This window comes from Durio zibethinus, chromosome 10 (genome assembly GCF_047325235.1).
Source record: "Durio zibethinus cultivar Kanyao isolate XHJ-2024 chromosome 10, ASM4732523v1, whole genome shotgun sequence".
NCBI lineage: Eukaryota > Viridiplantae > Streptophyta > Magnoliopsida > Malvales > Malvaceae > Durio > Durio zibethinus.
In genome coordinates this window covers 10,863,682-10,935,413 of record NC_143171.1, presented here as the reverse complement: position 1 = coordinate 10,935,413, position 71,732 = coordinate 10,863,682, and the positions used below count along the sequence as shown (strand labels likewise).

Genomic DNA, 71,732 nt, shown 5'->3' with positions numbered 1-71,732 from the left:
TTTAAAAATGGTAGAAGAAGAAGCATTTCCTACTTTCAATCTTAAACGTTGTATTTGTTCTAACTACTCCCAAGCCAGAAGAAAGTGAACAAAAAAATCTATTGCTACAACAAGAAAGAGGTAAAAATTTGATAATACAGACTATATGTATAAAGATCATATTTTGAACAATCTGTCTAATAACCAATTTGATACATACTAAAAAAAAGCTATTGCAAATGAGTTATGGAACCAATTAGAGATCAAGTATATGACCGAAGATGCAACAAGTAAGAAATTTCTTATTAGTCATTTCAATCATTATCATATAGTTGATGGACATTCTGTGATTGAACAATTGTGTGAAATTAAAAAAATGCTTAATCAGTTTAAATAATATAATATTGTATGGGATGAAACAATTATTATATCCTTTATAATAAACAAACTTCTTCCATCATGATAAGACTTTAAAAGAAATCTGCAACATAAAAAAAGGGAAATCACTATAGAAGCTTTGGCTAATCATCTTCAAATTAAAGAGGAACACCGAAAGCAAGAACAAAATTTTGGTTATGGTGATGCCAAAGTTTATGTTTTAGAGGAAAGATAGACTGCAAAGCTTGACAAAAAAAAGTTCAATTTCAAGCAAATTGCTAATGTGCCTAAATTCAAGAAGAATAAGAAAGGCCCATGTTATCATTGTGGTAAGCCAGGATATTTCAAGAAAAAATATCAATTACTACAAAAGAAAAATGATTCATTAAAAGGGAATACTTCTAAAAAAATGATTCATCAAAAGGGAATATTTCTAAAAAAATTTGTTGCCATAATTTCCAAGATCAACATGCTTGAAAATGATGAATCATAGTGGATTAGGATAATAAAACATGTGTGCAAAGATAAAAGTATGTTCACAACATTCAAACCAAGTGAATATGGCAGTGTCTTTTACATGAGAAATTCTTCTATAGCAACAATTAAAGGCAAAAGGACTGTTGACCTTGAATTCAATTCTAGAAAAACTCTAACTTTGAATGATGTTTATTATGTACCAGGAGTTAGGAAGAACTTAGTGTTTGAAAATCTGTTGAACAAGTTTGATTTTAAACTTGTATTTGAGGTAAATAAATTTATTCTATCTAAGGGAAAAATTTTTTGTTGGGAAAGAGTAAATGTATGAGAGAATGTTCAAACTCAATATTATTAATAAAAATAAGAATGTTATTTCTGCTTACATGGTTGAATCTTCATATTTATGGCATTATAGACTAGGTCAATTAAATTATAAAAAATTGCATGATATGAGTAAGTTTCTGTTAATTTATGAATTTAGTCAAAACATTAATAAATGTAATACATGCGTCTTGAAAAAGATTACCAGAAATCATTTTCCTAAGGTTAAAAGAAATATAAAGTTACTTGAGTTAATTTACAGTGATAATTGTGATATGTATAACACTTCCACAATATCTAGAAAGAAATATTTTGTCACATTTATAGAAGATTGTATTAGATATTGTTATGTTTGTCTTTATATTCCAAAAATAAAGTACTTGATAAGTTTAAAATATATAAATCTGAAGTTGAACTTCAGTGTGAATCTTTTATCAAGTGTTTGAGGTCAGATAGAGGTAGAGAATATTATAGTCTAACTTATTTTGAATCCTCCGAAATAATCCACCAAGTTACTACTCTTTATACACCACAACATAATAGTGTAGCTAAAAGGAAGAACATGATCTTAACATAAATGATAAATGCAATGTTATCATACTCTAGTCTTGGACTAAGATTTTTAGGTGAAGCTTTATTAATAGCTTATCATATACTAAATAAAATTTCTAATAAAGAAACAAAAATAACCTCATATGAGTAATGGAAAAAAAAAAACCAAAACTTAATAATTTGAAGGTTTTGGGATGTAAAGTTGTAGTTAAAATTTCAAAACCTAAAAGGAAAAAGTTTGGTGAAAAATGAATAGAATACATATTTATAGGATATGCAAAAGTATTGTAAAGCATATAGGTTCATGGTTTTTGAACTAAATGATTCAATTTCAGTTAACACTGTTATTGAATTAAGAGATGCAATTTTTTATGAAAATTTATTTAAATCTATTTGGAGACAACTATAAGTAATTCATCCTACAAATGGAAAAAAAATTTCAAATCCATTGGAACAAACTAAAATTAGTGATAAATCTTGTCAAGAAATAAGGACAAGTGAAAGGGTTAGAAAAGTAAAAGATTTTGGACCAAACTTTTTTATGTTTCTTGTGGAAGGGATTGTGAAAGTATAAACAATAAAATTCTTTATTGTTTTAATGCAATGTCTGATCCTATTACATATAAAGAGACAATAAAATCTCAAGATTTTGCTTTTTGAAAAGAAGCAATAAAGGATAAAATGGACTCAATAATGGGAAATGACACTTAAATTTTGGTTAACCTTCCACCAAGTTCTAATCCAATAGGCTGTAAACGGATTTTCAAAAAAAAAATAAAAGTGGATGAAATCATAGATAAATTTAAAACAAGGTTGGTAGCCAAGAGCTTTACACAAAAGTAAGGGATAGACTACTTTGATACTTATGCTCTAGTAGCTAGAATTGCTACAATTAGCTTTTAATTTCACTGGCCTCGATTTATAATTTAATTATACATCAAATGGATGTAAAGGCGACATTTTTAAATGGTGGATTAAAAGAAGAAGTATATATGAAACAACCGGAAGAATTTATTATTCCAAATCAAGAGTAATAAGGTTTGTAAGCTTGTAAAGTCCTTGTATAGACTTAAGCAAGCACCAAAACAATAGCACCAAAAGTTTGATGAAATCATTCTTGCTAATGGTTTTAAAATTAATGAGTCAGATAAATGATATATAGCAAATTTAAAAATGGCAAAAGAGTCATAATATGTTTATATGTGGTTGATATGCTAATATTTTGCACTGATTCAAAACAAGTTAAGAAAATAAAAAAAAATTATCAAATAACTTTTCAATGAAATATATGGGTGTACCATACACTATTCTTGGAATTAGAATAATCCAAAATGATAGTGGCATAACCTTGTCACAATCGTATTATATTAAAAAAATACTTAAAAAGTTTGATCTTTTTTATTATATTCTAGTATCTACACCCATGGATTCTCAACTGAAATTAGTATCTAATATTGGTAGAAAAATCGATCAATTGCAATCAGCAAGAGTAATTGGTTGTATGATATATGCAATGATATGTACAAGGCCAGACATAACATTTGCTATTGGAAAGTTGAGTGAGTACACAAGTAATCCAAGTAACTTGCATTGACAAGCAGTTAAAAGAGTACTTTAATATTTGAAGAAAACAATCAATTATGGATTTTGTTATAGTGGATATCTTTCAATTATAAAAGGATATTATAATGTTAGTTGGATTACTAATATGAAAGATTATGCATCTACAAGCGGATAGATCTTTGTACTTGGTAAGAATGCCATTTCTTGGGGTTTCAAAAAAATATATGCATAATGAATTCCTCCATGAAAGTCAAGTTTATTGCATTAACCGTAATAGACAAAGATGTTGAATGGCTAAAAAATTTATTATGTAAAGTACCTTTATTACCTAAACCAATTTCTCTAATTTTTATCCGATGTGATAGTGAAACAACTCTAGTAAGGGCATATAGCCAAGTATATAATGAAAAGTGTAGACATATTGGATTAAGACATTGTTATGTTCGATAATTAATTTTAGATGGAGTGATCATTATAAATTATATGAGATCAAGTGAAAACTTGGTAGATCTTTTAACAAAAAGTCTTGTTAAAGACTTGGTAAAAAAGACCTCAATAGGGATAGGACTCAAGCTTATGAAGTAAAGTCACACATGATAGAAACTCGACTCAATACTTGGTATAACATCAAGTCTTAAGTTCAATAAGATAAAGCACATCATCTGTATGTGACTATTAGCATTATAGTAATGTTTAATACCATCCTAGGTAAAGTGCTAGGTACCCGTAATGGTAAAGGAATGATGAGTAACATATTCTTAATAGACCCATAACATGAATACGTTAGAGTGTTATAGTTATGGGAACACTCTTGATGAAAGCTACTTATGTGAGTATGAAGTGTGGTCATTTCTAAAAGCTTAGCTCTAACAACACTCATGAAAGAAGATGCACACACATAGCCATAAATGTATCACCGGATACCAAGCATTTATTAGGTGTTGAAATCATTGTGTGAGATAAGTTCGATTAACCAAATGGAATAATTGGTTCAAGGCATAGTTTACCATGCGATTTTGGTTAACTTTAACTTGTTTTTACTAAGTGAATGTTTAAATTAGAAGATAAATATGGATTATTTTAAAAATAGTGGAAGATTGTTAGAGATTTTTAAAATAAAATATAAGAAATAATCCCATACTGAAAAAGAAAAAATAAAGACAGATAGTTAAATCTATTCAAAATAAAAAGATAAGTCTGTTCAAAATGGATAGTTTCAACTGTTAAAAAATAAACAGTTTTTGTCTATTCAAAATAGACACTTATGTTTGTAAGAAAGAACACTTATCTGTTTATAAAAGGCTCCTTTGATTTTTTGAAAATATATATAAAAACAATTATTGCAACTCTCCCTCTTTTTTCAAACTTCATATTTCTTTTATAAAAATTTTGCTACAAAAAACTTTTATAGAAGTTTAGTAATCTTGTGATACACCAGTGATTACTTAGTAGAATGAATTTGTTAGTGCAAAACACAGTTAATTATTAGGCTTCGTTGTATTTTCAAAGTTTATTACCTGCAACCTTTTTACACACCTATTAAGTAAATAATATGTTGGGGGCAAATAAAACCTTAAGAAAAGTGGCATCATTTTACGTCTTGAAGTCTTTTCTCAAAATTTTAGATTTACCAGAAGTAGTAATTTTATATTTTCAATGTTGCTCCAACATTTTCCTTTACAGAACTCTTATAAGGTTTATCTTTAACACCAATCTCACGATTGACACATCAGCTCCTTGTTGTGGGACTTGCACTATAATTCGAACCAATGGTATGCTCACAATCCTTTAAGGAAAGGTTATCTCTCTCTTGTAGGTTTTTTTTATATGGTGTTAGACTATGCTTCTTTTACCTAAATGGGGATAAGAACCCCTACAGCCTTTAAGTTCTTTCATCTTCTCTCATCATGCTTGAAACTTCCTTAAGTGATCTTGATCTCCTGCTAGATTGTTCTATGTTTTTCCATTTTGCCCTATTCTTTTTTTTATTCTTTTTTTTTCAAAAACCATTCTTTCTCAATTTTTTTTCATGAAGTCTTTCCCTTTCCAAAATTTTCTTTTTTCAAAATTATCCCTTTAGTTATTTTTTATTATATAGATGACATGGTCATCAATTCTAAGTTGGAGACTTCTTTTATGGTATTTATAGATAATAAATCCTAAGAACTAACAAAAAAAATCCAAATTTTGTAATTAGAAAACCTAAATATGTAATTAGTGAACCAAGAAGAATCTTAAATGTGAAACCTAAGAATGTTGAAATTTTTCTTTCATTTTTTATTTTTTCTTAATTTTTTTCTTGGTTTTTAAATTTTATTTATGTAATAAAATAATTTTCACTTAATTCAATTTTAAAAACATGCATATGTAATTTTTTTTTCAAATGAATATTGACATAGGTAAGTTAACTGACCTAATAATCATATCATGATTTTTCATCTCAATTAAGTTCATTTGACAAAAAAAAAAAAAAAGATTTAGAGATCAATTGACTTAAACAAAAAATAAGAATATAAATGACACTTTTTATATAATTAGAGAACTTATTTTATTCGTTATGCCTTTTTGAGAAATAGAAAATTTGCGTGGAATAAAAATTGGACCAAAACTTTTTCTTTTCTTTTTTCTTTAACTCTTGAACCTCGGGTGGCAAGAAATGGGCCCAATAATGAAGTACATTGTATTTTTAAAGACCAACAGCCCAAACTTTAGGAACTAGGATTTACAGTCTCTATAATATATATATATATATATATATATATATATATATATATATATAGATATAGATATATCAGCACACATTATCTTTATCTGCGGCAGCTCCAGCCTCTGCCTGTAAATTATTCTTTTCTTCCAAAACCCCAAATAGCAAGCTAAAACCCTAATTGGGCTGTGATTTTATATCTTTATTGAAAGCAGCTTAAGGTATTATTTTTTTCTTCTAGACTAGATTGTGTTAATTGTGGTATTCTTGGGGGTGGAGGGTATATTTTCATCTTTTCTTTTGACTCCTTTCCTTACACAAATACGCTTTTTTCTTTTTCGGATTTCAGCTCATCACTCTCTCTTTTGATTATGGCTACCAGTAAGTCCCTGCCCAATCCTTACTTTCTCTCTCTCTCTCTCTCTGTTTTTAACTATTTAGCCATTCGGTTTTTATGCAGGACTTATGTTCGAGAACTCATGCGAGGTTGGGGTTTTCTCTAAGTTGACCAACGCTTACTGTTTGGTTGCAATTGGAGGATCTGAGAGCTTCTACAGGTTTGGTTTCTCTCATTATTCTTGTTACATGTAACTCAACTTCTAAAAGGAGAGTCTTTTTGACTTTTGCCTCTTCCAGCACATTTGAGGCTGAGTTAGCAGATGTCATTCCAGTCGTTAAAACATCCATTGCAGGCACTAGGATCATCGGCCGTCTTTGCGCAGGTCCTTTTCATATATCTACATATTTGCTTTTGTTTCTTTCCCCACAAATGGCTTCTAACTGTTAATCTCTCTGCCTTCATGTTAGGGAACAAAAATGGTCTTATCTTGCCGCACACCACTACCGACCAAGGTCATTCCCCCACTTTAACAAATCTATTTCATTGACCTTTTACTCGCTTCTTTATATTTAATTTACCTATGAATCTGCTTCACTTGTATGCTGTTTGCTCAAATGACTTGTTCACCTCACCCTCATTTTGATTGTTTTGCCTTTCTTACTAAAGAGCTTCAGCACTTGAGAAACACCCTACCTGATCAAGTTGTTGTTCAGCGTGTTGACGAGAGGCTATCAGCCTTGGGGAATTGCATAGCATGCAATGATCATGTTGCTCTTACACACACTGATCTTGACAGGGTAATTTACATTGCTTATGTCGATTTGATATTGCCTCTATTAATTGGTATTTTCTGTAACTTATTTTTGATTTGATAGTTGTTTTAAAAATGGAGTCTATAGTTGCATTTTGTTAATAGATGCTTTATTTCTTGTTTTTAAATTTTCTGCAAGTGTATACATTTCACCTGTTTTACATGTTATCAAAGCAGACACTGTTGAACATTTGAGCATCTATATGCCATAACTTCTCCAACTGGGATTATTTTCCACTTACTATCTGGTTCTAGGATGTTGATTTTAAATTTCATTGTACCTCATGCTGGAAGCTTAATAATGAATTGGTTTATAGGAATCATGTCTATGATATCTCGAATAGATCCCTTTTGTCAGACTGACTACCAATTAGAGGCTAATTTGGCCATGTGTCTATTCATATTTGAATATATAGTGTCTATGGATATAATATGCATACTCCTCTGTTGTATTGATCAGGAGACAGAGGAGTTGATTGCAGATGTTCTTGGAGTGGAAGTCTTTAGGCAGACAATTGCTGGCAATATTCTTGTGGGCAGCTACTGTGCCTTCTCTAATAGAGGTGGCTTGGTAAGATAAAAAGGATCTACTTGTTACTGCACCCAGCAAAACACATTTTAGTTCTACTTTTTGGTTTAAAACTAGTAACCTGTTGCTTTGTTCTTGTGCAGGTCCACCCCCATACGTCCATTGAAGACTTGGATGAACTTTCGACTCTCCTTCAGGTACCTTTGGTGGCAGGGACCGTTAACCGTGGTAGTGAAGTGATAGCTGCTGGCATGACAGTGAATGATTGGACAGCATTTTGTGGGGCAGATACCACCGCCACCGAACTCTCTGTCATTGAGAGTGTTTTTAAGTTGAGGGATGCCCAACCTACTGCTATTGTGGATGAGATGAGAAAATCTTTAATTGACAGCTATGTCTAGTTCTGTATGTTACTACCATTATAAAACTGAGGGCACTAGCTGCTAATTCTTGGTCTTATGTTTAAGCCTATCTGCACTTTTGTTTAATATATCAATGTTCTCATTGTATCACTTAGAGAAGGCATATGTCTCTAACTTAGTCATTTTCATTTACTCTTTATTCAGCTGGATTGGAATCCGGATTCTATGATGCTTTTGTTTTAAAGAGGAATGGATTAGATAGATACTTGAGTTGCTAGTGGATGATGCCTGAAGCATATCAATAGGAGAATGTATCTTTTAAAGTTGTTTAGTCTTGCTATTTAGTTTAGTCTTTTACTCTGCCATTCTTGATGTCTGGTTTATATAGAGCGAGAGGGTCCTGTATTGGGTAGCCCTGGTCTATTGCTTTTATCCCTCTCTCTCGGGTGGAAGAGGCTTGGGTGGGGGAGATTTGTTTTGTTTGCTGTAAATGCCCCTTCGTCACTGCTACAGCATCTGAGGGGACCTTAACAGTTTCAACGTCAAGTACACTGTACCCCAAAACGATTTGCAGAAATTTCCATCCCCCGTTCTCTGTCGTAAAGGTGTACCTGTATGACTGGTGGGAGAACGCAGGGCGTCCCTGAATTCACTCAGTTACTAATGCTCTTGTGCAAATTTAGACAAAGCCTATAAGCATTGGGATCTTAATACACAAAAACATGGGTGGCAACAAAAATAAAAATAAAAATTAACAATCATATATGTCAGTAGTATACGTTCCCTTCAAATAAACTGTTCTGTTGAGTGAATCACCAGCACAGAAGTTGCACACTGTGTACTTGGTTTAAAGCCTGTTTCCATCTATCTCTCTGCTTTAAAATTATGATAGAAGGGCATGAGAGAGCTTCCATGGGGATTCAACCAGTAGACTGACTCTGAGAAACCAAAGTCTGTCCTGCAAGATCTCAATTCCAAAACCATGCTATTCCCTGTATTGCTAAAAGAATAAGATGTTAATCAAGACTGAATGCCTTCAAATATCCATGATAACTAATTGAAAACCACCACAAATTTTCCGCGATGTTATACTTAGAAAGTGGCCTGGTGGCATTCCTCAAGACGTGAGATTTCAATCCTAAGCAGGGCTCAATACACAAGTGCGCAAAGCTTCAAACTAGAAGGTGCAGGGAAGCAGGTGGCTGTCACACTCACATCCGCTTTTCAAGACTCGGGCTCCAAAAGAGCCACGTTAACCCCCACTAGAAAATTGAGACGGTAACTTTTAGTGACAGGTTGATTTTCGAATCTCTTTTTGTTTCTTCTCTATTTAGCTTAAACGAAGAAAATCTACAAAGAAAGAAGTTCAAAAGTTGGAGTCGACGAGTGATGCAACTCTCTCCATTTCTTCCAAAATTCCCTCATTCGAAAAGGTTTGGGGGGAGAAGGCTGCAAAGCTGGCCATGAAAATGGCTGCCATCTTTGGAGGTGACAGCGATGATGACGACATATGAATGATCAACGTGGGTAATTACTTTCAGATTGATCATTACTTAATCTCAATTGTTGTTCAGAATTTTGGAAGATAATGAGGATATGTAATTGAAATACAAAGTTGATGAAGAAAGAGCTTCTTGGACAATTTATTGTCGTCTTTCTCTATGTTATTGGTAGTCATGAGGCTTGAATGTACAAGTTTGTGCTTAAGCTTAAGCTTAAGAGCAGGCATTTGTTGCAAGAAGCCCGAGTACTGACAGTCAATTTTTTTAAGTGGGAAAAGGCATGCTTGTGGCGTGACGTCTGCATATTGACTGCCACTTTTCCTTAGTTGGAAAAAGAAATATCATGAGCCTGCTTGCCAATATGTAATCTTGTGAATGGATGGGGAAATTAGGCAAAACAGCAAACTGTTTTCTTGCATTGAATCGGAAGCGAGTGTATTTGTCATAAACGACATTTAACTGAACATTAAAGGTCGTAAATTATCTAATCTAATGGGGAGTGTAGTGGACAAATCATAAGTTTTCATTAGTGCCCGTTAAATCATGCATAGCTGGGAGGAGAAACCATCGGCTCTCACTTTATTCAACTGACCCATATAACCATATGAGATATTTGCGACTCCATTCTGGGAGGATAACCTCGTATGGGTGGCGGGCCCTCACCTAAACTACCATAAATTTCAAAAGTAGATGAGATGCCTCCTGTAGGATAAAGAACCCCGGGTTTTCAACCCTTCACTTCTCTTGGCTTCATTTGGTTGGATAAATGTGGATCCACTTTTAGGATCTTTTCTTTCCAGTATTGATTGCTTCTGAAAGTGCAAGTGCCCCATCTCCGTCAAGCATGAAACGGGAATGCTAAAAGAAACTAGACAAAAATATTTATAGTAGCTGTTAATATTGTAAATGATAGGGGAAAACGCATGAGATACAATTTTCTTCGTTCCAATTGTTGCAGCACATGCTAATCAATCAAAGTAAGGGAAAACGTGGCAGTTTGCACTTCGTAGCACCTTTGCAAACTTATATTCTGGCATGCTAAGGGAGAATCAATTGCTCCTTTGGCCTTTACTCTTTACTCTTTGCAACATTATTGCTAAGTAGGAATCAATCACTTTCCACGAATAAAGTGAACCGAAACCTTTACACCGAGAGTTGCCCTGTAGACGTTCTTTTTTTTTTTTTTGGTTTTCTTTTTCCATTCTTTCTTTTCTTTTAGACAACTCTCTCTCTTTTTGCTGCATAAATTCTCTCTATTTTTCCGTTCTGATGTCTCAGACTGCAAAATATTTCTTTTTCTGTTGATAAGCTGGTGTTGTGCTGCATAAAAAAAAAACATTGGCATAAAGCTCTTCAATTAATGTTAAGTAATCATCCAGTCTTTTTCAACTAAAATTAAATAATTATTTAAACTTTTATCATTATTTTATAATCAATTAAGCTTTTAAATGTTTATTTTCACTAATCAAATCTTTATAAGATTAAAATTGATTAATCGACAAAATCTATTTTAAGAGATTAATTAAGTGAAAACAAATATTTAAAAATTTAATTAGATAAAAACAGATATTTAAAGATTTAATTGAATAAAAATAAATATTTAAAAATTTAATTGATTATAATAAAATGACAAAATTTTAAATAATTATTTAATTTTTATTTAAAATTTTTTTATGATTTATATTTAATGCACATAAATACCGATTCATTGATGAATAAATTTTTAAAAAATTATTATTTTAAAAAATTATTATTTTTTATATATTTATTTTAAAAATTAATATTTATTTATTAATAAAATATAATTTGATTCATTGTATATAAATTTCAAACACAAAGATTGCATCAAATATAATTTTTTTTTCTAGGATATGCTTAAGCCAAAAAACGTTTTGAGAAAAAGACTAGTAAGTACTTACTAAACAACTAGAAGTACAGTTCCGCGTAGGTATAACATATGTAATGTAAATAACCAAGATTAATTACAAGGGAGAGTTAAAAAAACAAATGAAAATCCGGACTGATTGTTATTCCAAACTGCTAAGGCAAGAAAGAATTCGTTGCATTGGAATTCTGTTGTGGGGCCTTCATTTCAGCTTCAGAAACAGCAGGGAACTGGCCGCACCTGTGACACCTGGCCACCACTAGTATCTGACGACACGAGGGACACGAGGAGTGGGAGCCAAGCCAGGTGTCTACACAACCCACATGGAAGACATGCCCACACTGGGGCAATACCCTGATCTCATCTCCCTCCGCGAACTCCCCTAAGCATATAGCGCACTCCACTGATGCAAACTTTGCAGCATCTTTGTCGTACATGTAGGTGAGTTTGGGGAGAGATTGAAGAACCTTCTTTTTGAGACCTCTGTTGGCTGAGGCCTGAGCCTGAGAGGCGTTGTTGTTGGCGTCGATAGAAGTTCGTCGACGGCGGAGACATGCGCAGCGCGCTACAGCTATGAGACCCACCACGCAGAGCAATGCACAAAGGAGAGCAGCTAATATCACCACAAAGTCAGACTCCACGGTCACTGCCTGATCTGGCGGAGGAGCCTCAGCGTGATGAGCTGTTGAGAGGAATCTTTGAGAACGTGTCATAGCTAGTTACGACCTTCTCCTGTATTACAGGTATAATATATGTTGCTCTTCCTGGAGGCTGGATCTGGAACAAAAGATCAGAAGGCCTGTTGCAAGATTGTTTGAAAGAAATTTTTGATTTCCTTGATTTGGAATCAAGTATGATGTATGTAAATGAGTAATGTGAGATTAATGCGTTTGTCAGGGTAACAAACTCAAACAGAACAAAAGAAGGTGGGATGTTACTTTGGAGGATGGGGTTTAATTTGAAACAATGGTAAGACAAATAAGTTGAAATAAGAAAAAGTTGGGGAGTGCTAGGAGCAGGAGAAGATAAGGGGATAGAGAAAGGTGGGCGGCTCGATCGGATAAGAAGGCGCATACAACTCTCTCTCTCTCTCTCTCTATTGATACTTTTAGTAGTAGTTCTCTTCTCTATTATATAGATCTCACTAGATTGAGAGTTTTATGATATAATTTTACCCATTTAATATGGATATATTCATATATTAATTTTTTTAAAAGTATATTTAAATTTTTAAAATTTATCATATATAACATTTGACTTTTTTTAAAAAATAATTTTTTTGAAATAAGTAAGAAGAAAATGACATATCTTTCATTTGCATAATTTTTGTTTATATAATATTTATACACCTATAAAATTATATCAAATAAAAATAAATTATTTTTAAAAAAAAAATAAAAACACATATATTATTAAATGATAAATTAAATAATAAAATAAGTATTAGCATATTTTTACTTTTGTAATTTTGACTAAATTAATTATAAAACATAAAAACTATTAAGAGATATGTGAAAAAATAAAAAAATAAATTGAAAAAATATTATTTTCATAAGAATGAAATTACAATAGTAATAATATATATTTTGAAAAAAGTTGTAATCAAAAAAATAAAAATTAATATAACACATTACATTTATAGTTTTAAATTTGTAAAAAAAATTTTGAGTGACAATTGGAATTAAATAGATGATTTTTAAATTAATTTTTAGAATTTAAAAGCAATATAATAAGTGATAAAAGATGAAATCAAATTTTTTATATATATTTAAAATATAAATTTGATAATTGGAGTTGAGATAAATATAATCCTATTGATAGTCTAGTTATTTAAAAATTTAATATGAAAATTTGTTTGAATTTTTTGTCTTACCTAAATTTTTTGAAATATTTTTTATTGATTCAAATCAAGATATAAAAGGATTGTTGAAAGATTTGAATAAATTTAATCTTTGTAATTTTTAAATATATTAATAGATTTTGATAATTAAATAATTTTTTAAATAAGGTTATTTGTAAACAACTAAAATTATTTATTATGATGATAAAATACATATTTAAGATTTTTTATTTTAAAAATTATTGATTTGATTTTTTATTATTATCTTAATAATTTTAACATTTAAATAAATTTAAATTTATCTAATTTATAATTTAAAAAATTCCTACTATTATTATTCAAAAAAATTGTTTACATAAATATTTATCGAGTATCTATATATATTATAATATAATAAACATATGATATGATTCTTTATGTACCAATAATTAAATTGTACAATTGATTTTTTTAATATTTCAAATTGTTAAATTTTGAATCTTAAAAGATCAAATTATATGATTAATTTCTTAATTTTAATCAAATTACCTTTTTTTTTGCGTTTTTTAATTTTCATCCAATCGCTAAATGGCTCAATCATATTCATTCTTTAAAATTGATGAAGTATCAGTGGATTGACTGACATGTGTAAATTTTCACTGATTACATGGATGATTTTTAATTATGTGGATTAAAACCTCATTCACTCTCTAAAGCGTCACGTCCTTTTTTATATTTCTCTTTCTAAAACCTATCCTGACAACGAGAGACGGACGTATATGGTAGCCGGAAGGGGCAGCTGTCCCTTCCTAATATTTTTTTGGGTTATTGAAAAAAAAAAAATCAAAAGTTTTGAAAATTTAAAATATTACCCCATTAAAAATATTTTTATCAAATTTACCCCCATTAAATTAAGGTCTACACAAGAAAATGTTTTCTTATTTATCTAGTAATTGAACATTGACTCTTTGGATGCTAAACAATTTCATTATATTATATATTTATATATAAGTTTGTTAAAAAATTAAATTACTTTTAAAGAGTTTAAAATTATTAAAATTTAAATTTTTCTTAATAATTTATTTAAATTAATATGAAGTGATTATATAAAGATAGCGAAATTATTGTTCTACTTAAGTAGTTTTAACCATTTTTTTAACACAAAAAAGTAACAAATAAAATGTGAAATAATTAAAAAATTATTTAAATTTATATCTTCATTTTTCCTTTTATATTTTTATTCTTCAAATTATAATGAATAAAAAATAAATATGTTTATTTATTTGAAATAAATGATAGAACTACATATATTAAAAGTGAATAATAAAATTAGATATATTAATTTTTATATTATTCTTTCACATATTATATCTATCTTTAAGAATTTTATAAGTAAAATTTTATTAAATTATTATAAGTGTTTTTATATTAAAAATTAATTTATTTAAATATTATTTAGACTATATTTATTAAGAATCATATAATTAATTTTAACTATACAAACATTATTTTTATAACAAATAAAATTTTTGTTTACAAAAATATATTATACATCTTGATTTTATATGTAATTTTTTATATGAATTTGCATTTCAATAAAATATTTGTCCCCCGTAACCACAAATTCTAGATCCATTCTTGCTGACAACCTCTCTTTAAACTCAGATTTCGATCACTGTTTTTTAACGTCGGTCGCCGCCCTTCGCCGTCGGCAACCAACCAAAACCCTTCTATCTTCCTCTCACTTTCATAAACCCCCGTAATTAGCTTAAATTTTCAAAACACACTTTCCTTTTCACAAAAAGAGCAAAACTCAAAATCAAAAAACCTTAATCCGCCATCTATTATTGTCGCCGGCACCATTTTCTCCATCTTTTTTTCCCTTCTTTTAATCGGTTTGTTTCTCCATCCTTCTTTTATCATCTTATCCTCCTAAATCATCAAAAAGTTCAAACCAAAACCAACCCGAAACCACTAAACCAAAACTCCTTTCTTTTTCTTTTTTTTTTTTTTTTCGTTTGGCTATGAAAAATGTTGGCGTCGGGGGTGTGGGTTGGGGTTGTTCCACTGGTGTTTCAATGCATATAAGAAATCAAGAATTTTATAGGTCCTCTATTTTGTTTTGTTGTGTTCTGTTCCTAGAGAAAGAGTGAAAATTATCTTTGCGAGACGGAAGGATGAGCTTTAAACTTTAAAAAAAAAAAAAAAAAAATTAATAAACTTTTGCATTTAAATTACATCAAAAGTAAAATGGGTTATATAAAAAGAATTGCAAAATCTAACTTTTATACTTAACAAAGTAATTAAAATAAACAAAAACAAATCAACAAGGTAGCATTTAATTTTCTTAAGATTATCATGATAATATAATCATTATTATTAAAGTGATCTTATACTTGTTATTTAAAATCAATTTATTTAATTAACAATCATTAATTTTTAAAAATTAAAAATTATTGTATTTGACACAAATAAAAATTAAACATTATTTTGTTTAAAATTACAAAAATAACTGTACATATTGTAATAATTATATAAATTAATAATTTTAGTTTTGTTTAAAATAATAATTTATAAAATATTAGTAATATTTTATTTATTTTATAATAAAATAGTTTTTGTTGATAAGTAAATTAATTTTTATAATAAAAATTATGTAAAAAAATATTTGAATAAAAAAATAAATATAATCTATTAAATTTATAACAAAAAATATATAAAATATTTAACAAATAAAGAACATATAAATTCTTTTTAAATTTGTTATAATAAATATTAATTTAAAAATATATAAAATTATAATAAAATAATTATAATTTTAAAATAAAATAAAATTTTAACTTACATATTAAATAAGTAATATTGAACATTATTACCAATGAAGGTTAATAGAAGTGGTAAGAGAGAAATGTTGACATTGAAGTTTGAATCTTCCCACGATCTTTCATTGGTATATAATATATAAATTCAAAAAATTTATAGGTGAAAATTCAATGATTTCGTAAATCGCAATTGGATTGGCAACTTGCCTCCGCGTTAGAGATAAGGTAACCCTTTTTTACTCTTAAATTTTTTTTAAAAAAATAAAATATTATTAATTTTATATATTACTTTATTTCAATAATAAAATTTTTTTTATATGAAAATTATATTACTCTCTAAGATAATAACATGAGAACTTTATGTGATCCAAAATTATTATCATATAAAATTATCTAATACTTATCAAATATAATAATTCAATTATAATATATAATTTACTATAATTTTTAGAATAATTAATATATTGAGTATTATTAGTTTTATATATCATTTAATTTAAGTAACAAAAATTTTTATCTTTTTATGAAAAAATTAGATTATTTTATAAAATAATAATATGATATCTTTCAATGATCTAAAATTATTATCATATAAAATTATTCAATATTTATAAAATATTATGATCTAATTATAAGATATAAATCACTATAATAATTACTTTATTCCGAAAGGAGTGAGATTTTACCGCACAGAGAAGGAAAGATAAGAGAGTGGCCGGGGTGGTGGTGCCTAGTCTACGTCAACAAAAGTAAACGCTTTCAGTGCTATCTTTTCCAATCCAAGGGGTTTTTTTTTTTTTTTTTTTTCTTTAATTCTTAGATATTTTAGTAATGTATATGAATAAAGAAAGATGGCATGAATAATTGATGATGGAAAATCATTTCTGGGCAAGATTGGGATGTCGCTGGAATTTGCGATTCTGGTGAGAGAGAAGCGAAAGATGAAGATGGACAAGAGAAAATGATGCAAGTGTAAAGCAAAAGAGACGTCAGAATCCCAAATCCCAAATATCATATGATAAAATTCACCACATAAGCAAGATCAGTGCTGTAGTGAATACCAAATCATATGATCAAATGCCACATCATCAGATTTTGCAAAATCATATGATCAAAAACCACATCATCAAATTTAACAAAAGAAATTAAATATAGTTAATAATTGCATTGAAATTACAAATTTTAAAAAATAATTGTAAAGAAATTAAATTAATATTTTATTTAAAGTACAAAAATGGATAACATAATTTGATGTTATTAAATGAAAAAATTTTGCACTCATTCAATAAATCACACCATTATTGACACAATGGATTTTGAATCATCGTTAATGCATTTCATCAAAGAGTAATAACTGACAGTGGCCTACAACTCTCCCTATTTCCCAGATAACCTATTATTGTACAATTGGCCTACAACTCTCCTCTTGTTTACTGTATACCAAAGACGGTGTATTTTGAACCTTTGTAATTCCAGATGGATATATCCGTTTGCTTCGTTGCAATAAATTCGAAGTATGGCTTTACAGCTTACAGGGCATTTGCAAAAACCAGTTGGCGCCTTGTTTTTAGTGGGATGGGATAGTATGTATATCTGGAGACTGGACAGCAATGCTTATTAGTCTGGCGGCGTTGGCCATCTTTTCCTCATTCACACCACTAATTTTAATTTTTTATATTACTACCAAGTAGTATGTATTAACATTTCTAGTAGTTGCATTTATCACGAACGAATACCTACTTGAAGAGTGGACGGCAAAGGATTGAGCTGTCGTAAAAAGGACAAACAGGTTGGATTTCAATCGATTTGCCATACATGCATGCAGTTCCATTTTAGTATGGGGCCACTGAGCTTCCATCTTCGATTAAACCATTGTACAATAACTCATTTTTTGCTCTTCTAAAGACGTCCAAAATTACATCTGAAAAACATCTGTAATATTCTCGCTTGTGAATCTCACCATATGAGACCATTCGACGTCTACAATAAATCAAACTACAAGGGCGGGAAGATGTAATCGGTAAACAAGGACAGTAATGTAAATAAAATATACATACATACATACATATATATATATATATATGTCACTAGCTACCTAGCCAAAATCATTTCAACCAGATTAATATATTCCGCAGAATGCATTCAACAAAAAGATTTACACAACAGGACTCTCCCACCACCTGCATGCATGCATCGACCACCCCACTTCGTTTATGGTTCTTTTACTGGAGAAGGCCTGACAAAGGAGAAGTCATCTTCATTTTTCGCTTCCACATGGTGGGTTTCACGTATTTCGGTTGCTGGCTCATCATGATCCACTCTCATTATCAAATTGGTCGATGCGGGTGACAATGGTTCGGCTTCAAGATCAGACGTGTCATGATCTTCGTATGTGTAGGATGAACGAGCTGAGTGACCGGTAGTTTTGTATCGATGAAGTGTGTGTCCAGTGGAATGGACTGTAGAACTTGGGCTTGCATTTCCACCCAGGGTTCTAGTGGGGGACTTTCCTGCCTTCCCATGCTTCTTTTTTGCAGCCATATGCCACTTCTTAAGGGCCTTAGATGTTTGCTCATCAAAGATGGACTTTTTCATGCTGGAACCCATCTGGAATTTATAAGCATCACTCATTTTAATTCTATCCCTACTGGATAGTTCACATTAAAGAAAACAACAGAAGGATCCAATTGTAGCATTTACTCGTGGAGGATTTGTATGACAAACAATTTTCAAAAGCAACCAAGTTTTAATCTTCCCTCCATTTGCATACATATTCAAGAAATTCCTAGAAGCTACTTTAATCAAAGATACTGGAAACAGGTAAGGCACCTGAGTTACTAGGGCATACAGCGGAAGGGTGATGTAGCTGCACAAACATAGAACTCCGACCCTGCAAAACAAAAAAAAAAAAGAAAAGAAAAAAAAGAGGAGCAACAATGAAAGGATTATTCCAGCAAACTATCATATTTACATTTGAGCTGCATAATATTACTTTTCACAATAGACTAATGGTACTAAAGCTTAGGCTTACCCCAAAGAAACTTTTATTATGACAAGCTTGAAATTAGAATGAAAACAAGATCTCAGCCCAAATGAATACTGCACAAGGAATTACTAAAAATATTACACATTTATACCAGACTTTCAGATTAGAAATAATGAAAAAAGAAGGTTAAGAAAAACAGAAATAAAAGAGAGGGAGACAAGTTCCAAATGGGTAAAGTTAGCAGAGCTTAGTTAATTACCCAGATCCACAAGAAATAAGTTATCTGGAATGCATTCTGCCAAAAAGAAGAAAAAGGGAAAAATGAGCAAGAAAATAAATTAGGAAGTCACTAATGCAAGTAAAAAAGGACATGAGAAAAAAATTAGAAGACCTACCAAAATTTCCAGAAAATAGTTTAACAGGCAAAGAATGTCTATTACAAATCAGAATCAGACAGCAATTAATGCATGATAAAAATAGAATGAAAGACCTCTGATCAGTACTCCTCACATAAAATATTGTAAACAACTATGATAGAAAATAGCTCAAGGATGGAAACTGGTTCTCAACTCTCCTAAATATTTATGGTAGGACTGAAAACTGATGAAATCTATCATGCAATACCATTTCTTCACATTAGAATCTTAGTTTGTGCAAAATTTGTGAATATGTAAATTAGTGGAAACATTAAAGTTTCCACTGAATATGTGAATCTGTTAAAACGAGATTGCTTGCCCTAAATGCAGGTGAAACGGCTATAAAGGCGTTGGATTCCCAGTCACCAGCAAGCATATAAGATATTAACTGCTGCCACCTCATGCAACAATGATGCATGCTGTGACACTAATCATGCCAAATTTGCATTAACCAAAGGACTCTCTAGTTAGGTTGACCTCCTATAAGGAAAACATAGACACCTTCAACATTAGCCTTTTTGTTTTTTTATTAAAACTGAGATACTTCATACATAAAGTAAGCAAGGAAGAATTCTTTTTCTAGTTTTTATTACAGTTACCATGCACCTAAAGTTATGATTCCAAACAAGAACACAGAATGTTAGGATTTTAAACCTGGATTCATTTTATGTTAAAGGACAGCTAGCCTTATATTCAATAATCAATTAAAATAGAGAATAATGAATACCTGAAACAATGCAAAATGAATTAGATGAAGAACTAATTGGGGTCGACCAAACCAAAAATATTTGTCAGAGCCTTGTACAAGAGGTATTCCCTGGACCACGGCATGCCTTTCTGTAATTTCAAGAGCCATCTTTGTCAAAATGGCTTGAAGCTTTGTCCCAACAGCTAAGATTATCTGTTATCAATGAAACATTTAGAACTTTGAAATCTTCTATAATAATTCTAAAGAAACTGTTATTAAGAAATATTTCTTACAATCACAGGAATAATGGATGCCCAAAACAATGCTTGCCACCCTGGAAAAGCATGTGTTATATTAGCAAACAGAATTCAGCTTCTAATTCAGTTTGAAATTGCAAAATTTTACTCTGAAAGGATCCCCTCAAGAAAAAACTTGCTCACCTCTGACGTTTAGCAGCAAGAAGACCACAAATGATGCCCACAGCACTGGACTGCAAAGAGGATAAACCTAGGTTCAGGTACACTAACAGCAAGGAATGTTATCCAATGTAACAGAAATATAAGTACCTTACTCCTACAACGATCTTGAAGTCATCCTCTAATGATCTTTTGATATATTTTTGGAAGTTAAACTTACTTCCGGGAGCTAAATGAACCTATAATACAAGTTTGAAATAGTCAGGAAGAAAAAGTTGAAAACCAACATCAAATACTGTTGACTTGCAATTGAAAGAAACTCACAGTAATAAATCCATTCCGCAATGTCATGTAGTCAACCTTCCCAACAGACCTGAAAAATTGTCGAAAGAAGCATCCCTGCAGTGAAGGTCTAAGAAGATCAGTATTGTTTTAGAAAGGTAGCACATTGGAATACATACTCAAACCACAAAGGGAACCAAATAGTACTCAAGCAAGTTCATCTTTTTATTTTTTTATTTTTTTGAGAAATCAACTCAAGCAGCTTTATATGCACTAGCTGTGTTTTGGGAGTTAATCTAGTCTACCATAGCTACAACTATGTTTCCATATTCATTTTACAATCTTTTCTTTTCTTTTACTTTCTTCATTTATCATACTCGACTGCATTCAACAAGACAATCACACCCAAATTTTCATTTTTATTCATTAACTGGTGCAACATCTTCTCCTAAATGCAGTTATTTCTTATAAGAAACAACCTTTCCTTTTCAATGGAACCTTTATGCATCAACTTATGGCCACAACCAGAACCAAAATGGTTGCACTTGAATTTTCTGGTCAGTGTCTGGTCACTTGTACCTTCACCTTGTTGGTAGTTTAGAATGTGGTATATCCCACATTGAGTAGAAAGATCACTTATATATGATTTAAAAGAAATTACTTATGTTATTTAAGTAATTGAGCTAAGTGTTGGAGTGGGCCAAGTCATTTGAGCTTGCTAAGAGTTTTTTTAGTGGGTCAAACAATTTTAAAAGTCAAAGATAGGCATTTGGGGCACTTTAAAATTTTTATTATTATTATTATTTTTTATTTATTTCGGAATATTACTGATTCTAAATAAACATGTTTGAATAGGGAAAAAAATGATGGTACAAATAAACATATCTAAACAAGAAAACATGACTGTTTAAATAAAGTTTATTTAAACAATAAAACATGACTATACAAAATCTCATGACTTTTTGAATTGGCTTGATTGGTGAATGTTCATTTATTATAAATAGATCTTTTTGCCTGACCAATTCACTACTTCTGATTTAGAGAGTTTTAAGGCTTTGTTGTATCATATAGGCAAAATTGCCTTAAGATAATGTTCTTTACACCTCAAAGCCATATTTTCTTCTTTCTTACTATTTATGTTTTCTTAAATTTTCTAACAATTTAAAGGCAATTATGGATACTACATATACTATTGTCCCTATTGCTGCTATGGATTTGGAATCAAGCATGAAGGTTCATTTTCAAAATCAAGATATAATCAGACTTGATCATTTTAATGGATCAAACTACACTAGGTGGAAGGACAAAATGGTTTTTTTGTTAATTGCATTGAAGATGTTTTATGTGCTTGATCCAAATTTGGAACCAATTCCAAAACCAACTCCTGAAGATTTTGATGCTGTCAAGGCAACAAGAAGCAAACGTGAAGAAGATGAACTAGTCTGTCAAGGTCTTATTTTGAATTCATTATCTGACCATCTATATGACCTATTCAGAAATATGAAAACACCAAAAGAGATATAGATTGCTCTTAAACACAAATACATGAACGAAAAGAAAGGTACGGATAAGTTTTTGGCTTTGAAATACTTTGAATTTTCAACAACTGATGACAAACCAATCATTGACCAAGTGCACGAGTTGCAAATTCTGGTTTCTAAGTTAAGTGAATTAGAAATTAAGGTTCCTGATTCACTTCAAGTTGGAGCTATTTTGTCAAAACTTACTCCTTCTTGGAATGGATATAGGAAGAAAGTTCTACATTGAACAGATACTTTCACTATTGAAGAATTTCATACTCACATATAGATTGAAGCGGAAAATCATGCAAGAGATGCACTCTTTCTTGGAGGTTCCAGTGTGAATTATGTGAGTGAACAAAATTCTGGAAAAACTCACAAGTCTTTGGGTAAATTTCAAAACAATTTTAAAGTCAAAAGAATGGATTTAAGAAATCCAAATTTAACAAGAATAAAATGTGTTTCCATTGTGGAAAGAAAGGACATTTGATTAAAAATTGCAGATTTAAAAGTGCTGGTATTATGATTGGTTCTAGTTATGACAACAAGGCAAATCTAGTTGAGCAAGAAATTAATGAACTTGTTGCAATGATGACTGACATGCAAATTGGAATGACCATCGAAGTTCATATGGCTACTACAAATAAGTCATTTGATTGGTGGCTAGATTCTTGTGCAACAATTCATGTTTGCAACAACAAAGAGCAGTTCAAGACTTACGAAGAATGCAAGAAACCAAAAAACATCCTTATGGGAAATCATGTTCCTGCCAAAGTGATTGGAAAAGCAATAGTTGAATTGAAATTCACCTCAGGATAGAAACTAACTTTGCTTAATGTTTTTCATGTTCCTGAGATTAGAAAGAACATTGTATCTGCAAATTTATTATGTAAGAAAGGCTTTAAGATTGTACTAGAGTTTGATAAAGTTATAGTTTCCAAAAATGGTGTATTTATTGGAAAAAAATATTCCAATGATGGTATGTTTAAACTAAGCATTGATGAAATAAATAATGTTTCTGCTTATATGGTTGAGTATTCTTCTTTTTTATGGCATGCTAGATTAGGACATTTAAATTATCATTATATGAATCATATGACTAAGCATGATTATATAACATACCAGAAAAATCATGGCATAAAATGTGAAATCTGTGTCAAAGCCAAAATGACTAAGAAACCTCTTCCTAAAGCTAAAAGAAATACAAAATTGTTAGAACTCGTACATTCTGATATTTGTGAGTTAAATGGTTTATTAACAAAGGGAGGAAAAAGGTATTTTATAACATTTATAGATGATAGTTCTCGTTATACTTTTGCGTATCTAATGAGAACAAAAGATGAAGCTTTTGATAAATTCAAAGAATATAAATCAATTGTTGAAAATCAAAAGGAGAAGAAAATCAAAATTCTTCAAACTGATAGGGGTGGCGAATATTTTCCAGATTCATTTTCTCTTTTTTGTGAAGATAATGGAATTATTCATCAAAAGACAAGCCTTTACACACCTTAACAAAATGGTTTAGCTGAAAGGAAAAATAGAACCTTGGTTGAAATGGTAATTAGTATGCTGTTAAATGCTAAATTACCTCTAAATCTTTAGGGAGAAGCACCTTTAACAGCATGCCATATACATAATAGAATTCTTTCAAAGAAATTCTTAAAGACACCATATGAACTTTGGAATTACAGCAAAAAACCAAATTTGGATTATTTTAAAATGTGGGGGTGCATTGCCTTTTATAAAATACCTTATCCTTATAAATCAAAATTAGGACCTAGAGGTATTAAAAGTATTTTTGTTGGTTATGCACAGAATTCAAAAGCATATAGACTTCTTGATTTAAATACTAATGTTATTGTTGAATCTATTCATGTAGAATTTTTTGAAACTAAGTTTATATGTGATACTAAAATTGATATGAAGAAACAAATTGAAATAATTCCTACAACTGGAAATAAAAGAAAAGAAAGTAATGATTCTGTTGAACTTAGAATGAGCAAAAGAACAAGAAAAGAGAATCTTTTGCCTTCTGATTTTATTTCTCCAAATTCTATAGTATTCCTAGTAGAAAGAAATAGAACCAAAGTGCTTAATAAAACACCAATTCTACTAAATGTAGATGAAGACCCTAAAACATTTAATGAAGCTATGACTTTAAGAGATGTTGCTTTTTGGAAAGAAGCTATTAATGATGAAATGGACTCAATCATGTCCAATAATACATGGGTTTTAGTAGATTTACCTCCAGGTTTTAAGCCTATAGAATGTAAATGGGTGTTTAGAAAGAAATATAATACAAATGGATCTGTACAAACCTTTAAAGCAAGATTAGTTGCAAAAGGTTTTAAACAAAAGGAAGGCATAGATTATTTTGATACATATGCTCCAATAGCTAAAACAACATCCATTAGAGTTCTTATAGCTTTGGCTTCCATTTATAAATTACATGTGCATCAAATGGATGTTAAGACAACCTTTTTAAATGGTGACTTAAAGGAAGAAATATACATGGAACAACCAGAAGGTTTTATTCTTCCAGGTAATGAGAATAAAGTTTGTAAATTAATTAAGTCACCTTATGAGCTAAAGCAAGCTCCTAAACAATGGCATGAAAATTTTGATTCAACCATAGAAGCCAATGGTTTTAAATATAATGGAATAGATAAGTGCATTTACTCAAAATTTACTAAAGAATATGGAGTTATAATATGTCTCTATGTGGATGATATGCTAATTTTTAGTACTAATATGATTGGCATAAATGAAACCAAAAGGTATTTGATTTCTAACTTCAAAATGAAAGATTTAAATGAAGTTGATACCATTTTGGAAATTAAAGTTAAGAGATATAACAAAGGTTTCGTACTTAATTAAAGTCATTATATTGAGAAACTATTAATAAGTTTAAGTATCTTAATATAAAAAAAGCCAATACTCCATATGATACAAGTATAAAATTAACAGAAAATCAAGGTTATGTAATTGCACAACTTGAATATGCTAGTGCTACTAGAAGTATTATGTATGCTATGCATTGTACTAAGCCAGATATAGCTTTTGTTGTTTGCAAGTTATCAAGATATACATGTAAGCCTAGTATAAGTCATTGGAAAGCCATAGGAAGAGTCCTAGGTTATCTTAAAAGAACTAAAGAATTTGGCTTATTTTATTCCGAAGATCCAACTGTTTTGGAAGGATATTCAGATGCAAGTTGGATCACTAGTATAAGTGAGAATAAATCCACTTCAGGATGAATGTTTACCTTTGGAGGTGGTGCAATTAGTTAGGCATCCAAGAAACAAACTTGCATTTCACATTCAACTATGGAATCTGAATTTATAGCTTTAGCTGCAACAGGCAAGGAAGCTAAATGGCTAAGAAATTTATTAATTGATATAGAGTTGTGGCCACAACCAATGACAGCCATTTCCTTGTATTGTGATAGTGAAGCTACTATATCTAGAGCTTATAGTGAAATTTATAATTGAAAATCTAAACATATTAGTCTAAGACATGATTATATAAGAGAATTGATAAAAAAATGGAGCAATTACCATAATATATGTTAAATCTGCTAACAACTTAGTAGATCCTTTTACCAAGGCGCTACCTAGAAATTTGGCAAGAAGCACCACAAGTGGAATGGGTTTAACATTCCTTTTAAACACCAATAATGGGAACCTAACTTTGAATTAATAACCTCTAATTGCAAAGTTTAATAGGTAACAAGTTATTTTTATGTGTCTGTAAACACTAGTCAATCTATTCTAAATATTTGGAATACTAGTGTAAGCCATTGCATAAATGGAGGATGAGATTGAACTCTAATTGGAGTTTATAATTAAATGTCTATAACAATGGAGACATAAACAAAAAACTCCACCTATATAAACATAGAAGTGCCGCTTCAACAAGAAAATTGAAACTTTCTTGTAAATGTTTATGAATAAGGATAAACACATGACCATAATAGAGCTAAAGCCGTCATAAACCTCTAATAGAATATTAAATAAGTATTATGTATGTTATATCTTCAATTTTAACATTAAGAGTTGCGGTTTAATCTACGAACACCATCAACTTTGTTAGAATTCTAAGGTATATATGGTAATTGGAGGTTTAAATCAAAAGATACCTTCTTGTATTCATAATATTTATTTATGTGAAAGGTTAAAAATTAAGCACCAACATTCCAAATTGGTGGGGATTGTTGGTAGTTTAGAATGTGGTGTATCCCACATTAAATAGAAAGATCACTTATATATGGTTTAAAAGAAATTACTTATGTTATTTAAATAATTGGGCTAAGTGTTAGAGTTGGTCAAGTCATTTAGCCTTACTAGGAGTTTTCCTAGTGGGTTAAACAATTTTAAAAGTCAAAAATAGGCACTTGGGCACTTTAAATTTTGTATTATTATTATTTATTTATTTTGAAACTTTAAATTTTGCATTATTATTATTATTTTTTATTTATTTTGAAATATTACTGATTCTAAATAAACATGTTTGAACAATGAAAAACATGATGATACGAATAAACATATATGAACAGGAAAACATGACTGTTTAAATAAAGTTTATTTAAACAATAAAACATGATTATACAAAATGTCATGACTTTTTGAATTGGCTTGATTGGTGAATGGTCATTTATTATAAATAGATCTTTCTGCCAGACCAAGTTCACTACTTATGATTTAAAAAGTTTTAAGGCTTTGTTGTATCCTATAGGTATAATTGCCTTTAAGATAGTGTTCTTCACGCTTCAAAGCCTTATTTTCTTCTTTCTTACTATTTCTGTTTTCTTAAATTTTCTAACACACCTTATTAAATAAATTGTACCCTTTTTGCTAGTTAAAAGTACTTACAATGTAAAAGAAGAAAGGAATCCTAGTCCAAAAGCTGGTGTGGGCTTTCACAAAAGATGTCTCATGAGTAAGCCTGAATCGGGAAGGATCTACAAAAACAACCATGCATCAAGGTTAGCTTCCAAGATGCAACAATTAAAGTTGGGAAATTAGGTTCAAGATTGACAGTAGAAGTTTTAAAGCTATAACATGCACTAGAAGCAGTTCCGCGTGGAAAAATATACCATTTGAAAACTCATAGTCATGAGACAAAGTTTCCTGCTCCCATACCTTCCAGCCACGGATCTGTTCAAAGCAGCTTTTAATTTAAAAGATTATACTTATCTTTAAGAATGCATCTAGTAGAGAGCAGAGGATCCAGTACAACACACACAGATAAGACATGATTTAATTACCTTTAGTCTCCCAAGCATCATAGTAACAAAACTATATAAAACATGAAAAACTGCTAGGAAGAATATTAGGATGTGCAACTCATGCAACCCTCCAGTGGATATAAGCGGTTCATGCCCCTGTAGAGAAAACCTAGTTAGTTACAGTTTCAAGAAGACAGAAATTTATGTTGTAACTCATACTAAGACCAAAAGCAAATTATAAAGTTCCTTTGAAAATGAACAAATAAGTGATTAGGAAGATTAATCCAGAAATGTGAACAAGAGAAGCCACCATATAGCAGTAATTTGAAATGCAATAGCAAGATGTAGGAGGATGACTTCATGAATCTTAAAGGAGTGTAAGGCTTTTGTTTTTAATTACAAATGGTATCTATAACAACAGTTTCAATTTGTAAATCATCAAACAAGTTCCACTTCAATAGCTTGGACAACTGAAGTTGAATAAAATGACAAAAAAATTATTATTAAGTCAAATTGCAGAGTCCTATATTGTGACCTCAATTCTTGTATAAACAAATGTTTTAGTGTACTCACTGGTGGATCAGCACAAGTACGCATATTATTTCAGACAAAATCAGAAACAACAATCTTGTAGATGCATTTCAAGAGAAAAAAAGAAACTGAAATTTTGAAATTTACTTATCTGTTAATAGTTACCGGTCTTTCCAACATATCCATACAAGAAGCAGAAGTAATTGCTTAAACTTATTTATAGTATCTTTCTTCAGAACAGCACTATTTCATTTTCTCTGGAGCTGTTATGAGAGGCAGGCAGAATTTGGCATGCCCCATCCACAAGTTACCATACATTGTTGGAACTTTGCAGAAGGCTGTTTATGTCGGTCAAGGCAAGAAAAGACAATATGCCTTCTAGATACAGTGGATTCCATATAGTTCGTCATTGGTCTGCCTTGCACCCAACCCCTTCCCAAATGAAAATTTCAAAATTTTTTGACTATGTTGTCAGTAAATTATTTCTTTAGTTTGTGGTCAAAATAAGGTTTTTTTACTTTTCAACCTTCTACACATGAACATAAAACCATGTCTCGGACGTTTGCAGAAAAGAAAATTGGCAACACATGCAGCTCATAACATTCAATTGCAACAAATAATTATTAGTTCATTATTACTAATAATAATAATAAAACCAAACTAATTGGACATCAATGCATGTTGGCATAGGCTCACCTCCTTGCATTTAGGAGCAGTTGCAGCAGAAGCCAAAATTCTATGCTCAAACCACAAGAGTCTTCGACGGTGTTCTTCGCTGTCCTGCTCACTCTTAGCTTTGCAAGGCAACATAGTATTCGCAACATTTTCAGGGATACAGATTCTGGCAATAAAGCTCTGGCCAAAAGTGAGGAGCAGGGAAATGAAACCCAGAACCATAAGCTCTGCAATAATCATGTGGAAGGTCAAAGTTTTTTATTGGACAAATAGTGGTATATCATAAAACCATAATAGCAGCAGTGGGGGAAATGAAGATAAATCCAACAAGCAACATTTAAAAACCAGTTTTCGGCAATCAAAAGCAGAAAGCGTAACATGAGTAATCATAAAAAACAAAATTCAGGACTTACCAGCTTTAACCTTGTCCAAGGCTTCGTACAGGGCTCTCTTGTGCCTCGCTGTGAACCACTGAATGCCACAAACAGGTTGTGGTGGCAGAGGCAGTATTAGAAAGCTAAGCATATTTCAATGAAAATACCAACACAACACTGTACCTTTCATTCTCTCCAGTGAAATAGGGAATTGTTTTGCAAAAGAATATATATATATCTTTAAAATTGGAAAAGAAAAAGGCATATTTTTTTTTATTGCTATTTGCTTTTTCCCAATCCATTACAATTTTTTGATTGGTGCAGAAATGATACAGTTTAGGAAACAGGCCAGAAAAATAGAATGGAAAAGAAAGATACAAGATTTGCTGGCAAAGTATGAAACTGAAGAAGTGAGGTAGGGAAATAAGGAAGAAAACTCATTTATGAAATAACAAGAAACGCAGAATTAAAAGGAAGTAATAAAGTGTAATCAATAACAAGTAAAGTAATAAAGAAAAGGGAAAAAGGATTACCGTGCCAAGTTTGTGAAGAACCTTTTCCAAGAGAATAGAAATGATGATGATAACAGCACAAACCCCAGCCACCGCCCATGTAGGTGTCTGATCAAGCTTTCTCTCCCCTGAACTCTCGCTTGCCCCCATTACTAGTCTTTCTCCCACTATTAACCAAACCCACAAACAGTACCATAGCAACAACCGCACCATTTTTTTGTTTCCTTCTCTGGGTTTAATCGGAAGGAAAGGAAATCCAAGACAGGTCACACACACACACACACACACACAGAGAGAGAGAGAGAGAGAGATAAAAGCAAAAGGAAAGAGAGGGTATTGAGATTGGAATTGTATTGAAGACAAAAATATTTCGCTTTCCTGAAATTTATACAAAGCAGTGGTAGTGAATATTACACTAGATAAATAGAAGAAGAAAAAAAATCAACTTTGTTGCTGTTGTTAAAAAGAGAGAAGAGATATTGGAAGAAAGAAAGAAGGCTCAGAAGATGCAACGACCGCCCAGGACCCGATGCTGCTCCAACAACTCAATGTTAAATAACTATGACCACCAAAACGCTTCGGAGTTCCTTCCACAGAGATAGATTTTATTGAACAATTTCTAAACACCAACGTTTTTTAACTATATAATTTGAAATAACCTAGTATTATTTCTTTGCTTTTATTACTGATCTTGGATAGCGGTTTTGGAAAAGAGAAATTCAGTTGATACAAAGAGTATAGAAGTAAAATTTGGAGACGGTAAATTAATGTTAGTTAAGGAATAGAAAGAAGAAGCGCGTATGTTTCAGACGTCCATCCAATCCTGGCGTTGATTAAGTCAAACGTGTCCGAATGTAAACATAAGTCAAGTTGTCTAAGCCACATTCAATTTAGCAATAAAAACTCTTGTCGTTTTCTAATTTTCTTGTTTCAGGTTTCAGTTTGGCGCGTGAAGTACATTAATTAATCATTTCTCCCGCCAAAGTGCCATTCATCTAACCTCCCTTTGACTTGAGCCTCGATTCCTCTGCTTTCTTTCTGTGTTTCCTTGTGAGCACCACGAAATAAAAGCATTTTCTTGTGTTGAACTCTGAATTAAATCTTTCGTGTCCTTCAATTTTTGAGTTTAGAGGACCCTTTTTCTCATACTCGCGTTGCATTTGCGTGTGGGACGGACGGTGTCAATGTCATCATCCTTCCAGTCCAAACAAAATTGAAACTTTCAACTCTCAAGAATTCTTCCTTAAATTACCGTATGTGTACGACATTATTGCAGAATAGTACAGTATAATATAGTATCATAAGTCTGATGAGATTCCTTTGGTTTCCAGGAAGAAGCAAAGCAAGCAATAAATCAGATGTTAATTTGGGGAGTTGGGAGCATTAATTTTTAAGGCTCTCGCTGTTATATATAAAAATCCTCAATAATAAATAAAATAAAATTGTATGTATGCATATATAATGACATGGGAATATGAATATGTTGATGGAAATGTCAAGGTTACTTACGATGTGAATCTTAATTATAATTAATTTCCATATTATAATATAGATATATAGTAATATATACACTTACAAAAACCACAGCAAAGCTTCTTTCTCTGCATTGTACGGTATAAGCATACATGCATGCCTAACCAATTTCAAGCTTCTACTACTAATACTACCATACAAGCCTTTACAATTGTAATTTGATGTATGTCTGCGATCCTTCCTTCAAATCTCTGATATGTCCGCCAGCGACACCTCTTAATATAAAAAGCAGAAATGAAAAGCATTAAAATAAAAATAAGTTGTTAGAGCGGTGGCCTGGGGTTGGTTGGTGGTTGTGTGTCAGGTCACCTAGGCTGACCCACCCCCCTTCTCCGCCTTCGCGGCCTGCTTTGCTCTGTTATGCCCATTCACTTGCTTAGCTATGAATCATGAAATACTAGTTTTCTGTTTTCTATTTTAATTACTCTATATTATATTTGTTTGACTTAGTCATATTTTATGAAAATTACTCCCATATATGGATATTCTCTATGGACACATCTCAATCTCATCCGATGCGTGCTGAGTCAGCATTGAATACTAAGCCTTATCTCCGGCTCTTTTAATTATCTGCAACCTTTTAACAATCAATCATGGATTAATTTTGTTTAAATTTACATCAATACATTTTCTCATCCTCTTAATTTTTTTATTTGAAATTATCAAAATTAAATATTAAAATAAAAAAATTAACACTCAATTAACAAATCACTTAATTTTCTAAACTCAAACAATGCTTATATATAATGAATATTTTATTTCATAAAACCAATCAATGGAGCTTTCCAAGCCTGCTTGTTTACAAATGAAATATGAACCACACCATTCATTATTATTTTATTTACTATTGTTGGTGATCATTCATACCTATAAAAATAAACTTCATCTCTACGTTAGTTGTTTTACTCTAGACTAATTGCAATATTATATATTCATCAAATAAAAATTCCAACAATTTTTTTTAATTTATGAGATAATTAAAAAATATACAAAAATTAATTATAATTATAATCATAAAATGATCAAGAAACTAATACTTCCTGCAATATTATACTTAGTAGAAAAGTAAGATTAAACAAATAAATAATTGTCATTAAAAGAAAAATTATTTTTCGGTGAGCTGAACGCGGGTCTTTAGCATGACATGGGTTCCGGGAGAAATTAAAAGAACAACATGGCATAATTAAGACTATGGTGACTTCTGGTGTGCCCAAGCGTTCACATGACAGAGTCAACTTTGGTTGACGGTTTTTTTTTTTTTTTTTAATGTACAAGAATAATAATATTGTAAGTTAAAGCAATTTTGTAATTATAAAGGTATGGGCTGTATGGCTTGCGGCGGGGGGGGGGGGGGGGGGGGGGGAGGGGGGAGTTGGAGATCCGAGGGAAGGACCTATTCCAGTCTTCCTATGTTTGATTTTGTCTATTGAACATGATTTGAATTGAATCATTGAAGTTAATTCGGAGTGATGAATGTATAATGACCAAATTAAGGCATTAATTAGGCAGTAATTCATATTAATATTGCTGCATCCTCCACTTTCCTTCATGTTACTAATTTTAAAGCTTTGATGGGTCAACAACTCCGCCATTATATATATATATATATATATATATATATATATATCATCAAATATATACTTTGTCTAAAGTAAGTTATAATTTCAACTCGTGCATGTGGATTAATTGATATAAGGTTAAAATAAATTTTTTTTTTAATTTATCATTTTATTTAGATAAAATCATTATATTTTTATTAAATTTAAATAAAATTTTTATTTTTTTTTTACATTCAAATAAGCAATTGATTTATTCAAATAAGATACTAACATTTAATTTGTACTTAAATATCTCCTTAAGATAAATTAATTTTTTTATTTAAAATAATGATTTATTTAGATACAAATAAAAAGATTTTATTTAAATATAATAAAAATATATAAACATATTTTAAAAAATAAAATATATCAAAAACTTTATTATTTTAGCACTGATATATTTGTACATTGCGGATATATAGTTTAATATGTATATTGTTTAGATTTCTGAAGATTATCAATTTGATTTGTGACTTTTTCACTTACATGTATTGTAAATTTTTTTTTTTTCACTTATAATTAGGTAATTCACTGCCGTTACCAAAAGGGATAACAATGTTAAAAAATAAAAGGTAAGGGTAATTTTATAATTTCAGTTATATTCTACTTGATTTTAACACCATTATCCCTTTTGGTAATGGAAATTAACTATAAGATTATAAGTGAGAAAAAATTTTTACAAGGGATATAAGTGAAAAAGTTACAAATCGTAAAGAGTGCATACGAAGTTTTCTCGAAAAAAATGTATGTAAGAGTCAAAATGTTTAGTTTATCATTATATGTTATTTTATAAAAGAAGGTTATAATTAAAAAAAGAATACTGAATGAATCTTTTCTTTGCTTTTCTACACTTTCTTTTACTTTTTTTATTAATTAATTAATGAATCATTATTTTTTTTTAATTTTCTTTTATTAATTTTAATTTTAATTTTTTTTATTAATTTTAACTATCTAAATAAGAAATAAAACGTATCATTTTTTTTTCTTTAAAAAACTTTCATTTCGTTTATTTTACTTTTCATTTCTTTCCTTTACTAATGTTATCCAAACATAAATTAAGGTTTAAGGATAAATTAAAATGGGTTAATTTTACAAATAAAACTATAATAAAATATTTAATATGATACTTAAATTTTAAAAATTTTAATTATAAATATATTAATTAATATAGTACTTAAGATTGTTTGTTTCTCATGTGTCATTATATACAATTAATCACATTAGAAGTGAGTATCATATTAATTATAAATTTATAATTACACACATTAAAAAATTTAAATATAACATTAAATATTTCATTATAATTAGAGAATAATTTATAATATTAACCCAATTAAAATTTTAAAAAATAATAGTCTGAACAGACTAGTGCAGCAATCAGACTAGTTCATCATGGGATATTGTTCCCTCGTGACATGAAGAAGACTATGTTTGAGGAGCAGACAGCTAGCGAAGGCTCTTAAGAAGGGGCAAAAGACGACAAAAGATAGCAAGAAGCAAAGGAGGAAGGCAGGATTCATGAGTGGATAAATCAGCACAAGAAGCCAAGACCATGGTGGCTCATCATATTATACATATAGCTCAAATAGTAGTTAAAATATAGAGTAAAAATAAACATGTACCACTACATTTTATGGTTGTTTAAAAGTTGACATATACTTTTAAACCATTATGTGTTTAAAGTTTGAAGACACTTTTTGCCTTGTGTTTTTGCAAACAAATAATGGAATTTAGATTTTGGAGGCTAGCTACACTTTGTAATATAAAAAAATAGAGAGAAAAAGCTCATGGGCTGCGTCTGTAAAATTGGGTTAGTTATTGGGGCCGAGGGAAGAAGAAGAAGAAGAAGAAGAAGGTATTTAAGGTTCATTTTAAACCGACAGGCATATGTGGAAAACCCAGCATCAACATTGGCCCAATACAATTGTGTTTTTTAACGAATGGAACGAATGAATAGCACAGTAGCAGTAATCAAACTGAAGGCAGAAGGGTAGAGGATAATTGGGTTAACTTGTGAAAATCAAGCCAACAATGATTGTTATTCCAACTTCATTCGTCCCCACGGAAAGCCCTCCAACTCAGCTGATTTGAGTTTTATTTGTTCGTAATCTCTTATAATTTCAGTTTTTTTTTTGTCTTTTAACTTCTTTTGGGTAGAAAACCTTTGTTACTATTACTTTACTGTGCATATATATATATATATATATATATATATTGCTGGGTTTATTTTTTTGGATGGATTAATTTTTCCTTTTTTTTTTTTTTTGGCAGTGGTCGTAGTCCTTGGCATATTAATTAGGTACAACGCTATGAATCGTAGATATACTAATTTCTTTGAATGCCAGCAAGCATTCTATGCTTTTGACTTATTCTTTGGGAGTTAATTTGCTAAAAGAATTTATGAATATATATATATATATATATGGGATGTTGATAATATATATTGGTTCTTGTTCTTCCTCCAGGGCAGCAGAGCTATGCATTAATGTGAACATTAGGCCTAGTCTCAGTGTCTCAGGTCAGTAATATCTCTTCCAAATACCACTAAAACCCCACATTCTGTCCGATGGAGCTAGGTATGTATGTTTATGTATGTATATCTTACTTATGCTAACTCTACACACTTTCTGTTTTCCCGTCACTCATATATAATTCTTCTAATATTCTTACAAGTTACAATCCCTTGTTCTGAATTTTTATTCGTGTGGATGCTTCTCATCCTGTTCTTTACTGTGAACATCAGAGGGAATGGTGGAGCACCAACTAGTGCAACTTTTTCATTGGTAGCTTTCTTTTGGGGTAACTGCTTCTTGGAACATTAGGCTGCTTGTATGCTCCCCAGGTCCAGTGTGTGTATAATATAAATATATATATGTATATATATTTATATAAGCTTCATTGTTATCTTAGTCTCTGATGCATACTATGCCTCTTTTGGCTCATGTTCTGAGCTCTGTTTCTCTTAAATATATATTTTGTCCTCTGATTTATACTCAACTCTGCAAGGTTCGAGTACGCTAATTTTAAGAGGATAGCAAGAGTTGGTAATATATATATGGTGAAGAGAAAGCATTGGAGGAACCTCCTTTTTTTTTTTTAATTTGTCTTTTCTGTTGGGTCCATTACTCCGTTTAATCTTTCACATCATACGTTTCTTCCCTCTCTCTTATTTCCTTCCTAGCTTCTTTCTCCCTGAAGAAAATGGCCCTCTTTGAGTATAAACTACCCACTGCTGAAACAAACTATTTATTAACCATGACAATGAGGGCATCCTATATATAGTCACCAAGAGAACGAGCAAAGACCACTCACGTTGTATATGTTTTAACTAAGCTTAGTATGTGGAAACATATACTAGGATTGTATTTGTTTGATTTGGTTAGAGGAAGACGATAAAGAAGTATTCCAACTTGGCCCTTTAGGCAAATCTCATCTAGAATATATAAGGAGCTGTGGCAAGTGACGCAACTGAAAAAGTAGTGTGGTTATGTGCAAGGCTGTTGCCGGCCTCATGATAATAGCAATGAAGTTATTTCTCAGTGTTAGATTCGAAAAGTAAGATCTTGGATTGGTCAAACTTTCAGCGTGATCTTCTTAAGAGTTGAGATTATTTAAATTGTTCAGTGCATCAGCATTTACAATCTCTGCTGAAATAATATTGGTTGCATATATATATATACATACACACACACACACACAAGGTGTTGGTGTTTCGAAAACAGAAAACCTGAAAAAATAAATGCGGATTTGGCTCTCCTCTATTAGTTTTTTGTCCATTACTTTCTAATACAACTTTAATTATCATTCACATGTATGACTTTTACAATTCACGTGTAGATCCAAGACATGTGAATGATGATGATTAGTGTATTGAAAAATAACGAATAAGATTTCAACCTGAAAAATAACGACTGAATATAGATTGGGCGACTTATTCTTTCATAGATGATATTTCTTTTCTGCTCAGCTGGGTAAATATGGTGCATCAAATGGAGGTACTGTCAATCCAGATGAAATTGAAGCTTCTATATAACAAAATGTTCGCTGATGAAATTTCAAAGCGAATTAATTATCACTTGTCAAACGTGATTGAAACAAGAGAAATAAGGTTTAAATTTGCTTTCCTTAATTAATTTACATGATCATAATGGTTATTTACTTTTTATTTGCCTAAATGTGTAGGTTCCTCTATGGCTGCAAGGCTGCGGAGGACTTAGTTGAGATCAGTTGAGTGACGCACAGCACACGGACACTAGGCGTGCTAGATGATGCAAATATTAAGGAGTCAGCCACTACAACTTTTTTTTTTGTTTTTAATATGTAACATTGCTTTGCTCGTGAAATAAATATAAATATAAATATAAATATAAATATAAATGAATGACTCACTGACTGACTTTGATGCAATTATGCCAGAAGCAAATTTAGGCTTTGTGTGTGGAAGGCGCCAGATATATCCGTAGTCTGCATTGGATTACGACTAATGCACTTAACCTGGATAAATTTTTTGTTTCGCTTCAACATCTGTTCAGTTTGAAGAAGTTGGAACAAGTCAAGTCTTAATTTTTTGTGGAAATTTTGAGACCTAACCCCGTAGTGAGTTTGGGTGGATCACTTTGGAATGACATGGATAATAAATCTCATTCATATTCATAATTGTTTGGTAGGAAAAGATGGCCATCCAACTTCCAACATATTTGGACCATATTTAATATAATATCCCCTGCAAAGGGTCCGTTTGAATTCGTAAATGGCGACCTCGCCTCGGCGTTGGCATGCTTTAATTCGAAATTGCACTTTTTGGTCCACTTGAGATTCAATTATTGGCTTTTCCTATTGAATACTACTAGCAATAATTAAGGGGACAACAAGGGGCAGTGAATGGACCATGCTCCATGGAGATATGAATGATTAAGCCCAAGGTAAGTGACACATACGCAACAACATGGGCCATTCATGCCTTAGGTTATGGTTACTTTGGTCTGAAATAAAGCTCTGATTATTTGACATGGAAATCCAAAATATCATGCTTAAAAAAATAATTAATTTATTAAAATCATACTTTGAATGGACAGGTATATACCAGTTTGAAGTAAGCCTTTAACAAAATCATTTATTTGAATTCGGAGAGCCTTTTAATTTTAAATACACACTTTTAAAATATAATATTTAAATACAAAATGTTTCATCCCTACCCAGAGATCTTATTAAAAAAAAAAAAAACAAAACAAAATCATTTGTCTTTGAGGACGAACGAGTAATTAAAGCATTTAACTGACCCTTGACAGCATCATTCAGACGTCTATCAGCTAGACAAAAGCTAGGTGGGACGATTTTCTGTAATGTCATGCGCCATAATTAATTTCGGCCATAATTGGCGTTCTTTGTATAAAGCGACAAAGAACATGCAGTTAGATCAACGAAAACAATCGATGAGCCAAATGAACTGATTGCGAAACTGACCAAGAGATAAAAGGAAAATAACAATATAGCCAATCATACATATGGTGCATTTAAAGATTAAAGATAAGGAAAATGTTTGAGATTAATATTTGCTTACAGCTCTTCAATTCAACATTTATCCAACAAATAATTTTATTGCTTGATTTTTATAACAAAATGAACCCTTTGTTGTTTTTTTTAAAGGAAAACGAATCCTTTACGTTGTTCCAAATGAACTTGTAACAAGGCGGCGGCGGCGGCGGCGGAACTCACAATTTGATCGTGACGCGTATTTAAACATTAATCGTTAGGAATTTAGCCGTCCATTTTGAATATTGAATATGTATATGCATGTACGTATATGCGTTTAATTGGCTTTAACTAATTAAACACGGGGCCAAGGCATTCGCAACAAACATATATAAGGAGAATTAGAGAAAGCCATCTTATTATACTAGATTACATTTCCTAAATTATGGTTGTGCATGGTCATCTCATCAGCTTCCTACCCCTAATTATTATTATTATTATTATTATTATTATTATTATTATTATTATTATCAAAAGGTAATTAATTTCTTTGTTTGGTGCATTTAAAAAAAAATCCCAAAGGAGGATTAATTAAAAAAAATATTATGAAAGTTAATCTTTAAATTTTGTATGGAAAGAGATTCGTGTAACAGATGTTAATCAAGTTTTTGAGCAGTAAAAAACAATTGTTGTTGAAAATGTGGTTAATGGCATAATTCAATTTGAATGGTAAAGAATTCGATTCTTTTTAAACAAGATTTCAATTTTAAATTTTGTGAATAAAAAAAATAAATTTAAAAAAATTTGTCTCTCTTATAAGATCAATCTGACTTGACTTAGGATTAATTTAGACCCAAAATAATTATCAGACGTCAAGAGATCTCAAACCAAAAGAAAAAAGAATTAATTCAATCCATTCCTAGTTTAGTTATTAAATTCAACTCTTTTGTCAATGAAGTTTTGGTTTAATAGCAAAGTAAATGTTTTAAACTTTTGAGTTTTTAAATTTAAATCTTATTTTGTGTAATTTTGATTTAATTTTATATAATTTTTTTATCAAGTTATATTTTTATTTATTGGATAATTTATTTATTTGATTATTTAATGATTATTATTGTAATTTGTAGTTATAATTCTTTAAAAAATTCAACTCTTTTTGTCCATACCCAAAAAGCCCAAAATCTATTTTATATCTCTACTAGAATTAAACCTTGCTTCTTTGCAATATATATTTTTTTATTTTTTTAATTATTTTTAAATATGAGAAAAATAAAATTTTTATGTCAAATTTCAATGAATGAAAATATATAAACAAATATAAGTGAATTTATTTTTAATATAAATTATAACTTAATTATATATAAATATAATTTTTTATTAAATTAAAGTATTAAACAATATCTTTATTAATATAATACAAATACATAATAAGTAATAAAATATCTTTTATATATTCCAAGAAGGGTTGGGGAAGAGTACTCGAACTCAAACCCGACTTAACCCAAATTGTTCAAAAAAATAAAACTTAAATCAATCTTTATTTTTTTAAAAATGTATTAATTAGATCGTGACAAATTGAAACCTATCAGATATAAATTATTTTGTCATCTCTATATCCATTGTTTTTTGTTTTTAACAAATTGATCTAATAAATAAAATTTTAAAAAACAAAGAATGACAAAAAAAAAATCAAATAGGATGACATATGAAGTTATTAAATTAAAGTATTAAATAATATTTTTAATAATATATATAGTTAAATAAATAATAAAAATATATTTTTTATGTACCAAGGCCAAGGTATAATACTCAAAACTTTTCTTTCACCCGAGCTCGATTTAAAAAACATCAACCTAATTTTCTCAAATTAAAAATAGTGCGTTAATTGAATCGGGACGAATCGAAATCCATCAAATATAAGTTATTTTATTATATTTTATTTTAATGGATTTTTTATTACAAAATTTATCTAATAAAAAATAAAAGTTAAAAGTAAAAAAAAAAACAAAAAAAAGCAAAAACTTTACAACGAACAAAGAAAATGAAAAAAAAAAAAAAGGGATGAGCCACATAGACAATTGAAAGGGGGTGAAAAACCTTAAATCAATCTCCAACTAGATCCTAATTTTTTAAAAATAATCTCAATCCGATCTTAATTAAAAAAAAGCACTTTATGTTGGATCAATGCAAATCAAAACTTATCGAATACAATTTATTTTATCATCCCAATCTCTATTGACTTTTTTTACAAAACTCATCTAATAAAAAAATAAAAACTTAAAAAAATTAAAAAATATATATTTTAAAAAAATAAATAAAAAACAAAAGTAAAAAAAAAAAAAAGAATTGATGAAGGAAGCGATGCCATATGGGCACCCATTCCCTCCCCGATTCTTTACAAAATTAAGTATGATAAAATATATATTTTTATACATACTAAGCTTGAGACGTAATACTAAAAACCTTATTTTCAACTAAGTTCGATTTAAAAAGAAAAAAAACTCAACTCAATTATTCGGAATTAAAAGAAAACGCACCAATTGGATTGAAAGAAATCGAAATCTATCGGATATGGATTATTTTGTAATCTTCATCTCAATTGAATTGTTTATTATATAATTTATTTAATAAAAAACAAAAGCAAAAAAAGGTTTTTATAAAAAAAAAAGAAATAAAAAAAAACAAAAGCTTTAAAAAAATAAAGAAAATAAAAAAAGAGGTGTCATTTGGATACTGGTGACAAGGCGGAATACCTTAAATCCATTTTCAACTCTTTAGTTTCAAAAAAAAAAAAAAGAAAACTTTGATTGGATTTTGATTTTTTAAGAAAAAGTGCACTTATGTGATTGGTGTGAATCAAAGCCAATATAATACAAATTGTTTATCATCCAAACTTCTATTCACTTATTTTTCAAAATTTATTTAATAAAAAATAAATAAAATAATTTAAAAACATAAAAAATATAAATGTAATAAAAATTAAAATAAAAACATAAAAAAAGTAGTGAATGAAGGAAAAAAAGGGTGCCATGTGGACATTTTTTCCTTTCCCTATTCTCTACGATTTCTTTTTGAAAAACACACTTATGTTGGATTGGTGTAAATCAAAATCAATCAAAGATGGATTATTTTATTATCCTAACCTCTATTAATTTTTTTTTATAAAACTTATTTAATATACAATTTAAATAAAAAATAATAAAAAAATAAATTTAACAAAAAAAATAAAATGTAAATAATGAAACAAGGGAAAAGTACCACATGAAAACTATCTCATTACCCCATTCCTTACAAAAGTAAGTATTAAACTAGAATTTGATCCGCGCTTCGCTTTAAGACAATTTTTTATTTTTTAAAATTATGTTTTATATATAAAAGATGTAAAATTTTTATGCCAAGTTTTAATGGATGACAACAGATAAACAAATATGAACATAATTATTTTTTAATGTAAATTATAACTAAATTATATATAAATGTAGTTATATATTAAATTAAGGTATTAAATACTATCTTCATTAGTATAATATATATATATATATATAAAAATTAAATAAGTAATAAATACATATTTTTATATATCTCAACAAAGGTTAGGGCAAAGCACTCAAATCTGATCCTGACTTGACCTAAATTGTTCAAATATATAAAAACTTAACCTAATTTAAAAAAATGTTATATCAATTGGATCGTAAAAAATTGAAATCTATCAAATATAAATTGTTTCATCATCCTTACTTCTATTGATTTTTTTCTTTACAAAACTTATATAATCAATAAAATTTTAAAAAATAATAAAATGACAAAAAAGCCTAATGAGATGGCATGTGAATTTATTAAATTAAAATATTAAATAATATTTTTTAATAAAATATATAAATATGGAATTAAATAAATAATAAAAAATATATTTTTTGTATATACCAAAACCAAGGTGTAACACCTAAAACCTTAATTTGACTCAAAATCGAATTAAAAAAAAATCAATCCAATTATCCCAAATTAAAAGAAAATACACCAATTGGATCGAAATGAATTGAAATCCATTAAATACGGGTTATTTTGTTATCTCAATCTCAATTGAATTTTTTATTACAAAATTTATCTAATAAAAAAATAAAAGTTAAAAAGTTAAAAAAAAAGAAAAGCAAAAGTTAAAAAAAAACAAAAAAAATGAAAAAAATAAGGAAAGTATCATGTGAAAACCTGAGATAAGATAGAACACCTTAAATTTATCTCCAATTTGACCTCATTTAAAAAAAAATCTCAACCCAATCTCAATTTTTTTAAAAAAATGCATTTATATTGAATTAAATGCGAATCAAAACTAGTCGAATTAAAATTGTTTTATCATTGCAACTTCCATTGATTTTTTTTTTTACAAAATTTATCTAATAAAAATAAAATAAAAAATAAAAAATAAAAAGTAGAGAATAAAAGAAGGGAATGGAGCCTTATAGACACCTTTTCTTTCCCCAATTCCTTACAAAATTAAGTATTAGACTAGAATTTGATCCGTACTTCACTACGAGATAATTTTTTATTTTTTATTAAATTAAAGCATTAAATTAAATAAATAATATTTTTTAATATATTATTAAATTAAATAAATAATAAAAATGTATTTTTTTTTTATATACCAAGATTAAGGCATAACACCTAAAACCTTACTCTAACTCAAACTCAACTTAAAAAAATAAAAAAAGTTAAACTTAATTATCCCATCTTAAAAGAAAATGTACCAATTGGAATAAGGCACATCAAAATCCATCAAATATGTATTATTTTATTATATCTATCTCAATTAATTTTTTTATTACAAAATTTATATAATAAAAACATAAAATATAAAATAAAAGAAATAAAAAAACAAAAAAACAAAAGCTTTAAAAAAATAAAGAAAATGAAAAAAAATGAGGGGATGCCACTTAGACATTTGAGACAGGGTGAAAACCTTAAATCCATCTACAACCAATCCTATTTTTAAAAAATGTCCAATCTCGGTCTTTTTAAAGAAAATGCACTTTATTGGATTGATACAAATTAAAACCAAGGATTGTTTTATTATCCTAACTTCTATTTACTTGTTTTTACAAAATTTATTCAATAAAAATAAATAAAATAAAATACATAAAAAAATTTTAAAGATAGATTTTTGTTTGCCCCAACTCTAACTTCACTTCATAAAATTTACATTCAAAACATTATTTTTTTAATACTTGATCCGACATATATATATATAATTACAATCGACTTGACATGAAATTAATTTAATAATTTTAATTTGATATAATATTAATAAAATATTTTTTTAATATATATTATATTTTAATTATATATAAATATATTTTTTTATTAAGTTAAATTTTAAATTAAAATATTTAAATAATAATTTTATTAATATAATATATATAAATATAAAATTAAATAAATAATAAAAAATATTATATATACCAAATTAGAGTAAAATAGATTTATCTAAAATCATACTCTGACTCACTTCAATTTAAAAGAAAAATCCAACTCAACCCAATTTAAAAAAAAAAAAAACCCTAAGATCAGGTCGAAACCCTATTTGAATAAATTTACCATCTTTAAGAGAAAGTGAGGGGAGCCACGTGTAGACCATTTCTTTCTTGCATTCTCTACAAAATTAAGTATTAAATACCTGTACATTAATGGAATCTTACGAGTTCCTTTAGCTGCTACTTGACAGCCAAAGATCGCATGGAACTTTTTTATTATTTTTATTATTTTTTATTCTAGTGTTTATAATTTTTTTTATATTTAACAAATTTAAACAATTTTAATTTCATATTATTTCTCTACTCTATTTTTTATGGATAAATATTTTTATAAAAATGCAAAAAATTTTATTTGATTAAAATGTAATGCAACAGGTAATTTTCTGTTAATGAATTAATATTATATTTATAACAATTATTTGTATTTTCAAAAATATTTTTATAATTAATATAAAACTAACATTTATTAATATAAATATATAAGATAAAAATAAAAAATATATAATTATAATTATAATTATCTAAAAAAATAGACTCACAAAGCCTATTTCTAGTGATAATGATTCAAAAGTCCTTTTAATCGTTTACTTCACAACTCAAATTAATTAAAAGAAAAATGACAAGGCCTCGACTGATGTATATTTCTAGGTTTTCAAAGTTTATATACATATATTTTCTTCAGTTCAAAATTAGAAGACATTAAAAAGTTGGATATGCACGTGAAATTATTTTTTTTCTTAGGTTTTACAAAAGACAAAGTTTTCTCTAATTAATAATTATATTAGGGTACCATAAATTAAAAATAAAAATTAAAGCTAATTAATTACTTAGACCATTAAATTCATTACTTTGTCTCCCACTCCATTATTAATTCTATTGTACTTGTGTTATTAGACTTAGTGTTTGAATTGAATTTTTAGGCGAAGAAAATTCGAGTGTTTCACCACATGAATCACATGTAATATAGTAAATCAAATCATGCCGAAGTGGGACCTACAACATGCATGAACCTTTTTAATTTCCCACTACAATTATGACTTCAAACACAAATACGATTCTTCTTCCAATGTTTGCTGCCTAAGTAACATACTTCTAAACATTCCTTTCCTTTGTCTTTGTATTCTTTATTAAAGTTTTCTAATTTTTTTATAAAAAATTTATTGGTGTTAAGATTTATATTTGAAATAATTTTATATTTTTTAATATTTAAAATTATTATAGATTAAATTTGATAATGAAAATTAAGAATTAAATTTTTTACTAACAAAATCAATGGGATTTTGATTTAAAAGTAAGGAAGAGGTTCAAAAATAAAATCATAAGATCAAAAATTTCAATCTTATTGTGTGTAAATTTAAATTTGTAGATATTTTGAATTAAAAAAAAAAAAAGGTGAAAATGTTAATAGGCAAAAGAGGAATTAATAAAAGAAGTCCTAGAAGTAAATTGTGAGTGATACAATTAAGAATATAATATATCAGAAATAATAAAGAATTACGAGTTCCTTAGGCTTACCCCATTCGCCGCAATCGGCGTTGTTAATATAAACTATAAATTGGACCTCTCTCTGGCTATGTATAACAATAGCAGTATATTGTTTGGTGTGACCAAAATGAGGAAATATTAACAGTAATCTCCAAATGCAATTTCTTCATTGGTTAAAAAAAAAAAGAGCAAGTTGCAATTATTAAGTATTTTCCTAAAGTAATTATTGGATCTGTAAGAAAGCAAGTGGACCCCTGGCTGTGGCTGGCTATTGAGTCGTGACTGACTGTCCTGTTGCAGGGGTTGGCGTGGGGGGGAACTGGGGATATTTTATTATTTTGAATTTGCATCCGCGTTTGCTTTTGCTATAAATTAGATTGATCGGGTTGGAGTTGCACAAACAAATCACATAAACTCTAAACCAAAAATACGGGCCATGACAGCCGAATCTCGTCTTAATTCATTGTGGGAGTAGGATCACTGATCTCTGTACAGCTCTCTCTTTCTCGTATTAATTTCTCGCACGCCCAGCTGCCTTCGCTTTCTGCACTACTCATATGACTCCTCAACCCTCAACACACACCACTACTTGTTGGCATTGATTAATTTCCAGGTTCGTCGTCTTAATTTCTCTATTTATTATTATTTTCCTTTCAATATCTGTCTTTGCATTCAATCTATCATTTTTATATAAAAAAATCATACAGTGAAAATAAAAAAAATATTATTATAAATATTAAATTTTAAAATTTAAATTTATTAAATATTATTTTTTAAAATAATTATATAAATGAATTGAATTAAATTTTAAATTTATAAATTTAATACATCTTTGATTTGACTTTCATATGTTTGAATTTGTCTCTGCACAATCTCTCTCGGTGTCCCAATTATTAAGCCTTGAATTGTAGGTCATTGTTTTTTTCTTCGTTAACGTTATCCAATCAAATTGTTATTCCTTAATTAATTGCTATTTCAAAATAAATGGCTCCAATTTTTTTTAGGTCTAGCAATGGCTGCCAATGCCACCACTCGTCCTCATCCTGCCTATGTGGTTTCTAAAAGCTTGCGTATTTACTTCAAACATCCAATCTTTGTTTCTTCGTTTCACCTTTTTCTTTCCATGTCATTCCGTCCCATATATGTACATATCTACATACATACATACAATTCCGTGCTGATTATTAACTATAATAATTTTTTAATCCTTAACAATAGTATTTCAATCCTTTTAACAGCAAAAAAAAAAAAAAAATTTTTTTTTGGTTACAAATAGGATCATTTTTTTTTTTTGGTCTTATAGATCAACAGGACAGAAGCAGCAAATTATTTGATATTGACCCCTTTTTGGCATTCTTTCTTTCAACTAAAAGAAAGTTAAAAAAAAAAAAAAGTGTGGATAAATTCGCAACTCAGTATTGAACTGGAAAAGTAAAAAGATGGTCAACTTTTCTTCAGTTCTAATTCTGGATCTGTGATCTCTTATTCCAGCTAGACCAATCACAAATCACAAGTAAAAACCAAACAAACTCTCCCTCCAATCTTCATTATTTGTTGTCATTTGCATTTACATCACACTCAAACTGCTATCCAAATTCAGACGCTATCATCACATTCTAACTTTAAGAGAAACCAACAAGATGATCCAAACATAAATTAAAAGGTTTTTACTTAAGGAAAAAAAAAAAAAAAACTATCCACTTGCACTTCTCTATATATTTGGAGATTGGTACGTGCATCACAGGGAAAAAAAAAAGAGTGATGGACCAAACGTATCTGACTACAATTGAGAAATTATTACTGGACGCTTAGTTATCAACAACACAAATACAAATACAAATACAAATACAAATACAAATACAAATAAAAGCTGACCAATACCCCGCTCATACATATTCAAAGTCTTGACAATTCAGGGTACCTTCACCGATGTTTCCTCCTCCAGTCCCTGGACGCTTAGTTATCAACAACACAAATACAAATACAAATACAAATACAAATAAAAGCTGACCAATACCCCGCTCATACATATTCAAAGTCTTGACAATTCAGGGTACCTTCACCGATGTTTCCTCCTCCAGTCCTCGACACATTGATTTATATGTCTTTTACCGCTGCTCGCACTTAGCTTTTACTTGCCTTCTTTTATGTTCCTAACTTTGAATTTGTTTTGACGTCGTACGTCTCCAATTTGTAATCTTGCTCTCCCCTTTCCCTTCCCTTCCCAGGATTTTCCTCCTCTTCTGTTCTTTTAGCCTCAGATTGTTATGCAATATTCCTGTGGCTGCTACAAAAAACATAACCATCAACAAACAGGGAGAATTGAAAGAAGCTGCTGCTGCACTGCACCCAATATATTTTCTGTCTGATATATAAACAAAGGTGAAAGAATAAGTGTACGTGTATAAGCTATAAGATGGGTTTCTGGGCACTGTTCGAGGTGGCTTCCATGCCAATTTTGCAGATATTTATAATAAGTTTGTTGGGCGCTTTCATGGCGACTGATTATTGCAAACTTCTCCCAGAAGACACCCGGAGATCCTTGAATAAGGTACCAATTTGTTTTCGTGCATGAACAAGCTCTTTTCGTTATGTATATATGTTGGTGAAATTATAAATATATGTTTAGCATTTGAAGCATCGGTGCATAATCATCTTCTTTATCACCCAAAGATAATCATTGTTTACCCATCTTATATTCATTTAACCCTTAAAACATATATGTTCTGTAACTAAACGCAGCTTGTGTTCGTTGTGTTTACCCCTGCGCTCATGTTTGCAAGTCTTGCCAAGACTGTCACGCTCCAAGACATTATTTCATGGTAGGATATATGCTTTACTCTCTTTCTCTCTCTTTTTCCATATATATATATATGTGAGAGGGGTTCAAAGTAACTCTCTTTCTGCATTATAAACATCTCATGCTCTTAATGTTTTTTTTTTTTTTTTTCCAATACAAAAACTAACTTCTGAACCCAAAAAGAAAGCAAACGTGCAAATAAAACAGAGAAAATACTACATACATAGTTACATACATAAATACATACTTATTAACTTTCGTACCAAAGGTGGCTTCGTTTCAATGGGTTTGATCATCAATTCACAGGTGGTTTATGCCTGTAAACATTGGAATTACCTTTCTAGTGGGAGGAATTGTTGGATGGATCGTGGTTAAGATACTGAGACCAAAGCCCCATCTGGAAGGTCTCATCATTGCTACATGTTCATCTGGTAAGTTTGACTGAGCTTTCAAGGCCCCTTCCTGTTTTTTCCTACATGTCCAGTTTAATACATTCAAGTAGTTGACTATTTTGTACTTAAATTATTTTTTCTTGAATTAGGGAACTTGGGAAATCTTCTCCTTATAATTGTCCCTGCAATCTGTAATGAGGATGGAAGCCCATTTGGGAATCGTAATGTTTGCAATTCAGTTGGACTTTCATATGCATCTTTCTCCATGGCGGTAATGTGATAATTTCAAGCTTTCACCTACAAGCATTTGGTTCCAAGAACTAGTAATTAAACCCTGTATAATTTTATGAGCAGAAGGGCTGATCAATTATGTATGTTTTGGCTAATTAATGCAGCTTGGTGGTTTCTACATTTGGACTATCAGTTACCAAATGCTAAAAATTTCGGCTGTGAAATTCAAAGCATTTGAAGCAGCTGAGGCATTCGTTTCAAAAGAAGCCAACAAGAGCTTGGATGCCACAGCCGAAAGTCAGCTTCTGAAGGGAGAAAGTGAAGAGCAAGTTGCTATAACACTGGCAACAAAATCTATTGAAGATCCCGAGAACCAAGCAGTTCGTAGCCTTTATACAAAAGTTTCTGGAATAATTGAACAACACTAATCATTCATTAATCCTCATGCCTTTGAAATGACTGTTATTGCAGAATGTATCCCAAGAAAGTAGCCCAAAGCAAAAAGGGAAGGCATCGTTCTGGGTTAAAGCGGTGGGGTTTCTTCGTCAGATTTTAGAAGAGCTAATGGCACCGCCAACGCTGGGTGCGGTAAGTTTCTACTTCCTATATAGTTGTGTTCTTTTACCATTGTGTTCTTTTACCATCGACAAGATACTATCGTTTTCCATTTCCATATATGTCATGTGTGTATCATTATCAGATTTTGGGATTCTTGTTTGGAGCGACCGGTTGGCTGAGAAATCTTATAATCGGTGAGGGGGCTCCACTACGGGTAATCCAAGACTCAATTAAACTACTAGGGTAAGCGCTCTTCTCTCTTTGCTGATAATCCTTAAAGTAATGGTTATATACTTATTTCGTTTTCGATTGAATAATGGCCAAAATACAAAAAATGTGAGGCTCCCTCCTCCTTGTATTAATTTTGTAACAAATGCTAAGAGTAAAAACCCTGTGCAGGGATGCAACAATCCCATGCATCACCCTCATACTAGGAGCCAACTTGATTCAAGGTTTACGTTCCTCCACAATCAGACCGTTGCTTGTCGTGGGAGTGGTCGGTGTTCGATACATTATACTCCCGGCTATTGGTATTTTGGTTGTTAAAGCAGCTGGGAACCTTGGCTTCCTACCCTCCGACCCTTTGTTCCGTTACGTGCTGATGATTCAGTTCACTCTGCCACCTGCTATGAATATTGGTCAGTAACCAAATCGGTTCATTCATACAGTAGCATTCTTCTGTTTATATGTCCAGTCGCGAAACCTAATAATAATGATTGCAGGTACCATGACCCAGCTGTTTAATGTGGGTCAAGAGGAGTGTTCGGTCCTCTTTCTATGGTCATACCTGGCTGCCGCTCTTGCTCTCACAACTTGGCCAACAGTCTTCATGTGGATCTTGACCTGAAGAGACTCCAGTGCCGGATTTAAGAAAGCCCAAAAATAAAAAAGCCATCAATTCATATTTCATTTATACAGCTGAACTTGAGAATGAGATTCTTTTTTTTTTTTTTTCCCTCTTTTAATATGGTATTGAAATTGAAGCGAGAGATGAGTGATTAGTGAAGACTGAAGACTGAAGTCGAGTGGTCTGATGTGTAATGGCTTGTGAAATGACAAGTGGAGGTCAAAGGGGTTCCATGGCGTGGATATATTTACATATAGGTGCCAGTAATTAACTTAATTGTAATAAAAAAAATATACAGATCTGTTAGGACTAGGAAGCTTGTTTCTGTTCAGGGGGCTGGGGGTGGGGCATTATACCTCATTTTGTATGTAAAATGTTATAGTTCATCATATTCATTTCAGTGTCATCATAGTTGGATTCTTTCTCTTGAGGTCTTCCGAAAATTTTTGGATTGAAGATTTTGTAGTTGAAATGAAAAGCAATGTACTCTGCCACTTGCTGGGACTGACAACAATATTCAAACCATGTATATGGCAGCCTTTAACTAACCAAGCAATGGCATCCATCAATTAAACTCAAACCAACCAGAAATTAGTACACCATAGACTAGGGTCATGTCCAGCTCTAAAAATTTTATCCTTCGACCTTGTAACATTGATAAACAAAATTGATGATACAACTTCCTGCATTGTGCTTTGAGATGTGGCACACGAATACAAATACTACTAACATTTATTTAAAATTGACGTATCGGTCTCAAAGGTTAACCTTGAAATTGAAAAATGAATGTAATCGTTGGAGCCAACTTGAAAATTGTATGAATCAAACTAGATTCAACTGAGAACAAGGAATGTTATAACACTAGCACACAAAACTTGCCACTAAAGGGTCCACATAATAGTTCCATCTTCTAGGTAAGGGTAAGCTGGAGTTTTAACCACTTGGGTTGGGGCTTCACAACCTGCAAATGGATCCACTGTTTGCATAACACTATAAACAAAAAAGGCTATTGTCCTGCTTCCCTACTCTCCTCTTGTTGTTAAGCACACGGCTCTTTCTATAATATCTAAGTAGACTGTCAAATTTATGCATGAACACACATTGACAACTTCCACAGTTCTAATTGGGAGTGGAAACCAGTTGACCATTCAACACGAAACTTCATGCATGAATAATCAGCAATATGCATATAAGAAGACAAGAAATCAGTAGCAGCAACTCAATGTTTGAATATCAAGTTGGTTGGGGTACCTAAGCAAGTGTAATGTACAAATAATTGTCTCAACAGAAATGCCCTGTTTATTCACCTTCCTCTCATTTAATGTCATTGATTCTAAGCTCAAAGTCGAAAGGCCAAGGTGAGTATGATATCATCAACTAGCCAACAAAATGAAGTTGATAGTTGGCAGACAAGGTGGAGATATCCTAAAAGCAAACAGCATATGACAAAGCACTGGAAATGAAAATATAAGATGAAGATTAAAGAGCAAACCTCTATCACTGAAATTGTTTGACTTTAACCATTCAGTGCTTTACAAATGAATCTCTGTTAACAAAACAACATTTGGAAACATCCCCTAGGAATAGTACTGACATTTTATTAGTTGTATCACACTCAAACTTATGGAACTAATAGCCAGAAACAAAAATTTTGCAGAGATGAGTGCTGTACAGAGCCCTAATTCTATTGCAAACTGCCACGTTTGTTGTCAACCTTATCCAGAATTATGGACAGCAGTAACATTGTTGACAGAGATTCTCACGAAAGTCCATCTGACAGCCACAACATTTTCAAATTAGCTTTATTATTCCAGGCTCCAGATACTGAAATGCAAAGAATCAGCAGTTTATAAAAATAACATAATGAAGATTGACATTATTATCAAAAATGAAAAAGATGAAACGAGTATAGAAAGTATCACAGGTTTTGCAAGCTGCAGCTCCACAGTCAATGCCATTAGGGTTTTAATTCAGAAGATACCTTCTTTACTTTTCCAGCTTTGGTCTTCTAGCTGAAAGTGTTACTCTGCAACATCTTCACAATTGATTTCTGCCTCCAGCGTCCAGCAAATTTTTTTTTTTTTCTTGATCGTTTACCTAACTGCATACCCTGCAATTCCTCAACCCAAACCCATAAACAACATAAATCTCGTCCACACAAGCTTTTAGCTTAAGGTTTTCTTTCTTTCTTTCTTTCTGGTTTGAAGAAGTTTGCACACTGGCATCTTCCCTCAGAACTTCAACTCGTTCATAATCATATCAGGTGAACAACAATGAAATGGATTAAAGTGATTATGAAAATTATCTAAACTAAAGAAAATGATAAGCAAATACATCCACTCTTATTTTTTATTTGATAGACATGGGAAGAAGAGACAAAGAAAAGACAATCATGCTTTATTTAATGTGATAATGGTCAAACTAGACAAAGACATCAACTCAATCTTTCTAACCAGTTTATGAACTCAGATATAGCAGATTACTTGACGAGATGTGCACAACAAGATCTTCACCACCCATCACAGTAAATTCCCCCTATAGCAACCAGCACTTGAGAGGTCCAAAAATGCTCATCGGAGCAGTGAATCGCTTCAACCTGAACAGGTTTGTTATGCAAATCCCTACGAAAGTTCTTTATTAATATTATCTCAAATCATTGACACATGTAGGAAATTATAGCCAATTCCCGTGTGGAATTCTATACCACTAGTTATCCCATAGGTGGAAACATTGTGGTATTTGATGATTCTCACCTTTTCTAAGACATAAAAAACAAGATGACCACTTTTGGGTCCCTCAACCAGCCACCATTGAGACAAAAGAAAACTTGAGCTGGAATTATTCCTTGTTTCACTCAAAAACAGTAGACACAAAAAGGGCTCAGAAAATCTCCTTTCTTTCTGCTTTTCCTCATTTTCAATCAATTAATCCTTGCCTTTTGCAACCAACATAAATGTCTAGTCATAAAACATGCAAGGAAGATTTATTTAAATATTCCCACCACTCACGAGTCCATAAATGCTCATATGTCACAGGCATATTATGGCAAGACATTCCATGGAATCAGTAATGACTTTTTTTTCTTTAATTTTCTTCTTTGGCTGCCAAATGAAAAATATTGATTCGAAATGGTGAAAGAAAGAAGACATACTTAGGTTGGCAAAAGAGAAGAGATTTAGTATATCTTCTTTTCAGCTGTAGAAACTTCTAAATCTACATTCAATCATCGTAGCAAGATAACATAGTAAGCCTCCTATAACATACTTTTAGCATGAATGGATTACATTTTATGAATTATTTTGAAGTATATTTTACCTATAAATGTTTGCTATTGTTATTGGTCTGCAGCAATAGAGATAAAATTTCAGAGAATTGCAGTCGCTTTGATGGGCAACTATTCCAGCACTTGGTCATCAGAGATTTGAGGATTTGTGGGCAGTCCTTAGGGATATCGGGCCTTAGGCCACAAGCAGCTATTCCTACTGCCGCTTGCACCGGTGAACATGCAGAATAGGCTGCCTCACCCGTCACCATCTCCCAAATCACCATCCCAAAACTATAGGAATTACTCATCCATGTCTCAGTAACATTCTCTGGGTCCCCAGCAATGATCTGCACTCAAAACATATTGGGGCCGAGAAATGATCAGCTCCTGTAAGTTGTACAGAATTGGAATATGAAACAAATAAAAAAAAGCACATATAACATATTATTGTTTTTGCAAGTCAAATCATGACATAATGCATTACGCCAAAATATCAACAACTTTAAACACTGAACAAATTAATTATGTAAATTTGGTATACAAATAAGCATAAGCGACAAACATCTGCAACGTTAAAGAGACCTAACTTGCATGTAGAAAGAATCAACCAGTTAACGTTGAAAGAAATTTTCACCACAGAAACCCCCCCATCCCCATGGATGCATGCCCAAAAAAAAGACAAACAATAAAATATGGCATCACTATATAGTCACTGAAATATATAGAATAAATATCATAACTTATTTCCTCTAAAACTTTAAAGATAATCATAATATCAATATCAATTAGGCAAAGTAGCAGTCGCACAGTGGCCTTTAACATTTGGTATGGAAAAGGACTAAAATCATGCTAAAATTAAAAAGTTCCGATATGCGGGCTCCACAGTTAGACAATTCGGTAAAAGTAGCACTTCAACAGTATTGATGCTTTGTTAATTGAGAATTTAGGATTGCATAAATAAAGGTAAACACCATTTTGAAGTGTAAAGCAAAAACAATCATTAAGAAATGTTACGCATGCCCAAACAATGATGTTGGATAGGTGACATAAAGTCTCTTTTAGCAAGATTAGTTGATCTAATAGTTGTACCCACATACATTGAACCTTAAGAACATTACATAAACTCAACAAAAATCAATGTGAATTGCCCAAAAGTAGTAAATCAACTGTTGAGAAGGTTTATTTAGGTGAAATGATTTATTATAGCTGGACTGTGATTGGTGAAGTTCACTGGGCATGATGGTTATGAGTTATGATCAATGTTGGAAATAGAGTTTGTGCGATTGGGGGAGGGAATGAAATGAGGTTATGACCAATGTTGAATAGGCATGATGAAATTAATTCAAAGAACAGTAAGTAAGATGATGCAAACCTCAGGAGCTAGCCAACGGTAACCATCAGTTTCATACTCCATTGCCTCGCCAACACTCTTGCAAGCAGTGACTATACCCATGTCCCCCAAGCATGCGTTACCATGCTTATCTAGCAGAATCCTCTGTGTATTGAGGTCTCTGTATGCAACACCATGATCGTTAAGAAACTTGACTCCTTCTGCTACATCAGCAGCAATTCTCATTATCTCCTTAATCTGAAGCTTCTTGTTCTTTAGCATCAAATCATGGACTGATCCACCTTCCGTCAACTTGGTCACAACACACAACCCATTATTTTCATCAACACAAACACCACAGAATTGCAAAATGTTCCTATGCCCACAAGTCATAAGCTCTAAGAGATCCTTTCGAAGTTCAAACTCGTAAGAATTCCCCTTGTCACATCCTTTGAGCTTTTCAATTCCAACACGTTTACCTTTGTAAACACCTTTAAAAGAGTTGGGTCCAATCTGATCAATAAACTCAAGATTATCAGAGCTCAATAGCCATTTTCCAATATCATCTACACCTGATTGGATGGTTTGCCATTCATCAACCACTACAACAAACGATGAAGTGGGCAGAGGCATTTGAAGCTGAATCTTGGCATTTGCGTTTTCAATCCCATTTCTGTGAGTCTGCTCAATTGCGTCTTCTTCAGTTTCCCCAAAGTCTCTTCCCTTAGTACTCTCTTCCTGACACCCACAAAGTCCAAATGGTAGCTTCACAGTGGTCATTTTGGGCTTTTTGATAGCAGATTTGAGGGCATTTTCGATGTGGGATTTAAATAACTTGTCTTGGGGGGATTGAACCAAGAAGAGAATAATTCCAAGGGTGAGGCCTTTTTTCTCAAATGTCTGTATCTTCTTGCAACAAATGGAAGCAGTATCAAGAGCACCAGACATGGCAGACCAAGAAAAGGAAGAGTTACAAGCAAATGTGAGCTTAAAAACAGAACCTTGTACCTCATCATCAGACGCTTGCTGAATAAATATAGCAGGATGATCATCCCCTGATGCCTGTTCTATCAATTTTATATGTAGAAACACTTCTTTCATATCAAATCCCGCCTGTGCATAACTGTCAACGTAATACCCCAAACGAAAAATGAGAAAAATGTAAACTTGAGGAATAAGAAATAAGAAATTTTTGGCGATAGCTAAGGCAAGGCCAATTTAAACGTTTTAAGAAAAAAAAAAAAAACAAAATAATGAGAAACCCAAACCATAACTGTTTAAAAGCCAAGAAAAACAAAACCCATGCTTCAGATTTGAGTTTAGTTAATGCTGAAAAGAAACTGGTTTTAAATTTGTGTTGCTCATTCTTGCATTTTTCAGAGTAACCTAAAATGAGTATGAACTCGTAATAGGCAAGGCAAGGCAAGGCGAGGCGAGGCAACCTGAAAGGCAAGGAATCATAATGCTTCCGAATATTGGAGACAAGCTTCTCAGGCAACTGACTTCCAGGATAAAGCTGAGTCAAGTTCCGTACAACGGTACCCCAGACCACTTTTCGGCAATTCTCGACTTTGGAGGAAGCAGAATGGACAGAGGAGACAGGAAGAGGCTGATGACGTGGGGAGGAGGAGTCGAGGTTGAGAGAGTTCTTGAGAGAGGCGATGGCCTCGGAGACGTTCCTGCTCAGCCTCTGAAATCGTTTGTGCATGGCGGATGGCGCTTCGAGTTTGGCAGAAGAAGAAGAAGCAGAAGCAGAAGCAGAGGAGGAAGAAGAAGAAGAGGGCTCCTCGGATCTGTCGTTAGTCCGCATCAGAACCTGCTCCACCAAGTCGTCGTCAGTGGTGGATCGGCTGGACCAGCACTCGAGGGCTGCAGCCATGGGCGGTGGGTTAGGCCTAATGGCGATGGTAATGTAGAAGGGAAATGGGTTAAGCTGGAAGGAGCTTATTTTTACAAAGTGGGCGAGGGTGCTGTGCTCGAGATTTCTGACTTTGTGCTCGTCGTCTTCTTTCTTTAATTTTTTTAAAAAAATTTAATTAATTAATTAATTAATTTGTTGTCTGTGTTGGATTTCTGACAAAGGAGGTAAATATGAGGATGAGGTGAGGTGAAGCTGGTGGTTGTTTCTTTTATTTCAGGGACTGGGGAAGTAGACAGAGTACTAAGTTATAACTTAATACAAGAGCAATGTGTTTTGAAAATATGTTTGATTGATAGACAGGAAAAGCCCCTTCACTCTACATGGGCCATCATCATCATCATCATCATCATGCATTACGCATGCATCACTGCTACTCGTAAACTAAACTGTATAATAATATAATGGATATGCAAATTGACAAAACTAAGTCTATATTTTCTTTGCATATTACAATTACTAATGACAATTGAATATGACATGCATGTGTCTGTGAGCTTACGATGGCATGATGGTAAAATATGGTTCCTTCGAAGGTTTAATAGGGTTCTCCTCGTCTGCCAATGCCATGTGACCCACTTTGAAGAATCATGTGAAATTAGAGGAAAGAGGTGTTTCTTTTCTTTTGGGCCGTTGATTTAAGAATAAAATACTAAAAAATTTCTAAATTTTATCATTTTATTGAAATAAATTTTTATTTTTTTATTTACTTTCAAACATACCCTTATTTAAATAAAAAATTGATTTCTGTTAATATTTTATTTAAATACAAATTAAAAAATAAAAAATTATTCATATACAAATTAAGATTTAAAATTTTATTTAAATGTAAAATAAAAATTAATCACTTATTTGTATATAATAAAACTATTTAAATTTATTTAAATAAAGTAACAAAATTAGAATGCTTTTTTATTATTTTAACGTTGATTTAGGTACTTATGTGGTCCCACATGTTCCATGAAGAAGAGAGTCGAGGCTTTTCTGTTTTCTATTTGACAGATGGATAAATAACCATGACTATCGATCTGGTCTCCATGTCGCCCAGCCAATGCAATTTTCTACTAACACTACCCCAATTAGTGGCGATAATATAAAAATTACAGATTTTTTTTTGTAAAACAAATATATATAGATTGGTCCACTCCTCCGTCCACGATATGGAAAGGAAATGTCTGTCGTAGGAACAAATTTGTTGTCTATCCAACTTCCAAGAGACGAGGGCAGATCCGAGGGTTACTCCATTTTCTGTATCGGCCCGGTTCTTTACTACCATGTTGGGCCCTTGAGGAGCCGACGCACCAAAAGCCAATAACTTGTGTAGACACTTAATTGAGTTTAGATTCAGATCAATTGAATTCAGATCCATGGGTAAACTCAATTTAATTTTTATTTTGTATTATTTTTCAGTTATTTTTTTTTGTATTTTATGTATTTATTATTATTATTATGTATTAATATGTGTATATTTTTATTTATCTATTTATTTATTTATTTTATTTTTATTTTATTTATTTATTTTTTGTTAATATTTATAAATATTTTATTTATATAATTATATAATTATTATATTATTATTATTATTATTTTGTAATATTTTTGAATTTATCTTATTTTATTTTTTTAATTATCTGTTAATTTTATTTTATTTATTTATCTGATTTTTTTTTATTATCTTATTATTATTATTATTATTATTTTTTTTTTGAAGACTGTGATTGAAAATTGAAAAATCCTATTGTGAATGAAAATTCAATCAGAAAAATCCTTAGGTGATCAATCGCACCTAGATAAAAAAAATTGATGACGACTCCTAAAAATCAATATCTAACAATAGATCTCCGTTATGACAACTTGCATGACGACCACACCAGAAATCAAACAGCATCCATATATATATATATATATATATATATATAAATTACACTTGGTCTTCACCAAAGGCTAATAACTTGCATTACGACAACACCAGAAATCAAACAACATCCATATATATAAATTACACTTGGTCTTAACCTAAGAAATCTTTGGTGCATGTTATGCTCTAGAAAATAAGAGTAAGCTGCAGTTTTGGGCGGTTAGGTTGGGGTCCCACAACCTCCATGTGGATCCTCACTGTTTGCAGAACACTGTAAGAAAGGCTATTGTCCATCTTTACAATCTTCTGCTGCTGCTCATCCACATACCACTCCCCGCTTCCCTTCTCTCCTCTTGTTGTCAAGTACACTGGTCCTTCTATGCCATATCTGATGATAACATACAACATACACTCGTGTTAATTTTCTTCGCTGAACAGCTTCACAAAGTAAAACATAAGCATAAAGCATTACGCTAGCCATGAATTTCCTTCCACTCTTATCTTTCTTCAGCAAACCAAAATCATTAAAAAAAAAATTTCTTTTCTTTGGGGAATGTAGGGGATCAGAAAATAAATAATCCAGCATAAGATCGAAGGTCATACTTGGGAACAAACACAATAAACCCGTTGGATCTTATCTTCACTATTCTGGCTTCAGTGTCAGTGGGCCTGCAGCAGAAAAAATTCAATACAAATAAAACTTCAATCGATTTTGGTGCATGTGCAATTGTGAATGCTGGTCTACACAAGTGCGTTTGACTCAATGGCAGATGCTAAGGCACATACCGTTTTCTGAAGTAGATGATAGTATGGAGCTCCACAGAGGCCCTGCTTGCCATTTGGGCATTCCTATGACGATAATTCAGATCTGCAAAGTGAGAGTATGAATTTCATTTTCATCGTCCAAAGGGTGAAGATAATTTTCAACCACATAAAAACAAACAGGTAGATGCACTGGAAGCCATGAATGGCTATATCATGGGTACACGGCATATGTAAAGACTGTTTGCAAATCTATGTAGCCTAGAAACGTTAAGAAAGAGAACAAGACTTACTATCAGCAATACTAGTGAGTTGGGTTCTGTCTTGGAAAACTGAAGGAAGCTTATCTATCCCTAGGGATGCAGCAAGCAACCTGTGCACAATAACATCTGCAAAGAGGGCAAAGTTGCATACTCAATTTATAGTATCATCACCAAGTACACATTCAGCAATAAAAGGAAAAGAAACAAACAAATTTCTGTTCACAAACCTGCATATCTCCTAATAGGAGAAGTGAAATGAGTATATAGTGGCGCAGCAAGCCCATAATGATGATATTCTGGAGGGCTGAGATCCCCGCTACAGAAATAAACCGCCTAATTTGTAATCCAAGGCAAATTAGTACAAGTAAAAACATGCCTCAGCCAAAATTATCAGGAGATTGAAATAATTATTCTCGCTAACTTCACCTGTGTCATACACCTAGTTGCCAGTATCCGAATCAGCTTATTAAAGTAAGGATCATCACGCTGCAAGATATTCTTCCCAACAGTAAGAAATCAACTAAGAGAGAAAGAGAGGGGGCTAAACAAATACATGACCCAAGCAACAACGATTAAAAAAAATCAGAAGCCTGACAAGCTAGAAGCTTGACAAAGCAATGTCTACGAAAAGGAACCATTTGAGGTGGTACATCAGCTGTGCTGTCAGACAATGAAAAGGAACCTTACCACAGCACGGTCAAGTGAGTCAGCCAATGCCTTCGATGATGAAACATCCAAGTCGAGTCCAACAGCAGCAGCAGTGCGCAACAAAGGTTCAAGCATCTCTCTTGTAGGAGTTGGATGACGCCTACACCCCAAAATAATGTTCAGAGCAGCAAGCCGAGGTGTCAAACAACAACAAAGTCATCATCAAGCAATAGCCACAACTCTATGAACTTTTTTCCATAAAAGGTACGTGTAGTAGATGGAAAACTAAATTGCCAGTATAAACTTCAAAAATACTATGGATTGTCGAAGAGATCACATGGTGTACATTATTCACAATTATCACCCATTAACACTAATTTTATGATTTAACACCATCTCTGATGAAGTAATTCATATCACCTAATCTAACATGCAATCTTTTTCATCCTATGATAAACAATTCCAGTGACATAAATTTACACAGGATCATCAACTAGCTTGGAATTCTGCTGGCATTTACAGAAAAAGTAATCATTTTTCTGAGGGGGATAAACCTTATAGTTAAATCATAACCAAAAGCCAACCTTAAACAGTGCAGGAAAGAAAAGGTACAGAAGAAATCCAAGTCCCTCAAGCAAATTGACATGGCAAAAGTGGAACATAAAAGACAAGTTTACCTTAGAAGTGAACAGGAAGGAAAACAATCACGGATTTGTTTGGCAACTGAAACATTGGCAGCAAGCATAAATTCCTCAACCATTTGGTTTGCTTCTCGAATCTGATACATGCCTGAATGTATAACTCAGACATCAGACAAAAATCTAAGGATGAGCAAATCTGAAACACATTTCTTCCGGATTTTGGGAACTCAAAACCATTTAATTTAATTGACATTTTCTTAATCATAATTCTTAATTATTATCATTCATCATTGGACAAGTGAAGAAAAGGCCAAAAGTATAGGACAAAATTTAAAGGACAAAAACAATGAAATAATAGAACAAAACAAGAGTATGTAAATCATTCAATTAAACAAAAAAGGTTAACACAGATAAAGTCCTAAAATATGTTCTAATTATCCGACAGTTCCCAAAAAATAACATCACAGTATACAGAACGTATTCTGCTTGAAGCAATTTTTTAAATTGCCCTTTGGTTTGCTTTTTATGAGGGGAAACTGTAAAATTTTAATCAACCACAAAATGAACCATATGAGATTCCTTTTCATGTCTAATTCCTACATTTAGCACCTCCAACATAACTAACTACTAGAAGACCTTAATAATTAAAGAAAATTTTCTGACGGAATAATCATCATGTAGAAAAATTGGGTCAACACAAATAATTAGCATCACCATATAATTCATTGTCTCACTGCAACTACTCATGCTTGCTGACAGATAAAAAAGGTCAATTCATGCTGGTGGAGTGCAGTAGTAGAGCCCTGCTAGAAAGCATATTAATATTTCAAATCATTTACTTTTAGATGGACTGAATTTTTTTTTTTTATGAATTAAAGTTAAAATATCTTGATTCATGTTCCAGATTAAGAGTAAAATAATTGTATTAGGCAACAGACCAATATCGAGTGGATCATGAGTCTCAGTATCAATTTGAAACTTGACTTCAGCAGAAGCAAGAGTTAAGGCTCCTCTATCGATACGCCTTTGCCTCATTATCTGTAGTTTCATATGTGCCGATAAACATGTCAGAGGAATCTAAACTGAAAAAGCCAATTAACCCCAGTATATTACAATTATGAGTAGAAACAGGCTCTTTGATAAGATACCTTAGCCAGAGCATTCATATTTCTCAAATCTGTGGTTAATGGGTCCATCAATCGACTGCAAAAGTACCAAAGCAATAAGAATGCTCAGACACCAGAAAAAACTCAACACTTCATTCCACTAGGTCCTAAGAAATCAGATATCCACTGTCGTATGTAAGTGAAAAGCATATACTAGTAAGTAAGAAATAGAAAGGAAATCCATGAATGTGCTACAAAGAAATTTTCACAGATTGTATTCACATTTTTTAGACCAGATGAGCAAGAAAGGAAATGGGAAATTTCTTTTGCCCTGAATATTTGACAGAGTAAGAGAATAAGCAAACTAGGTGGGTAATAGGTGATACTTTTACCAAAACATATATAGAAACGAATAGTAAAAGCAAATAACAGTTTAGGAAATTTAGACAGTTATCAACCTTAAACATATCCAAAACCCTCAAAGCCAACACATTCCCTATTCGCACCAAAATAATAGACGCTCTCTGACAAATAAGTAAACTAACAGCTTTTAAGATCCAAGCTTAACGTCTAGAGGGAATGATACTCTTTTCTGTCTGGTGGTCATTTTTGCCGCTTCACACTTTTGCTCACAGCAGCTGTTTACTTGGTGAAGAAATTTGAGTTAAATAGCATGGCTAATTTATCCTATGGAAAAAAAGTTGTTTACATACTGATGCACAGGGATGGATCCAAGATTCATACTCAGTGGGGGCAAAATTATTAAGTAATATTTGTTTACATAAATTTTATTTAAAAATTATTATAACTTGAAATAAATTTCGTTAAAATGTATAATGTCAAATACTTCTACAAATATAAAAAAAATAAAATATTTATATAAAATTTTTTAAAAAAAGTATAAAAATTCATTTTTATATAAGAACAAGACATGAAAATTCGTGTTTGTTTGTCTTAAGTTTGTTGTGTCTAGAAAGAGTATTAACACTTATATAGATAAACATGAATATGATATGATTAAATAAACAGATTAACAATTTAAACACGTACACAAATATATTAATTAAATGGGTTACATAACATCACACAACTAACAAATTTATCAAGCAAGTTGGATTAAACACAACATAGCACGACATGTTTTATAACCCATTTAAAAACTCATTTTAACTCGATTAAGAAGTAAAGTGAAGAGATAAATTTTATATTTACATTTTAAACCATTAGCTTACTCAATTACTCTTTTTGTTTTGTCATTACATCTATATACATTTCAATATTATAATCGATCCATAGTTAAAATGTTTCTTTTACATTTAATGGGGTAAAAAGCAAAAAAATTAAGAATTTTGGATTTATTTGCAATAATTTTACTTATTTTTTAGGACTAGTGGGGCAAAACACAATAATTATTCAAATTTGGGGTCTTTTACCAATAGAAGATCTCAATTTTCAAGATTTCAGTGGGGGCAGCTGCCCCCACCTTAAATCCGCCCCTGCTGATGCAACAAGATCGGTCGAAGGTATTTCTAGAATGGAATCAATATTCAGAACAAAAATAAAGCTAACAAGTCATGACTCCATAGCACACAATTTCAAAGTCTGCATCATAACCATTTAGCCTAAAAGCATTTTCAATCCATCCAGCAAGAACAAGTAGTAACACAAACTCCAATGGAATCTCTTCTCAGTAATTGTATGTTATTCCCCACCCTTGATAGCTCTATTCACCACGAACTAACAGCAAAATACTGGGATTATGTATATTAATTCATAGTCTGAAGCTTGAGTACACCATGTGTAACTCTCTTCCTTACTTCAGAAACTATTCATCCCTGTGTCACACCCAACTTCTGAATGAGCCACATCCATTGATAATCTACTAAAAGTGGCAAGTCTGGCAATGTCACTTTGTATGCCATGGGCACTCAACAAATGATTACAAAATGTAAAAGTTAAAATGTTGAAGCAACATGAAAAAAAAAAGTCTATGTGGCAAGAACCTACTAAAGAAATCTATCTTAAGAAGGAAGCCATGCTTCTTATTATGGCAAACACAAAGAATCACAATAACTAAACAAGAAAAAGAAAATGTAGCTCCATGAATCAGATAAGGGTGCAATAAGTAAAAATGAGCTAGTCTTTTGACAATTAGTCAAAAAGGCTACATTAGCGCACCTATCATCCATCCTAGCCTGGGCTTCAACATAAGATAATGCAGCACATGATTTGATAACACTTTTTGTGAATCTTGTCGAGATAATTTCTGCTTCAGGCGTCATTTCCTGGAATTGATTGAAGGTAAGTTTTTATTTATTGGAAAAGTAAACAAAAACCTAGCCTTATCATCATGTGAATAAATTTAGTAGCACATACCCAAATAACTGAGAAAGATAGCCTTTCTACATCAGCTCTAAGTGAACATATATCTGCAAATAATAATCATGAGTAGTTTAATATCAGAAAAAAAAAATTGAAAATCAAGTATAGAATCCAACAAAACCTTTTTATGAGTTATCATCATATACAACTCTAAAAAAATACTTGGAAGGGGAAAAAGAAATACAAAAATAACCTTCTGTCAGAGGTTTAGGAAGCATGTCGATTCGGCGCTCAACAAGGTAGACAGATGTGCCCCTCTGGGAAGCTTCATCATCCAGTGGGGTGCCAGGGTGAACAAAATTTGTTACATCAGCAATATCTGATTAGATATTATTAAAGAAGAACATCCAACCGCATCAAGATATTTTAAATACATAAAAGCCCTAATACAAGGTACATGTAATTGTTGCAAATCTCCCAATTTTCACAAAGCACAGCCTTTCATGATGATTGATTAGAAACAATAGATACAGCGAGGGTATCATCTTTCTGGTTCCCTCTCTTCATAAGAAAAAAGATTATGCGTTTAACAGATAATAAGGAGATGCATCATAAAGGTGGAAAAGGGCTCTAGAGAGGAAATTAAAAAAAAAAAAAAAAAACTAAAGTGGTACAAAAAGCACATCAATATTCTTACATAAGTATGAACCAAATATTGAGATTTCAGAGCAGCACGTGAGAATCTCTTGTTCGCAATTTTTTATTTGCAATAATTAAATAAAAATCTTTCCCTCAAATCCTAAAACTTTATAAAAGGTAATTTGTAAACGATGCATATCCATGTCAACTCTATTCATTCCTTCACATAACATGTAAGTCGGATTTCATAAAAAGATTATATAGTCAAAGTATACAGGATGCGAACTCCAACTTCGTAGTTTCCATTTGGAAGAGCAGTACAGTGTAGTGCATCATCAATGTCCTTGCAACCTGCACAAGCAAGAAGCATCTCTCTCTGTATGACATTTGCAAAATACATAATTCACTAGTCCATTAAGCATACACACCAGGGGGATCCACACTAAAGACACACAAAGATCGCAAATCCAGCCGGATAGAATTTGTCACATCTTCGCTAGACACAGACCATGGTAATGCTGGCAAACAAGCCAAAACTTGGGCAGAAAAGGGCCTTGAGTTTATATCATTCTCTATCAACACCACCTGCAACGCAATAAAAGAGTATTACTAATCTCAGTAATTACCATGAGATGGATGGAGGGAGAGAGAGAGAGAAGAAGAAGAAGAAGAAGAAGTTATTATCACATACCTCACTCTCAGTGTCTCTATCACCTATTTCTCCTATGACTCGTACATAATGACCAGAAGGATACCGAGATTGGCGGTCCCAAGAATCAACTGCCACAATTATCCTCTTATCCAAAAGATTCTCAAGTTGTCGGGTTTGAATCCGAATTTTAGGAATTCTACGATCTTTGGAGACAAATAATGCAGATGTAAAGCTTCCTGTACCAGCAGGCATAGCCATTGGCTCCAAAGACCCACAATAACTGCAAGTGATCATTTAGACTGTGAGCAGAATAGAAAGAAAGAGTCAACACCATCAAGCAGGGAAAATTAAAGAAAATGGCATTTTGACCATGTTTGATTTGAATAGCAGTGAATACAGAATCCACAAAGATTAACACATGACTTCACACGATAGGATATATGAAGAATATCTCCAAAATTACGTTATTTGAAAGAGCTTCGCTAAAGATAAAACTTGAACAGGCTGAACTAAAGATAGAAAACAAGACACAATCATGCATATTTAATTCATAACTGGGCTCTCACCTGGTTGAGGAGACAGTTATAAGCTATGCAACAGCAAAAGAACAGATATAAAAACATAATGTTTATGATGACAGCAAGATTACTTACGAATGCCAGTTCCGCTTTATAATACCAACAATACGGCCAGAATGACGAGATGGAGTGGAATTCGTTTCAGTGGCCGAACCTGATACCAGATTCGTAGTTCTAGGAGCATCATCAGCACTGCTTGGAGCTAAATGAACATCATCTTCTTCCTCATCCTCTGCAATGGAATAGAGAACATGGTAAGAAACTTGACACATACATGTAAAAGTGATAGCGGTATGTTTAGTATTTGTACCCTTATGCAATGAGACCATGATAAAAGTATCGATTTACTAAGGAACCAATAAAGACACTAAGCATTGTGCTCAGAATGAAAACATGTAAACCTTTTTATAACATTAAAGCATAGTGACAGCATACTACACAATCATTTATAAACAATAAAAAGCATTAAATTTTTCCAAGGAACTTAGAAAACACAAAAACTTAATACCTTCATCTGCAATGGATAAGTTCTTCTCCTCGTGCCACTGATCTTGAGGCAGAAGTTCTACAGCTACTATATCACCATCAAAAGCCCTATTCATGTTTTGACGTCCATATATAATTATTTCATCACCTATGCTCTCACTTCCAACATATGCTTCAAATGGATTGTAACGATTAACTCGAAGCTTTCCTTGATGGTATATTCCACGATGCAAACCCAAAGTAATCTCAGACATGGGTTTATGCTGAACAAAGAAAGGAATAAATCTTAGATAACCAATTTGTTTCATGGGAAGACAACTTAACCAAATTCACTGTTTACAATTAATAATGGTAAACAGCATTAGCAGATACACCTCTTGATAAACAACTTGTTTCTTGGAAGGTCTCAAATCTTCAATTTGTTCCATGGTAACATCTTCAGATTCGGGTGCAGGATGGACAAGCAGGTCAAGCAACTCTGGTTGACCCAAAGATTTTACATAGGACTGAACTGAAACAAATTGACCATTGAACAGTATGCTTCATGCATGAATAATTCAAATAATTTCGAAATAGAGATGATAATAGATTATTAAAAGCAACTCAATATATGAAATATCAAGTTCAGAGAGATGCTTAAGCAAGTGACGTGTGCAAATAATTTCGAAATAGAGATGATAATAGATTATTAAAAGCAACTCAATATATGAAATATCAAGTTGAGAGAGATGCCTAAGCAAGTGACGTGTGCATACTTGTGTCAGCAGATATGCCCTCTTCGCTAGCCCTCCTCTTATTGTCTCTGTCATTGGTTATAAGTAAAACTGGTGTTGCAGCACCAAGATGAGTTTGATACCATCGAGTAGCCACCCGAATTGCTGAAGCACAATTGGACATTGTAAATAAGTTGAATTTCAGAAGCAAATGATTAAAGAAAGATTAAAGAGCAAAGGTAACCTCTATCATTGTAATCATTTGGAGTTTCACCATCCATGCGCTTTACAAATGTCTCTCTATTAACAAAAAGAAAGAAATAAAGAAAGATATGAAAAGGATGTTGAATATAAAAGCATTTTATTAGCGGTCGTGAGTGAATGAAGTGGAATGAGAAAACTGACTTATGGAACTGATTACTGAAAACATAGAATTTGCGGAGAGGATTGGTGGAGAGAGCTCTAATTCTATTGTAATGGGCCATGTTCTTGTTCTTAACCTCATCCAGCACCACCGATAAGAGCACCACGTTATCAATTGCGGGGTTCTCGAGCAAGTCGATCTTACAATTAAAACATCAAATAATAATAATAACAATGAATTCATCATGTTGATTAGAATGAAAGATAATGAAAGAATCACTAATATTATATTCAAGCAAAAAAAAAAGAAAGAAAGAAACCTGATGAAGAAGGACATTAGTATCAAGAATGAGAAGGGGAGAAGAAGCATCCAAAGGAGCACGACAAGTGGAAGCGAGACATGTTTTGCAAGCAGAAGCTCCACAGTAAATGTCGTCTCTCAGATATATTTCTCTTACTTCCTGAATAATTCCATAAACAAATCAAATACTCACTCCATCGCATCATCATCATCATCAACTAAAGGCCATAGTTAGGGTTTTAAGTTTTTTATTTTAAATAGCAATAATAATAAATAACAATTAAAAAGACAGGAGTACCTTCTTAATTCTGCCCGCCTTGGTTTTCCGGCTGAATGTGTTGCTCTGCAACATCTTCTCTTCTCCTCTGGTTTCTGCCTCCAAAGTCCAACCCCAACAAATCTCTTCTTTTTTTTTTTTTTTGTTAGGTTTAAATTGCTTCGTCCTCTTCAAGTTGGAGTGCAGAAGCGGCAAAGAATAATTAATTGACCGCCTTCTCTTCTTTTTCTTCGAGCTTTTAAAGCCTAACGCTGTTGCCAAACGTAAGTCCAATTGCCCAGCCCAATCATGCTACCGTCTTCCTTAAGTTCTCCTGTAACGTTTGCTTTTTCTTTTAGATTTATATTCACCATAAAAGCCTGGTTTAGGATTTTTGGTGAAAGTAGTTTTCCTTAAAAAAATTGCTTTTCCTTCAAATATAATGCTAAACAGTAATAAAATGCTTGATTTTTTAATTCAAATTAAAAATTGTTTTTTCATGAAAAAAATGTGTTTAAAATAAAAATTTTATTATATTTAAATATTTTAATTATTCATAACATTTTTTCACAATAATATTAAATACTTAAAATTTTTAATTACACCTTTTAATCATAATTTTTAAACATACTTTTTCTGATCCAAAATTTTTTCTATGGCAATAACAATACTAAGACAGTCCTTTAAGTCAACACTCAGATACTAGCTTGTACTAATCTACTAGTAGTATCCACTATATTTTCCATCAGGTCCAGGGACGACGCAGCTTCTGCCAGTACTCTCCACTATCAAAATCATTGCTGTGCGCAACTGGAGTTGATTAATTTTTCTTCATTTTTCCTTTTGATAATCACATACATTTTGATTAATTTAAAAAAAATAGAACGTTCATCTTTTCTTATGCTCCATTTGGATTGCACTGCAATTCCAATGTGGTGTAATTGTAATAAAAAAATGTGCCCGTTTAAATTTTAACCCAAATGATATATTACTGCAATTGAAAAATGATTGATCATCGTCAGTTTTAGTTCAGTTAATAATTGGCTCGTGAGGGGTTTTTTTTTTTTTTTTTATCTTTTAAAATTAAGTATTATATCAAAAATATTTATACAATTTTTTATCTTTTTATTTAAAAAATGAAATAAAATTTTTAATTTAACATAATAAATAAATTTTATTATTTAATACATTAATAAATAATTTAAATAAAATTTATTATTTATTAACAAATTTTATAAATATTAAATAATTTAAAATTTTTATTATATATAACTTAATATAATATTTTTAATGATCATTTTTTTTTTAATATAATTCATTTCACTGCTATCACAACTTTTATATCTAAATACATATATCATTATTAATTTTAATAGCATATTACAATAATAAATCTCATCTTTATTATTATTTTTAATCTTATCAAAATTAATTCATCATCCATCTAAATAAATCTTTAGACTTAATTTGAATCAAATTTAGTATCGATGAGAATGTTTTTGTTATGAAAAGCTATGCAAATAATAGCTTTGAAATTCAAATGCTATTGTAATGTGATGTGATTTTCACTTCATTGATATTTAAGGTTGCAGTCCACCTATGTCAGCTTTAATATTTTTATTTTTTCATTTTTTTTTTGCTTTAACTAGGAATGACAACGAGTCAAGTCAGGACGAATTTTTGCTCGTCTCGAATTCGACTCGATTTTACACCCGTAAACCCAAACCCGAATAAATTTTTTTTTTATTTTTTTAATACCTAAACTCGATCCGACCTAAAATTAATAAAATATATTTTTTAAATATAAATATTTAAATATATAATTATACAAATATATATAAATAAAAAAATTAATTTAAAAATTATTTTTATATAATATTGGGTCGGGTCGGGTTTGTCTAAAACCTGAACCCGACCCAACCAAAAACTGGATTTTCAAAAAAAAAAAATCGATCCTATAAGATCGAGTCAGGTCAAAACCCACCAGAGACAGGTTGGGTTGCCCACCTTAACTCTCACTATAGTCATAAAAGAGTTGAATAAGCTCTTTTTTATCATTTTGACTCAAGTGAGTTGTTTTAATTTAATTTTTTATTTAAAAATTATAAAATAATTCTATTAATTTAAAATAAAAAATTTTATTATTACATAATAAATAAATAAATAAATAAAATTTGATTATTATTATATAATAATTAATTAATATATTTTATTTTATAATAAACTAATAAATATTTTTTATTTTTTATTATAATTTTAAATTATTTGTTAATTTTTATTCTAATACCTTTAATGATCATTTTCTCCTTTTATTATAATTTATCTTACTGTTACTACTGCTTTTATATCAAAATATATATTCAACCATTGATTTTATTCTCATTGCCATAATGGCCAATCTCATTTCTATTACTGTTTTCAATCTCATCAGAGTTAATCTCACGGTCAATCCAAATAAACACTTAAACTAAATCAAAAAATTAGTTTGATTAAGATTAAACTGTGAAAAATATAAAAATATATTATAATCCATCCATTCCAGTTTCCAATCTAATAAACCCAAAAATGTTTTTATATTATACTATAACATAAAACAAGAGTATCACCTTCCCATTCAACACAAACATATACTAATTAATCATAACATAAGTGATAACCTTACTATTTCTTTCTTTTTTATTTACATGAAGTATGCTATCTCATAACATCTATAACAATATATAAAAATTGTCTCTAATTTTATCTTAAATATAACGTCAGTAATGTCTTAAAATAAATTTAGAGGTTAAATTTAGACCATCAAAGAATAGTTTACAATTGGTTATTGTCTTTTGTCTCTAGTTTGTAAGGGTTTGAAAACCCTTAGACTCTTTTTCTTTCATTCACTCATTGACACACCTCTATCCATTCTGACATCTTCTTCTTTCCTCTATTAGCAATGTTGTCATTGCCTCTTCCATAATCATGGCTATTTTTTGCTAGCATTGGTCTTCTCTTAACTCTTCTTCATAAGTCTTTACTAAAAAAATCCACTTAAAAAATATGTAGGATAATACCCAAAAACAACCTTCGGACTAATTGTTTTTGTTAAAGGTTTCAAATATGCCAAAAATGGGAGGGAGATTGAAAGAAATAGTTGAGAAATTCGAGGTAAGATCAAAACACTCGGCAGATGCATTGGTACCAGAGATTTCATCGAAGTTGAAACCAAAGATTAATAGAGGTGGTGAATCATTTCAAAGGCAAGCAAACTCCTGATGAGGTATCGTTCTATTTCTAGCCTTTACACACATAATCGTTTATATTAATATGCACATACAGATTGAAAATTGGTCAATGCATGATGAAATTTCATTTTTCTTTTGCTTTAGCTAGAAATGGATAATGACAATGAAACTGATGCTATGATACACCAAACTGGTGGCACAAATTTATTGTTTGGAAATTCATTTTCTTTATACCTTTGCTTTGATGGCTATTTGGCAATTACTTGCTATTTACAAGTAACAATTTCTTGGT

General features: G+C 31.2%; 5 protein-coding genes and 1 pseudogene across 14 annotated transcripts; 2 read left to right on the top strand and 4 right to left on the bottom strand.

The window, feature by feature from the left end:
- The first annotated feature begins 6,038 nt into the window (after window positions 1-6,038).
- On the top strand, window positions 6,039-8,293 carry LOC111292885 (eukaryotic translation initiation factor 6-2-like). 2 transcript variants are annotated; one of them, XM_022885504.2, is made up of 8 exons: window positions 6,039-6,195; window positions 6,324-6,355; window positions 6,435-6,531; window positions 6,611-6,696; window positions 6,782-6,826; window positions 6,981-7,111; window positions 7,586-7,696; window positions 7,798-8,293. In XM_022885504.2, the coding sequence occupies exons 2-8, from the start codon at window positions 6,346-6,348 to the stop codon at window positions 8,053-8,055; spliced, it is 738 nt and encodes a 245-aa protein (XP_022741239.1). In that variant the 5' UTR covers window positions 6,039-6,195; window positions 6,324-6,345; the 3' UTR covers window positions 8,056-8,293. The 2 variants fall into 2 exon arrangements, with proteins under 2 accessions (XP_022741239.1, XP_022741240.1); XM_022885505.2 differs by having other exon boundaries at window positions 6,115-6,195; window positions 6,317-6,355.
- A 3,065-nt stretch (window positions 8,294-11,358) lies between these two features.
- Window positions 11,359-12,503, bottom strand: LOC111292302 (RING-H2 finger protein ATL80 pseudogene; annotated as a pseudogene). The gene has a single exon (XR_016345765.1). The product of XR_016345765.1 is annotated as an RING-H2 finger protein ATL80 pseudogene (transcript).
- A 5,413-nt stretch (window positions 12,504-17,916) lies between these two features.
- On the bottom strand, window positions 17,917-30,447 carry MLO10 (Seven transmembrane MLO family protein). Its single transcript, XM_022885599.2, has 15 exons — window positions 29,693-30,447; window positions 29,199-29,256; window positions 28,807-29,012; window positions 27,619-27,735; window positions 27,448-27,508; window positions 27,224-27,312; window positions 20,875-20,949; window positions 20,701-20,789; window positions 20,575-20,624; window positions 20,428-20,468; window positions 20,174-20,347; window positions 19,290-19,325; window positions 19,076-19,143; window positions 18,874-18,934; window positions 17,917-18,651 (listed from the first exon to the last, which is right to left on the bottom strand). The coding sequence occupies exons 1-15, from the start codon at window positions 29,882-29,884 to the stop codon at window positions 18,256-18,258; spliced, it is 1,713 nt and encodes a 570-aa protein (XP_022741334.1). The 5' UTR covers window positions 29,885-30,447; the 3' UTR covers window positions 17,917-18,255.
- Window positions 30,448-45,680: 15,233 nt separating this feature from the next.
- Window positions 45,681-50,536, top strand: LOC111291739 (protein PIN-LIKES 7-like). 2 transcript variants are annotated; one of them, XM_022883685.2, is made up of 10 exons: window positions 45,681-45,897; window positions 47,513-47,835; window positions 48,027-48,106; window positions 48,391-48,515; window positions 48,626-48,747; window positions 48,872-49,087; window positions 49,179-49,295; window positions 49,408-49,508; window positions 49,665-49,903; window positions 49,988-50,536. In XM_022883685.2, the coding sequence occupies exons 2-10, from the start codon at window positions 47,701-47,703 to the stop codon at window positions 50,110-50,112; spliced, it is 1,260 nt and encodes a 419-aa protein (XP_022739420.1). In that variant the 5' UTR covers window positions 45,681-45,897; window positions 47,513-47,700; the 3' UTR covers window positions 50,113-50,536. The 2 variants fall into 2 exon arrangements, with proteins under 2 accessions (XP_022739420.1, XP_089622927.1); XM_089766801.1 differs by having other exon boundaries at window positions 48,353-48,515.
- A 1,055-nt stretch (window positions 50,537-51,591) lies between these two features.
- LOC111291738 (uncharacterized) lies at window positions 51,592-56,915 on the bottom strand. Of its 4 annotated transcripts, XR_016345764.1 has the most exons (5): window positions 56,150-56,722; window positions 54,750-55,830; window positions 53,428-53,724; window positions 52,094-52,222; window positions 51,592-51,885 (listed from the first exon to the last, which is right to left on the bottom strand). XR_016345764.1 is itself a non-coding variant. In XM_089766800.1 (4 exons), the coding sequence occupies exons 1-3, from the start codon at window positions 56,584-56,586 to the stop codon at window positions 53,428-53,430; spliced, it is 1,815 nt and encodes a 604-aa protein (XP_089622926.1). In that variant the 5' UTR covers window positions 56,587-56,722; the 3' UTR covers window positions 52,200-53,325. The 4 variants fall into 4 exon arrangements, 1 of the variants encoding a protein (XP_089622926.1); XR_016345763.1 differs by having other exon boundaries at window positions 51,592-51,936; window positions 52,094-53,724; window positions 56,150-56,915; XR_016345762.1 differs by having other exon boundaries at window positions 52,094-53,724; window positions 56,150-56,915.
- A 1,643-nt stretch (window positions 56,916-58,558) lies between these two features.
- On the bottom strand, window positions 58,559-68,446 carry EMB2763 (ribonuclease II family protein). Of its 4 annotated transcripts, none has more exons than XM_022883887.2 (24): window positions 68,256-68,446; window positions 67,977-68,117; window positions 67,699-67,856; window positions 67,538-67,593; window positions 67,336-67,458; window positions 66,955-67,091; window positions 66,603-66,843; window positions 66,170-66,326; window positions 65,556-65,796; window positions 65,293-65,449; window positions 65,147-65,215; window positions 64,479-64,604; window positions 64,280-64,332; window positions 64,082-64,188; window positions 61,946-62,000; window positions 61,736-61,835; window positions 60,834-60,945; window positions 60,196-60,316; window positions 59,935-60,006; window positions 59,736-59,841; window positions 59,539-59,634; window positions 59,270-59,351; window positions 59,087-59,152; window positions 58,559-58,871 (listed from the first exon to the last, which is right to left on the bottom strand). In XM_022883887.2, the coding sequence occupies exons 1-24, from the start codon at window positions 68,307-68,309 to the stop codon at window positions 58,670-58,672; spliced, it is 2,832 nt and encodes a 943-aa protein (XP_022739622.1). In that variant the 5' UTR covers window positions 68,310-68,446; the 3' UTR covers window positions 58,559-58,669. The 4 variants fall into 4 exon arrangements, with proteins under 4 accessions (XP_022739622.1, XP_022739623.1, XP_022739624.1 ...); XM_022883888.2 differs by having other exon boundaries at window positions 59,935-59,994; XM_022883889.2 differs by having other exon boundaries at window positions 66,955-67,086.
- Window positions 68,447-71,732: the final 3,286 nt, after the last annotated feature.

Coding starts and splice junctions, on each gene's coding strand:
- EMB2763 (XM_022883887.2), bottom strand. CDS start 68,309: ATGTTGCAGAGCAACACATTCAGCCGGAAAACCAAGGCGGGCAGAATT. Junction 64,605..65,146: donor AAACTACGAAGTTGGAGTTC/GCATCCTGTATA, acceptor ATATCTAATCAG/ATATTGCTGATGTAACAAAT. Junction 59,352..59,538: donor ACTCACTAGTATTGCTGATA/GTAAGTCTTGTT, acceptor CTCACTTTGCAG/ATCTGAATTATCGTCATAGG.
- LOC111291738 (XM_089766800.1), bottom strand. CDS start 56,586: ATGGCTGCAGCCCTCGAGTGCTGGTCCAGCCGATCCACCACTGACGAC. Junction 55,831..56,149: donor TATGATTCCTTGCCTTTCAG/GTTGCCTCGCCT, acceptor TTACGTTGACAG/TTATGCACAGGCGGGATTTG. Junction 53,725..54,749: donor ACCGTTGGCTAGCTCCTGAG/GTTTGCATCATC, acceptor TTTTGAGTGCAG/ATCATTGCTGGGGACCCAGA.
- MLO10 (XM_022885599.2), bottom strand. CDS start 29,884: ATGGTGCGGTTGTTGCTATGGTACTGTTTGTGGGTTTGGTTAATAGTG. Junction 29,257..29,692: donor TTCTTCACAAACTTGGCACG/GTAATCCTTTTT, acceptor TGTGGCATTCAG/TGGTTCACAGCGAGGCACAA. Junction 27,313..27,447: donor TGACTATGAGTTTTCAAATG/GTATATTTTTCC, acceptor TTGTTTTTGTAG/ATCCTTCCCGATTCAGGCTT.
- LOC111291739 (XM_022883685.2), top strand. CDS start 47,701: ATGGGTTTCTGGGCACTGTTCGAGGTGGCTTCCATGCCAATTTTGCAG. Junction 49,088..49,178: donor AAGATCCCGAGAACCAAGCA/GTTCGTAGCCTT, acceptor CTGTTATTGCAG/AATGTATCCCAAGAAAGTAG. Junction 49,296..49,407: donor CACCGCCAACGCTGGGTGCG/GTAAGTTTCTAC, acceptor TATCATTATCAG/ATTTTGGGATTCTTGTTTGG.
- LOC111292885 (XM_022885504.2), top strand. Junction 6,532..6,610: donor GGATCTGAGAGCTTCTACAG/GTTTGGTTTCTC, acceptor TGCCTCTTCCAG/CACATTTGAGGCTGAGTTAG. Junction 7,697..7,797: donor TCTCTAATAGAGGTGGCTTG/GTAAGATAAAAA, acceptor GTTCTTGTGCAG/GTCCACCCCCATACGTCCAT.